This window comes from Pempheris klunzingeri, chromosome 7 (genome assembly GCF_042242105.1).
Source record: "Pempheris klunzingeri isolate RE-2024b chromosome 7, fPemKlu1.hap1, whole genome shotgun sequence".
NCBI lineage: Eukaryota > Metazoa > Chordata > Actinopteri > Acropomatiformes > Pempheridae > Pempheris > Pempheris klunzingeri.
Window position 1 is genome coordinate 2,422,896 of NC_092018.1, and position 58,788 is coordinate 2,481,683.

Consider the following 58,788-nt stretch of genomic DNA (forward strand, 5'->3'; position numbering starts at 1 on the left):
ACCTGAATGACTTTGATCGTGCCGCTGACTTTTTTTTAAAATTTAGCGCCACCTGCAGGTTAAATTTTCTATTTGTCCACTTTAATTCATGACAGGATGCATCTGCGAAGTCCTTCCCGTCGTGGTGGAGCGTCGGCTACGGTGGTTAACGCCGAGAGACGGATAATTCTCTGAGCTTGTTTGAATTGTGCCATGAATTTACACGCCTGATGTTTGTCACGTTAAAAGATCATTTTTGCAAGTCAAGAAAGTTGCAGTTTAATTTTAAGACTGTAAAATTATGTTTTTCAGCATCTTTAATTTATTTTTTATTCATTAGATAGATAGATAGATAGATAGATAGATAGATAGATAGATAGATAGAGTCCAGGGTCCTCTCCTCTCTGGTGTAGAGTCTGTACCCGGGCTGTGGCGGAGTGGATGGCGTCACACGCCGAAGTCGGGTTGGCAGAAGGAGGAATGTAACCAGTCACCATGACAACATGTGAAAACTCCCGTGGCAGGCAACGTGGACGCATGTTAGCTCCTCCATCTTGTTTACCAGCGATCCCACGTTGCCCATAGTAACGATGGAGAGACAGGGTTTATATTTCTTTTCCTCCATACGCCTCTGCTGTCTCCTTCTGGTTTCTCTCCTCCGCTGGTTCTTCTCTCTTCCGCAACCTCGGTGTGTTTTCCTCCACAATTCTTCTGGAATTTGTGAAGATCTCGTGGTCAGAGAGATCAGCTGATCACTCGTGTAGCCAAAACGGCTACCAACGGCCACCAACGGCCAGCCGGCAGAGTTAAAGTAGTACTTTCACAGCAAAAAGATGACAAGAGCTCCCTCCACCAGCATGTATTGGAGAGGGAACGTCTGGTAACATATTACCAGCAAAAAAAGGAAAACAAATAATTAAAAAGACAGTTAAAAGTAAGAAAAAATAAGAAAACGAGCAGGAGCAATCGTAACAGGCTGCATATACTTCCGCACATGCGCACTGGAACATGATAGATAGATAGATCCTTACCGATGTTCTTGAGTTTAATGTTAGAGCTAGCCCCAGATAGCGTAGCCGGTCCGTAAGAGACCGTAAAACTTATTTTCATTTGGATGTTATTGGTAGAAGAAAGCTCTGTCCAGTTACCTGGAGCACGTTTTCATGTGGAGACGTTTTCTGGTCCTGTGACGTGATGCAGCTCAGAGAAAATAAGCAAAAAGTTAGTGTTTATTTCATGAACATACAAGTGACTTTATATTATATTACCATTAAAGGTTTGTGTGTGCTGTCAGTTAATGAATCACAATCGGCCAATCTGTGTATCTCTAGTAATTTAATCAAGTAAGTAAATTAGCTTAGGAGGATATTAGGAGGAAATAGAGCTCATGTTGAGGACTATTTCCAGCAGCAGTGTGTGTGTGTGTGTGTGTGTGTGTGTGTGTGTGTGTTCATGGTGACGTTTGGGTCTTTTTATGGGATTTGTTGACAGCAGGAAAATCAGTGAATATCAGCAGCGTTGTCCTTTGAGAAACTTCATTAAAGGCTGTTTGTTGTTGCCGGGTGGTCTGCAGGTTAAACAGGCTGTCCGGTCATAAAAAAAGGTCACAGGTTTGATCGCTGCCACAGCTAACGTGTCAATCAACCGCCATGTGTCCCCCCCGGGCGCAACACTGAGCCATTGTGTGAGAGCCTGGAGTGTAAATCTCCGCTGTGGACAGGAAAGTCGTCCTGCTTTGTACGGCAACATGCAGCCGCAAAGTTGCGACATGTGATATGTAAGTTTGAGCGGGAACATCTAACGTACGAGATCTCGGCAATAGATTCATATCCGACGACTGGCTCGTGTTCAAAGTGGATACTCTGCCCATCATCCTTAACGAAGGGCTTAAATCTAATCAGGCGCTTCCTGTCGTTACGATACCTCCTGTTTAAAGTGAAGCGCTGGCAGCCCCTGAACAAAGTTTGGCCCAAATCCGCAAGGCTGAGAAATCCATTTTTCATACGGCTGGTTATGGGTTCGTGTCAGCCGCACTTTTCAAAACAAAAGCCACATGTGTGTTTAATGCAAACCAGACGCATGGATGGAAGCGACCAGCCCGCAGCTGCCTGCTATGAAAAATGGCTCTGGAGGGGGTTGCGGGTGTGCGCAGTGGGGGTTATTAGTGGGTTTGGAGGCATTAACCCGCGCTCTCTCCTTTCGGCGTGACCCTGGCTGACCCCTGGCGGGCCTCGCCACAACAAAAGGGCCAAAGGGGTGAAGGCGGAAAGACGGGAGATCAAAACAGAGCCGGAGAAGTGTGCTGCTGCTGCTAATCTTGTCTTTTCCTTCTAGGATGTCATGCCTCAGCGTCCTCTGCTGTTCTGAGTTTACATCAATTTTCTGCTGCAGTTTCTGTGATGAAAAGAAGCTTGATGTTGGTGTTGAATTAATGATTAAAAGCATTCAGTTCAGGGACTATAAGCCAGCTTTAAAGGATAACTCTGGTAATTTAAACCTGGGCCCTATTTGTACATATTTTGAAGTGGTTTAGATCACCTCAGCAAACAGGCCTGTGAATAAGCTTCAATGGCTGCACCTGATCACAGTAGGTCCACTAAAAGAGCTTGTTTGATCCACTGACAGGCTCAGAGTGTTATTCTAAGTGTGTGACAGCATTATGGAAAGGATCCCTACAGAGAGAGACCTGGAAGATCCTTTTGGTTTAACCACAAACAGCCGTTATATTGCTCTCTGCACACACACCAGACTCCATTCACAAAAACAGTGATTTTACAGTTGCAGTACAGTAAGTGTTGCTGGTCTGCTGCTGCCTCATTTAGCTAGTTTGCTTGTGTTCTTATGCGACTGTGTGGTGTTTTAACACATTAGTTAAGATCTGAACTAACTCTTTAAAACACCAGAGTTACAGCAACTAGATCAGCAACTCTTGTGTTCTGCAAAGTAAAATCATTGATTTTGTGAAGGTAGTCTGGTGTGTGTGCAGAGATCGATATAACGGCTGTTTGTGGTTTGATTTAGTGTTTTTTTTAATGATCTTCTGCTCTAATATTCTCAAAGACTCAAAGTATTTGAATACATTTTCTAAAATGACTCTAGAGCTCCTGTAGAGTTTTTTTTTTAAACATGCTGGTTGTGGGAAAACACTCAGTCAGTCTGGTGAATTGACCCGGTCGACCTCTTCCTCTTTCCTCCGCATTCCAGGTGCAGGTGAGAGAGTCTGCCTCTTCTTCATCGTCTCCACGGTGACCACCGTAACCAGGGTTACCACAGCCAGGTATTTCAGCCATGCAGGTGTGACTTAAAGGTTCAGGTCCAGGTTCAGACGTGGACTGATGTGACCTTCAGGAGGCGAGACAAGAAACAACTGACCTCCAGTGGTGGTGAGGAGGAAGTGCAGCAATACACACACATACCCACACACACACACAAACACACACACACATTAAAAAATCAATATTAAACAAAAAAGATTGAGAAAAAATATAGAAGGCTATACAGTATATTCACACACACACAATCTTGCTGTGTTGATGAGTGTTGATGTCATCAATCTGCCCATCATTTATTTATTATTATCATTGATGCACATTGAACATGTGAATGAAACAATAAGTAGAAATAATACAGAAAGAAATACAGTGAAAAAAATAAGTTTTACAATAAAAAAGTAAAATAAATAAATCTTTTATGCTCAAGAGCTCAAACAGCATTTGAATTTCAATTAGTAAATCCTCCTTTTTCACTAAATAGCTGATATAATCAATAATAAAATAGCACATTATTATATATTTATTAATATATATATTATTAATGTATAAACCAAAGATTACAAGGGCTACAAGGGGAAAAACAAAAATAATACATCAATAATACAAAGTCACGCATGCATACAAAGTGAAAATATAATTACTTATAATCAATTACTTATAATTACAGATAATTGATAATTTTGGAAAACAGGTGAAGTTTCCGAGCAGTCCCTGAAGGCAGCATTCCGTTAGCTTCTGAGCTCTCTTCTGTGGACTTTCTTTGAAAAATGCCCCAAAAGAAAGATTAAAAAAAGGTGAAAAACCAAAGAAAACCAAAAGATAAATAAGAAAAAGGGTAAATCTATAACTATGGCGGTTAAAATCTCTTCTGAAGGCAAAGCGGCGTCGTTATATTTGATACAAATTCAATATCTGGATGAGCAGTTGGAGAGGTAAGACCGTGCTAACCTAGCTAGCCTTAGCTAATTTAGCTAATGGAGCTTAGCCACATCTCAGTCCTGCTTCTCTTACAGGGAAAATAAATCCTGAATGGTTTCTTAAAACAAAAGATTATATGCAAATATTCATATATTTGTTAGTTTTTCTCCTTTAACCTAAAAGTATAGCTAATTAATATCTCTCTTTGTTACGTAGCCGTTAGCCAGAATGATGCTAACATTAGCTGTGTTAGCATTAACCAGTATGTGTAACTTAAATTAATACTGTGACTTTAGAGTTAGAAAATAAATGATAAGTTATATTAAAATAGCGGAATAATAAAGGGAAGGAGGGATGTTTACATTAGAATACTGGATTTAAGAGTTAAGTTAATACAATAATATCACATTAATATGATAAATATAGAAAAAAACAGTAGAATTAATATATTGTAACACATCTTATTTTATACTACTTATTGTGTTTACAGCCTAAATCCGAGTAGATTCTTGCATATGACCCCTGAACCCACGTATCCCTCTTCATCCTGCAGATGTCAGCAAAAATGTGAAGAGCTGGAGGAACAGAACACAGTCCTCAGCGCTCAGTACAGCGCGCTGGAAAAGGACAAGAAAGACACCACCGAGTACCTGAAACGCTGCCTGGCTGCAAAGGAGAAGAAGGTGGAGGAGCAGACGGAGCAGCTGGAGAGTCAGCGGTGGGCCGCGGTGCTGGACAACGAGGCCCTGAAGCTGCAGCACAGCCGGGAAATGGAGGAGCAGCAGGGAAGAGTCAGTGAACTGGACTCAGAGAGCCGGATGTACGGTGAGACAGTCACACAATACACGTGTCTCATTTATGTGAAACTCAGTGTTTGTGTGTTATGGATATTATTTTCATTATTACTTGAGTATTTTTTTAAATCAAGTCTTTTTAAAAGTCGACAAATCGATTTTGTGACTTTGCAGACTGATGAAGGAAGACCTGCAGGCATGGAAATAGGTTGTCTGCAGTCATGGGGTCATTTATAAATGTTTTAATTTACAAATGACCCCAAAAAGCACATATCACGTTAAAAAGATGGAGAAAATAATGAAAATAGATAAATAATTTGGACATATAAGATGAAATAAACACGAAGGTGCACAAAATCTACATGGAGGGCAGGAAGTGAACAGAAAATCACAACACATGTTTCTGTTATTAATTAAGTTGCCTCTTGTCGTTAACATTACTGTCGCATGCATAAAGTTATTGGGTTAACCACTGTCAGAGGGTGCTAAACATGTGGAAATCATTGCAGTTGCTTGGCAGGATAAGTTATTTACGTTTTTGCCGCTCTTCAGTGTAACTGGTAACCATGTTCATTATCGTTAATGCTTTTTGTTGTTCAGCTACAGGAACAAACTCCAACAAAGCAAAGACAAGAAGATAATGGGTAATAGTTTTAGCCACAGGCTTGTTAGCAGGCCTGCTAGCACCAGCGCTAGCATCGTTTTGTCTCTGTCCACCGTGATGGAGTTCCCCGAGGGTTAAAAACAGTCCAAAGTTGTGCCTGCAGAAGCTGCCCATGTGACTTCACTAGTGCTAGCAGGCCTGCGGCTAAAGCTATACACAAAATCCTGAACACGAAAGTTGTGAAAAACTGTTTTAGTTCACGTTTTCAGGGACCATTCTGAACACGTATATGTGTTCAGAGACAAATCTCTGAATTTGCTTTACACAGACTTTAATGCACTCAGGCTGGATTCTTGGTGTGAAGGGTTCAGCGTGCCTGAAAGTGTTTGTGATTGTTAGAGTTAGATGTCTCAAACATCCATGGATGTTTTATAAAAACTGGACCGCCGCTCAACCTTGATTCCAGTTTTTCTCAGTGGATAAAAGAACGAAAAATCAGCTGCAGCCCAAAAAGTATTTTCTCTAAAGTCCACCATTGTAAAAAGGGGACATCTGTAAAGCTGCTGACTGGACTCTAACTTCAAATGTGGTCAGTTATCACTCTTTGTGTTGAGTATTTTCAAAACTGTGGGGGCTCCATCTTTGGTTCAGTGTAAAATCTGATTCAGGGGGCATCCGGATTTGAACCGGGGACCTCTTGATCTGCAGTCAAATGCTCTACCACTGAGCTATACCCCCACATGACTGGATCATCCCTGCCTTTGTTCACACGACGAGGCCCCTTGTGTTAGCGGCAGCTCTCGTCGGACAGAATGGGCAACATTCGCTCCGGTATCCAGTTCTTACGATGCAGCAATGGGAGCATCGTCCTCATATCCTCCTCTCCCTGTTTACCGCCCTGTCCTCAGTGGTTAGGTTTGAGGAGGAGAAAGAGCAGTTGAAGCGGCTGGTGCTGGAGCTGGTCGACACTGAGCCTCTGGAGAAGCAGCTGGTCTGTCAGAGGGAGGAGCAGGAAGCTGCCGTCCACACCCTGAAGGAGCAAATACACCTGAATCGGGAAAAGTAAAGTTATAAGACAGTTAGCGTCACATCTGTCGCTTCATGAAGTTCATCAGTGAACATTTCCCTTCCCTCCCTGCTTCCTCTGACCGACAGGTTGATTGAGATGCTAAAGAACTCCGTGGACGACTGGGTTCAGTTGAAGTCGCACGCCGTTCTGCAGGAGGAGCTGGGAGCTCAGTCCATTGCGCTGGCCGAGCGGCTCCAGTTCCTGCTGGAGGAGAACGTGGTCCTGCAGGAGGAGATCGACAACCTGCGAGGCAGAGAGCGTGAGATTGACATGGAGATAAAGGAGATAAAGGAAGAACTCAGTAAGATCATCGATGAGAGCGCCACCTGCAGCAAGGTAAGAGCAGGGCTGTTTCCTTTAGCTTCAGTTCATATAGAAATTAGTTTATATTTCTCATTATATTTTGAATTATACACTCCTGAAACATGTAGCAAAGTAAAAAATATGAATGTATAAAGGTAAATCGAGGACACGTCTGAGTCTGCAGTATCATTTTCAAAGGTTCGTTCTGCTTCTTTCTGAGTCTCGTCCGTGTTTGTCTGTGAAGCCTTCATGCAGATTTCCTGCCTGTTAAGTGTCGCCGTGAATATTTGCATTTGCAGAGCAAGATATGACGTGATATATATGCAGTCATGTTGCACAGCACCAGTTAAGAGGAGCTTCATCAACAACATCTGCAGACAAGCAGGATAAGTCTGGTTCAGGGGGCATCCGGATTTGAACCGGAGACCTCTTGATCTGCAGTCAAATGCTCTACCACTGAGCTATACCCCCTCATGTTTAGCTCCATTGTTTGTGGGACAGCAGCACGTGTGAACAGGTGGACACAGTCACACAGTAACACAAACAAATTGATCAAGGCGGAGTTGGACTCCTGTGTTCTGTGAGGTCAAACAGCTGTATTAGTTAATGGAGTCTGGGGTGTTTGCAGAGAGCGATAACGGCAACAGCATCATGGAAAGGATCCCTACAGAGAGAGACCTGGAAGATCCTTTTGGTTTAACCACAAACAGCCGTTATATCGCTCTCTGCACACACACCAGACTACATTCACTAAAACAGGGATTTTAGCTGACAGGACACAGGAGCTGCTGCTGCCTCGACTGGTTAGTTTGTTTATGTTATTGTGTGACTTTGGTGTTTTAAAGGGTTAGTTTGGATCCAAACCATCCCGTGTCCTTTGACTAAAATGTCTGTATTAAGTTTAGGCGTAACAAAGTACACTGTAAATGATGATTTAACTAGACATTAAACTTATTTTTAGGCTTTCAGTTCATCTGAAGTTAACTAAGAGCAGCATATTATTTTACTTCATCACAACTCTGAAATCTACAGTAACTCAGCTCAGTGTACTGAACCTGCTCAATATTCTCAACTTACTGTCCTTTAAGCTATTTTTTAATTTATTATACTTATCTTAAGTTGCCATCCATATTCAGATGCATCAGTTGTGTGTCATCAGGTGGGATAAATCTGGTTCAGGGGGCATCCGGACTTGAACCGGAGACCTCTTGATCTGCAGTCAAATGCTCTACCACTGAGCTATACCCCCTCATGTTTAGCTTCCTTGTTTGTGGGACAGCAGCACGTGTGAACAGGTGGACTTTAGAGATGTTGTGGTTCTTTTAGATTAATTCCTGAGCGACAGTGAGCAGCGTTTACTCCCTTAGCATTGACTCCATTGACAAAACAGAAATTTTACCTCACTAACCTTTGAAAACACAAACTTACTGCCATTCAAACTCATTTTTTATACTTATTATCTCAAGTTGGCTCCATATTTAAATGCATCAGTCATGTGTCATCAGGTTAGAAACAGTCTGACTGCAGCAGCTGCTCATGTGACTTTAGTAGTGCCAGCAGGCCTGCGTACACAAGCCAGCGTAACACTGGTTACAGGTTGGGTTGAGTTTACCGCCTTCGACATAGTGGTGCTGTTTTACTTAGGAGGAGTCATGCTAAGGAGGCTCTAGTGCATCATCTTGATTGTGTGTCATCAGGTGGGATAAATCTGGTTCAGGGGGCATCCGGACTTGAACCGGAGACCTCTTGATCTGCAGTCAAATGCTCTACCACTGAGCTATACCCCCTCACATGGACTGAAATCTTGGCTTTCTGCTGGAAAACGAATGAATCCTTTACCTGCTAAAGTCTCCAGTGCAGCACAGCCTGTATTGAGAGTAATTTTTTCTGACTTGTGTTATTTTGAATAAGAATTGGTTAAGTTATAACTCTACCTTTAATTCACAGTAACTCAGCTCAGTGTACTGAACCTGCTCAATATTCTCAGCTTACTGTCCTTTAAACTATTTTTCAATTTATCATACTTATCTCAAGTTGCCATCCATATTCAAATGGCTTGATTGTGTGTCTTCAGGTGGGATAAATGTGGTTCAGGGGGCATCCGGATTTGAACCGGAGACCTCTTGATCTGCAGTCAAATGCTCTACCACTGAGCTATACCCCCTCATGTTTAGCTCCATTGTTTGTGGGACAGCAGCACGTGTGAACAGGTGGACTTTAGAGATGTTGTACTTCTAAATGAATTCCCACTGAGCTTAAAAATGTGTGACTTTACAGAGCGCTGAGGGAGTAAAGGCTGATAACTGTCCACTCAGGTTTCTCACATGCGGCAGCTGAGCAAACTGATGTTCAGAACACGTGACGAGCTGATAAAAGCACTCAGCGAGGAAGAATGGCTGCCTTTTCCCCCAAAACAGACCCAGTTTATGTTTGAGGAGGATAACATAGTTAGTTTTTACAGTTTTGTCCGTCTAATTCCTCCTTTACCTCGTCCTCTTCACTGAAATCACTCACCATCCTCACTTCTTCAGGAGCTGGTGCAGCTGCCGAAGAAGAACCATGAGCTGAGGGTGGAGATAAAGATCTGCATCGACGACTATCAGCACATCCTGAGCAGGGAAGAAGACCTCAGGTAAAAGATTCTTCTATTCTGTCGCGTTAGAGTCATTTCAGGAATGTGATAATCCACATTAACCCTGTTTATGATGCTATTTATGGCTGAATTTTTTTCACAGAAGCAAACACACAGTGCAGCTACGCAACTGAGGGGATCAAACATGACTTAGAGCCACAATGAAGTAGTATAAATCTGGTTCAGGGGGCATCCGGACTTGAACCGGAGACCTCTTGATCTGCAGTCAAATGCTCTACCACTGAGCTATACCCCCCTCTGTCTGTCTGAGTCACTGTCTGTGTTGTGTTTTCAGAAAACGCCTGGCCTCTGAGTCTAAGAAGTGGGACGGAAGAGCAGCAGAGGTGGATCAGCTGAAGGCCGAGCTGCAGAGGGAGAGGAGCAGGGAGAGGCTGCTGGAGGGCGTCACGCAGGAAGCCGCCATCATCCTCAGACACATCCTGACGGTGAAAACACAGTCCTGGACCAGGAGCGGCGAGTGAACGCTCGCTGACTCTTGGCTCTGAACTGTAATATATATATATATATATATATGTGGGAGAGGGAAGATTTGTTGTTGGTTCAGTTTGGCTTGTTTTAATCAGGGAGCTCAGACGTCCCAGTTTATTTTCTGGTGCTGCTGCCCAGCGCTGGAGGAACTTCAGTTCAAGTCAAAGACAATATCAAACTATCCCGTCTCCTTTGACGTTAAACTTTTGTTTTTATGAATGAAGTCTGGTGGCTTCAGAGAGCTACAAACACTTTTAGTACCTACCAGTCATATGGGCCAGGTTAAAAATACCATAAAATAAAAATATGTTGAAGTTACTTCAGGTATCAAAAGCAAAAATACAACAGATTTTGTATCAATCTGTATCAGTTATATCGCTGTTTATATATTATATATATTATATATACATACACATCTATATTTCTATATCTTTAGACTTGTCCGGGCGTACCAACGTTATTTCGTTGTATGCTGTTAACAGTTGTACAATGACAATATAACCTCTTATGTCTTATGTCTTATATAGCTAAATAAGGAACAAGCTTCCTTTTGCTTTACACTCCCATCAATAGTGCAGTGAAATGAACATTACTAGCTATTTATCCTTATTGCCTAAGATTTCTGACACAACTTCACCTCCTTCCAAGCTGCACGAGAGGGAGAAGGGGGTCAAAACGTGGCGGTAGTATAAATAAAGTTGTTTTAATGCTCCCAGTGGAGTTTTGACCTGTCACATGTCACCTGTGCTTCTGTGGCCCCGCCCACTGAGTTGTGTCTGAACCAATGAGATGATGTCTGGTTGTCGAAGCTGTGGCGCTCTCTGTCCTCGGCAGGACCCGAATGAGCCCTCCGACACGCAGTGGAAGGCGCGGAGGCTACTGGAGGTCCTGGAGAGCGCCGCCCCAACGGGACCAGACTCCACCCTCAACGAGTCCCCCGAGAGGAGCAGCCGAGGACGTAAACCACAGACCCCTGACCCCAAACCGGCCAGGTACCCAAGTGACTGTTTTTGATTTACGACTCGTGGCGTTTAATGACACTGCAGCTGTTTCCTCGCTGCAGCACAGCTGGATGGATCAGAGTCTCACCGGAACCAGAACCAGCTGCTAACTGGTCTTATCAAAAATATTCAAACAATGCACCACTCCCTGCAAAGGGCTGTACATAATCTTCTCATAAATGTCAAATATATTCAGGGGAAAAGTCGTTTTGAGTAGTTTCATAACAACATTTTTATCTTTTCTGTTCCTGCAAACAAAGAAGAGAGAATATAGAAGACGTTCTGTCTTCTATATTCTCTCTTCTTTGGGTCGCAGTAAAGACGTGTTATAGTGCGCTCCCTTGTGGGGACAACGTGCAACTACACCTCTGATGTACGGGGGTTTTAGTAGACCTGTATATCGGTTACACTTGACCAAACAAAAGTAGTTGTTTTCATGTTTGATCTGCTCTGACTGTCCCTCACAAAACTCTGCAGGCGGAAGAAATCCAGCTCCGTCGACCCGTCTGCTCCGGATCCTCCACCAGAGGCTGGAGCTGAAATGAAGGTGTCAGTCTCTTTATTCCTGCTTCTGGATTTGTAGATTTAATAACTGTTCTGAACATTTACAGATAGCAAAGTGAGGATTATTCTGTTGACTCATCTTTTTTTTTGTTGTTGTTTGTTGTTGTTTGCAGTCATGTGACTCTGAGGAGATGGAGGAAAGCCCGTCCTGTGTTAGTTCAGAGTTTATTCAGTAAATCACAACAAGTGTTGGACACGATGTTTGTGTTGAGAGCAGGAGCGATTCTTGCTCACCTGCTTATGAGGCCAATTTTGCTGGCGTTTTTAAAAAAAATTTATTTGGTGCTCGATTAAACCTCCTCACGGTTTCTCCGTTTGATCGATTTTACAAACTGTGATCAACACAAACCGCAGACAGTCAGAGAGTTGGTGATATCTGATCACCTCCTGTCCAACTCCACCGGCATTCGTCACCACAGCAACGCACTGACCTGACGGCAAATGCAAACAAGCTATTGAATGACTAATAGTTTAGTCAGAAAACGGCCATCACATGTTCCCAGAGCCCAAACCAACATCCCCAAATGGCTCTTTTTGTCAGACCAGTAGCCCAAAAGCCAAAGATATTTCATTTTCAGTGATTAAGACAAAGGAGAACAAGAAATTCTCACATTTGAGACACTGACTGAAGGATACTCTGCATTTTTCTGATAACAAATGATAGAAAATGACAGAAATGACAAATTAGAAGCCAAAATTGTTGTAGAATCATTTTATTTTTCAGCCTAACTCAACAATATTAAATAAGAGTTACATTATTTACAAATATGATGAATAATGTAGTTTTTCTAGACATTAGTTGATATAAAATCATCATTAATCAGGTTTATTATTGCTTTATGTCAAACTTGTTCACTAACGTGTGACTGCTGCTGTGAACTCATTATTAAGAGGACGCTGAATCGCAGCCAATCAGATAAAAATGTGCTAATATCAGCAGTGTCTACAAAATGTTTCGCCAAGCCGAGGCCAAAGGTCAGACTGCTCGACCGCGACGCCCCGCTCACTTTGAACTTTGAACCATTTAAACATTATTGTTCAGCCTCCCAGCGAGGGGAGGCGGAGTCCTGGAGTTCAGACTGAGGATAACAGGCAGCGGGACAGCAGGAGAGGAGTGAAGACTCACTGAAGACTCACTGAAGACCGACTGAAGACCGACTGAAGACTCACTGAAGACCGACTGAAGACTCACTGAAGACCGACTGAAGACTCGAAGCCATGGAGCTCTACCTGGACCTGCACTCACAGCCCTGCCGCTCTGTCTACATGTTCGCCAAAGCGGTCGGGATTCCCTTCGAGTTCAAGAACGTCGACCTCTCTGCAGGTAAATACCTGATGGACAGGGGGACAGATGGACAGAGGGACAGACAGGGGGACAGATGGACAGAGGGACAGACAGGGGGACAGGTGGGGGGAGGGACAGATAGACGGACGGGGACGTGGTGTTGTGAGTCTCTCCTGGTAGTTTGAGCTTCAGGTTCTGGATCTTTTGTAAACTGGAGTTCAGCGACCTGCAGACTGTGACCTCATCGCTTCGGCCCCTCCTCGTGTCGTCCCCGCAGACTGTGACCTCATCGCTTCGGCCCCCCGTCGTGTCGTCCCCGCAGACTGTGACCTCATCGCTTCGGCCCCCCGTCGTGTCGTCCCCGCAGACTGTGACCTCATCGCTTCGGCCCCCCGTCGTGTCGTCCCCGCAGACTGTGACCTCATCGCTTCGGCCCCTCCTCGTGTCGTCCCCGCAGACTGTGACCTCATCGCTTCGGCCCCTCCTCGTGTCGTCCCCGCAGACTGTGACCTCATCGCTTCGGCTCCTCCTCGTGTCGTCCCCGCAGACTGTGACCTCATCGCTTCGGCCCCTCCTCGTGTCGTCCCCGCAGACTGTGACCTCATCGCTTCGGCTCCTCCTCGTGTCGTCCCCGCAGACTGTGACCTCATCGCTTCGGCTCCTCCTCGTGTCGTCCCCGCAGACTGTGACCTCATCGCTTCGGCCCCTCCTCGTGTCGTCCCTGCAGACTGAACTCTTCCTGTAGGACAAACATTTTTTAAAAAACAAAACAAAACCTCCTCCGGCCTCTCAGTTTACGTTTCTTCACATTTCGGTTGTAGAGTTACGTAAACGCCCAGATTACCGACTTTTCAAGCAAACAGATGTTTCAGGTCAGAGGTCAGAGCGTCCAGACAAAACAGTCCTGCGTCTCTGAGGCGACGGCGTGCTGCAGGAGGGAAACAAAGGAAGGAGAGTTCATTCATCTTGTTTCTGTCCACAGCGGACATTTTCTTCACTTAAACTCGTCTGTGACTCTCGTCTGTCTGTCTGTCTGTCTGTGTGTGTTTGCTTCAGGGCAGCAGTACAGCGAGGAGTTTGGAAAAATCAGCATGATGAGGAAGGTTCCCGTCATGAAGGACGGAGGCTTCGTCCTGACGGAGAGGTACAACAGTTAGACGGACCTGGAATATCCTTCTGGTTTAACCACAAACAGCCGTTATATCGCTCTCTGCACACACACCAGACTACATTCACTAAAACAGGAATTTCACCAAGCAGAACAGAAGAGTTTCTGGCTCGATTGGTTAGGTTTTTTTTGTTAATGTGTGTTACACAAATATTGTGTCGGAGCTGAACTAACCCTTTAAAACACCAAAGTTACACAGTAACATCAGCAAACTAAGTGATTGAGGCAACGATAGACCAGCAACTCCTGTGTAAAATTACTGTTTTTGTCAATGTAGTCTGGTATGTGTGCAGAGAGCGATATAACGGCTGTTTAAATATTTAGACACAAAGATATGTACCAATAGGGCCTTAATAGAGTTATCCTGCAATGCACAGGGGAATTTACACTGATTATAAGATATTATTTAGTTGTTGGTAGCACTAGTGGAGAGATAATACAAATAAAGTGAATAATTTTGTCTGGTTGGACCTAACTCAGTAAACATGTGTTTATGCTTCCTGGCCTTTGATCATAGTTTCAGTTCAGATTAAAGCTTCACGAGCTCTAACGTTCTTCATGTGTTGCAGCGTCGCCATCCTGAAGTACCTGGTGCAGAAGTATCCGTCGTCGGTGGCAGATCACTGGTACCCGGCTGACCTGCAGCAGCGGGCTCGTGTTAATGAGTACCTGTCATGGCAGCACATGAACCTCAGAGCTATGGGGTCAAAAGTCTTCCTGCTCAGGGTGTGAAGCACCGCCTGACCCACTTCAGCACACATTTCAACACATTTCAACACATTTTTTAGTTAAAAATATGTAAAAACCTCCTACTATTACTGTTATTGTTACAATCATTCATAGTTTATATATAAAAGAGTTCTTAAGTTGTGTTTACATCGTATTTTTAGGGAGGTTTGATGATGTTTGGCCTCTTGTGTCTTTTAACAATTTCAAAATCATACATAGGATTAAAGAGCCACTGATGCATCATGGGAAATGGTGTACACAGGGAAAAGTACTCCGTTGTCCATGCAAGGTTCTGCGTTTTTTAATGTTTTATTTCTCAAAAACAAACAAACAAAAACAAAACAACAAAAATAAACGTCAGCACATTTAGAAAAGCGCCGTCACAGGTCGAACCTAAAGGATATTTAGTCAAGAAAACTGAACCAAACGTTGTAATGTGTGTGTGAGGGACGTCTCTCTGCGCTCAGGCTCTGTTTCCTGTCATCATGGACTCCGAGGTTCCGAAGGAGAAGATGGACGCCGCCGTCGAGGATCTGAACCAGTCTCTCGACATGCTGGAGCAGAAGTTCCTGCAGAACAAGCCGTTCATCCTCGGAGACAAAATCTCCCTGGCTGATCTGGTGGCCATCGTTGAGATCATGCAGGTAATATCACCTTTTTTCCTCCTGCTGCTGGTGAGGAAGTAAGAACTTTATTCATGTTCCACAAACAAAGCTGCAGTTTTTTACAACTTCTTCTCTGAAGCTGCGACTTTGTTTTAATCACTATTTGCACAAAACACCTATAACCCTGTGAAGATAACCAGCGTGTTTCGGCACTGAAGTGTAATTAGACAACTTTGTAAACTTCTAAAGTTGGACTAGACTGGAGGAAACCTAATGGCAGCAGTCTCCTTATGAAGTGTGTGTGTGTGTGTGTGTGTGTGTGTGTGTGTGTGTGTGTGTGTGTGTGTGTGTTTTGCAGCCCGTTGGAGCCGGCCTGGATGTGTTCAAAGGCCGCCTGCAGCTGATCGCCTGGAGAGCTCGAGTGGAGGAGGCGCTCGGCAAGAAGCTGTTCAGCGAAGCTCACGAGGTGGTCATGAACGTGGGCAGCCTGCCGCAGAAGATGCGGAGCAGCAGCGAGCTCGGGCCGCTCAAACTGAAGCTACGCAAGATTTTCAGCTGAGGACGTTCCCGTAATGTCAAAAATCATCCTGATTCGTTTCTAATTTCACGGTTTTATGGTGATTTTTTTACGTATATTTCGTCAGTTTATTTGCAACAAGAAACTCTTTACTTTCAGGCAATAAATTCACAAGAAAATACATAAATGTGCATAATTTAATCTGTGGAAATCTGAAGTTTGCTTCTAAACCTTTTCAGCTGTGAACATTCAAACAGGAAAAATGAGTTCAGGTGTGTTTTACTGAACCTCACTGTAGATTTTCTCCTGCTGAATGCACATTTATAATATATCATATCACAAATATTAAAATTATACAACATTTTATACAACATTTTGTCCATTTTGTCAACTTGTACCTCCTGAAATTTAGTGTATTTTTATTTAAGGGGATTAAAAAGTACATTTACTCACAGACTTTACTGAAACACCCATTGGAGGTGCTTATAATTTACCTTTTTTTTTCCCATTTAATTAACATTTTTGCAGCCTTATCTTTCTATTTGACCATCTCAGAGGTCAATATTAGTATTTTTACATTTATCTGACAGCTTTAGTTTAGTTACCTGAGTGTTCAGGCTCTTTACAACAGTAAAAGTACCAATAAAATAGAATAAAAAGATGATTAAAGGGGGAAAAGTAGAAATCTGTTCTCAGTTTTTGTACCGTTTGTCAATTTTTTGGTTGTTTTAGTGAAATGATTGATTAGCAGAACATTTAGGGGGAAAACATCAGTGTCGGAGCTAAAATGTGACCCTGACTAAACATCGAGTTTTATCAGATGTCAAAAACACATAAAGGGAAACACTGGTTTAATCTTTAACAAACTGTTGTACTGTGAAATATTTCATATATTATATCATATGTGTAACTAAAGTGGTCACATACATGTAGTGCTATAGAAAAGACAGCATTTCCCTCTGAGATGTGATGGAGTCAAAGTATAAAACTGATAAAATGGAAGAAAAAGTACCCAAGAATTGTACTGAAGCACTTTACAGATTCTAATCTTTCGTTTGTTTCTGATAAACTGAAGGATGAAACGTTCCTTTTCTTACTTTTCCTACTAAATACTTTAAAACACCTGTTGGATCAGCTGGAAAACCGGCTGTTCTTCTCATGAAAAGTTGATTTTTAGACGAGCAGAGCAGCGAGTGAACTCACTCTTATTATCTACAGCTGTCAGAGAAACAGTAATAAATAAATAAATAGATAGATAAATACACAAATTTCCCTCTTGAGGTTTGGTGGAGAAGGAAATACTCAGTTAAAGGACAAGTACACCAAAGTAAAGTAAATGTGCTGAGTTACATTCCGGCTGTGGTCACATGACTGCTGCAGAGACGGAGTCATTGTTTCCTCTCGGGTCAGTTTTCCTCCAGTTGTCCAGTCGGGAACAAGAAGGTCTTTATCTCCCTGGAAAATCAGGAAGAAAAAACAACAAAAAACTGGAAAACCAGACATTTTGTTTTTGCTCCCAACTGAACATCATCTTTTATATTAAAGGAAAGATAATCAGAATTATATTGACTACATTCACTAAAACAGGACTTTTACCTCACAGAACACTGGTCTACCTTTTCCTTGATTCATTAGTTTGTTTGACTTAACAAATCAAGGCAGCAGTAGACCAGCAATTCTTGTGTTCTGTGAGGTAAAATCGCTACTTTTGTCAATGGAGTCTGGTGTGCTTGAAAAAACAATACAACAGCTGTTTCTTGTCAAACAAAAGATGATCTTACAGACCAGGATTTTAATATTGTGACATGCATGAACAGAGTACTCTTGTGATTTAGTATTGCAGCTATATCGCTCTCTTCAAACCCACCAGACTCTATTGACAAAAACAGGGATTTTACTTCAGGGAACGCAGGAGTACTGTGTTCTGCGGCCACTTTAAAACACCAACTAACCATTTAAACACCACTCTGGTGTTTCATAGGGGTCCACTTAGATCTGAACTAACTGTTTAAAACACCAAAGTCACTCAATAACACTAACTAACTAACTCAACTAGACCCCCAAGTTCTGTGATGTAAAATCACTGTTTTTGTGAATGGAGTCTGGTGTGTGTGCAGAGAGCGATATAACGGCTGTTTGTGGTTAAACCATTTCTTTCCATAATATTTTATATTAATGACATTTCATATCAATACTATATCATATTTGTATTACTTTTATTGATCTATTATCTATGTATTTATTTATCTTTTTTCCTTGTCTCTTTGTCATGTGAGGGTTTACACACTCACACTTGGTTTTCCGTTGATCCTAAAAAATGTGTGTGTGTGTGTGTGTGTGTGTGTGTGTGTGTGTGTGTGTGTTTGTTGCAGCAGCAGCAGCTGATGATGATGATGATGAGAGCAGCTGCAGGACTGTGGACATGTGACCTTCCTCCACACAGGAAGAGGAGTGAGTGCAGAAGTGAGTCAGAGATTCTTCCGCCTCTGAGGAAAAATAAAGGACCAGAACCGGGACCGGGACCAGGACCAGGACCAGGACTAGGATGGGCTGCAGCGGGGTTCTCGGTCTGTGTCGGTATGAAACCAACAAGCTGGTCCAGATCCAGAGCGTCCGGCTCGGCTCCCTGAAGTGGAGCCTGAACGGAGCCATTCTGCTCTTCATCTGGTGAGAAAAACAACGGAACCGGATCCGTTAAATGTTCCGTTAAAGGTTCCGTTAAGGCTGAAACCGTCCGACTAACTTACCGGCTGCCGTAGAGCAGAATTAATCCATAAAGTGATGATTTATTTTGAGAGGGTTAATTCTGTTTATATGATGTTTATTATTTATGGTTTTATGTTTGAGCTTAAACACAAAAAAATATATTTTTATATTAAAAATTGAGTATTTTAATGCATAAACAGCCTAAAATATAAAAACATGTTTTATATCTTTGAGTTTGGTTTGTTGGACTTCGACGTTTTACAGATTTAGACCTTTAAACAAGAGCTGCAACAATTAGTCCATTAATCGGTTAATCAATTAACTGTTTTGAGAATCGATAAGTCAGAAACAGTCGGAGTAGCATCGCAGATAGAATAACAGATCAAATAACAGAACACTTAAATAGGATAAATGTAAGGATTTAAGCTTTGTGTTTATTATTTAAAATAATTAGAGGGATTGTTTTATCACTCTCTTCAAAGCCACCAGACTCCATTCACAAAAACAGTAATTTTAACCTTGCAGCAACACAGGAGTTGCTGGTCTACCGCTGCCTCTATCGGTCGATTTGTTTGAGTTGTTGTGGGACTTTGGTGTTTTAACACATTGGTTTGGACCTAAACTTACTCTTTAAAACACCAAAGTCACAGGAACTAGACCAGGAAATCCTATATTCTGTGGAGTAGAATTATCGTTTTTGTCAATGGGGTCTGGTGGCTTTGAAGAGAGCGATATATCAATATCAGTATCAAACAACAGTCCTGACAGGATGTAAAACATTACCTGTTTGTTTTTTGTTTTGCAGCATCATGATGCTGTGGAACAGGAACTACCAGGAGTTCGACTTGGTGGTGAGCTCTGTCACCACCAAGGTGAAGGGGGTGGCTCAGACCCACCTGCCCGGGGTCGGGGACGTGGTCTGGGATGTGGTGGACTACAGCGGCCCCTCACAGGTAGCAGCTCGGTCCTCTGGGTCCTCTGGGTGTTTGCCAAAGAGTAGAATTTAAAAATGTTTCTTCTTCTTTCTTTTCAGGACAAAAACTCCTTCTTTGTGGTGACCAACGTCATCATGACGAAGAATCAGAAGCAGGGAAAATGTCCAGAGGTGCTCTTTCATCATTAATATTAGTATTAGTAGTAGTTAGTAGTTGATTAATCTTTCATCGCAGCGAAGGATAACTCAGGATAACAGATTGTTGTATCGCTCTCTTTAAGGCACCAGACTTCATTGACAAAAATAACAATTTTACCTCAGAGGAACACAGGAGTTGCTGATCTACTGCTGCCCCAATCTCTTAATTTGGCTGTATTATTGAGTGACTTTGGTGTTTTAAAGAGTTTTCTTCGGCTCCAAATCACTGTGTTAAAACACCAAAGTCAATGTAACTACACTAGTAAGTCCCATGTTCTGAGAGGTAAAATCAATGTTTTAGTGAATGGAGTCTGGTGTGTGTGCAGAGAGCGCTATAACGGCTGTTTGTGGTTAAACCAAAAGGATCTTCCAGGTCTCTCTCTGTAGGGATCCTTTCCATAATGCTGTCACACACTTAGAATAACACTCTGAGCCTGTCAGTGGCTAAAACAAGCACCAGTCACTTTGAACCAAAAATATATTTAATAATATATTTAAAAATAGGGCCCAAGTTTTAAAAATGAGTTATCCTGCGACAGTTGATCTGAGTTCAAAGTTCTGCTAGTGGTGAAATGATTCAGATGAAAAGTTAGCAAACCTTTCTTATTTTGCAGCAGTGTTTATATTCCAGGTTCCCCAGAAAGGCAGATCGTGTCGCACCGATAAAGACTGCGAGAAAGGAGCCCGGACCCAGCAGAGCCACGGTACAGTAAATAATATTAAAAAAAAACTTTATTTATATAACACTTTTCTTGACAATGTTAGAAAGTGCTTTAGAATAAAAAATACAATCAGACTTGGCGGATAAAATGAGAATAATAAGTAAAAGACAATAAGATCCAATAAATAAGACGTACATCAAACATTTCCAAAAGCTTTAACAGAGAGAAAAGTAATGAAGGATGCACGTATATACATAAAGTGGTTTAATTAATCCAGACTAACCTGCTGCTATCAGGCTAAAATAATCCCGTTTATTCTCATCCATCTGATTCGCTTCTTTAAATGCAGCTTTGTGGACTGATTTGTTGAATTGCGGTGCGCTTTTATTTTGAAATAACGACAAAAGTCAAAACCATGATTGGTATAATCGGTCGCAAATAATCGGAACATGAGGGAGGTCTCCCAGCATGCAATGGGGCGACAGATTTATTAATAAGCCTAATTTCCTGTGTGTTGCTTGGGGTCAGACGGAGAGTGATGCTGATGCAGGCGGACGTCCTCGATTGACTGGCTGTAATAATCATCTATCAATATCAATCAATAATCACAAGTCTGCTGCAAAAATGAAACCCCAGTGAAATGATTAACTGCACAAGTTTTTTTTTTAACACATTTTAGTGCTGAACTGATAAATTCCCATTTTAATGTCAAATGTTTTGTCTTTTTTCTAGTTTTTTTCTTATTTCTACTTTAAAGGAAACAAATTCTGCTAATTTTCAGGTTCATTCTTGTATTTAAAATATGTTTCCACACTGAAATGTTTTAAAAAACACACACATTACTGTGTTTACTGCTCTGTTCAGCCTCTTTCAGAGCCTCCAGTCCAAGTGAAATAATGTTTGTTTTGTTCTTGCAGCCTTTCAACCTTTTAACCTCTCATTAGCTGAGCTAGCGTTAGCCACGTAGCTTCCCTTTAATGTAAATCATTCTATCATATATGAGTGTAGGAGGCAACAGCAACTATTTTTCAGTAACTTTCATCTAAAATCATTATTACATCAAAGCTCTGTTGTTATAAATCTTAAAGCCACTTGAGTTACCTGCGTATGAGGATGTTTATCTGTAATCGTGTGAGTTTCAGGTGTGAACGGAGTTTGTTTTTAAAGCAGGAGGATCTGTTAACTCGCCTGTTTCCACATTCAGAGGAGGAATTTATCATCAACGTGCTGCTGTTTCAGCTTCAGACGGCAGAACGACAGCTCTCAGCTGAGTGAGAGGTCACACGTCGATAGTATAAAAATATCCAAATATCCACGTAAAGACAGATTCTGACTGTTTCTCTCTAGTTTGAATAAATCTTATTCTAACATAAAGGTGAAATCTTCTCTTAAATCTGTTTCATATTTCCCTTCTTCTTTATGTTCCCTCTATATATATTGTTTATATTCTTATACCTCCTCTGTCTAAACTGTACATATTTATTTATATATAACTCCTCTGTCTGCTGTGGGGGGAATTATCTTATCTTATCTTATCTTTATCCTTATCTTATATTATCTTTATCCTCATCTTATCTTATCTTTATCCTTATCTTATCTTATCTTATCTTTATCCTTATCTTATATTATCTTTATCCTTATCTTATATTATCTTTATATTATATCAGAATCTTTATTGGCCAAGTTTGTACAAGCAAACAAGGACTTTGACTCTGGTGAAACTTCTCTCTCTATGTACAGTAAAGAAATAAACTAGAGCAATAAGAATAAGAACAATATAAACATAAATATATATATATATATATATTATCTTATCTTAACTTTATCTCATATTATCTTTATATTTTCAGGCAGATTTGTGGGTTATATTCTGGTTCTCTTCAGGGCACAAACACACATTGAGTCCATGTAAACAGTTCAGTTATTCCCTCTGATCGTGGTGGTTTCAGCCAGATTTGAGAAATAACCTTTGTTTAACAGCAGCAACTGTTGGCAGCTGCTGCAGAAACTCAAGCACATGAACTGCAGCTCTGTTTTCCTCCTGCAGGGATTCAGACGGGATCGTGTCTCCGGTTTGATGTGTTGAGGAAAACCTGCGAGGTTTCTGCGTGGTGTCCCGTCGAAACCAAGACGAGCCCTCCGAGGTAAACTGTGATCAGATCAGTTTGTCGGGTTACGTCCAGCTGAAGGGTGAACTTATTACGACCTGTTAAAGCTAATATGTGAAACTTTTCCCCAAACAGTTACTTATGTTCATCACGCTTGTATTATTCACACACTTCTACCAAAAGAAAAATATAATTAAGTTATTTTTCGAGGTTTATCTCCATTAACACACACTCAAATATATATTTTGGTTGTATTCTACTTTATTTATTCAGCTTTAGAGCTAGTATATGTGTGTTTAGTTCAGATGGAGGTTCTATAGTTTTATATCTATGTTAAAACGGTTATGTTAAACGGTTTGGGTTTCCCCGCTGCAGGCCTGCTCTGCTGGCGGCAGCTGAGAACTTCACCGTCCTCATCAAGAACAACATCAGGTTTCCTGCCTTCAACTTCATCCGGTGAGACTTCTTCTGTTTCCTAACTCTAAACTACACGGCTTTGTTGAATACTCGATTCTGATTGGGTCAAATGATTGATTCCTTTAGTAGGAAGTCGTGTAGTAAGTGTGATAATGTGAACACAGACTGTATAATGTGATGTCCACCATTGGTCAACGTTTTGAGGCCTTGAGTTTGGCCTTACGGGCGTCGCCATTTTGTTTTTTTGGAGCCAGAAGTGACAATTCCTGCCCTCTGACCAATCTTGGAGGTCTTGAACGTCATTTCTGGCTCCATAAAACCAAGATGGAGTTTGGCTCGTAAAGCCAAACTCCTATGAAAGCTGCTCAGCGGCGCATGAGGCCAAAATGTTGGAATTCGAGCGTGGCACATGGAGCATACTAGTATAACCAGTCAGAGCAGGTCTTTGTGACATGAACGTCACTTCTGGCTCCAAAAAAAACAAGATGGCGACGCCCATAAAGCCAGACTCAAGGCCTCAGAACGGCGCCCCACAAACCAACGGATGATGTCACTGCAGCTACGACCACTTCTTATGTTCAGTCTGTGCCGCAGTAACAAAAATCATGTGGGAGGACGTTAAAAAAAATGTCTCAGTAGCAAAATTGACAAGGTAACAACAAAGTATTTCTCTCTCTGTGGTTTTAAATACTGTTTCATCATCAATTTTGTTTTTTTATCATGGTGAACACGAGCTACATATTTAGCTTTATTTAGCATAGTCGTTTATCTCCCTGCATTATTTTATTCCCATCAAAAGCAAATTTTAGAGCATCATAGGAAACTAAAGCAGTCCTCTGAAAACTTCTTCTTCTGAGGGATCTTTGCAGCTCCTCGTCACTTCTTATCAGAGCAGCTTTGCCTTCCTGTTTGTGTTGTTTCACAGGAGGAACATCCTCCCAGCGATGAACGACGCCTACCTGCGGAGCTGCCACAGAGCGAACGACGCGCTGTGCCCCATTTTCAGACTGGGAGACGTCGTCCGGGACGCCGGAGAAAAGTTCTCTGACATGGCGGTAGAGGTGAAGTCTTTTCAGTCATGTTTTCCACGATATAAACAGCATAATGTAGCGTAAGTCAACATATTAAAGGAAGTCAATGGAGGAGCAACTGACAAAGCAAACGTAATAAAACAAAACACACGTAGATGCTAAAAACAATAGACAGAAAATTGTAAATGAACTAAAATACTTCATAAGTACAGCACAAGTGAAGAAGCTTATTTTCCATAGAAAGGTTGGATGTTCTTTGTACTTTATGAGACTTCTTTAGTGATAATGACTCCTTTCGATTGATTAAAGAGGAAACGTCAGTCATGAACTACTCCCATACTTTTGACCAAAATTACTTTTAAAAAAAAAACTCACATTGTGGAAGATACGTCTGTAAATCTTTTCAGTCAATCAATCCGTTTCACCATCAGATTTTGATCCATTCAGTCCACTAACATTTGGAAAGTCTTGAAAAGTTGCACGATTAATTCATTTAATCTCCATTCAAGTAAGTGGAGGGCTAACAGGAAGTTAGCGCAGGGCTAACAGGAAGTTAGCAGGCTCAGCAGGCCATGCTCTGTGGGCCTGACAATGAGGAGGATCTGGGTACTTTTATGTCCAGGAAGTAGAACTTTTTTGGCTTCCACTGAGCAACTTTTATAGGGGTTTTGCTTTACGAGCGTCGCCATCTTGGTTTCTTTGGAGCCAGAAGTGACTTAATTCCTCTAAGACCTCCTCTGATTGGCTAGTGAGCAGGTAGCCCCACCCCTCTTCCTGGTGCATCTTCCTCTAAATGGTTTCATAATTGGCTAAATGAACATCCTGCTGTGCTGAAGAAGACTGTAAACTAGAGACTGAGACCAGAAACTCTGATAAATCTGGAGAGAAGTCGGCTCACCCTGCATTTCTAGAAAATAAAATTCTCACTGAAAAGGCAGGAGGGTATAAATTTAACCAGACAGAAACTGAAATATGAACAAACCCTTTTTATCTGGATTTGTTCACTTTTTATTATATTCAGTACTTTTATTTTTTCTCTAAGACTCTACTGTGTTCTTTGTTTTCTGTGTTATACTTCGTTTGGCCTCTCATGTGGAGAGTTGTATTTCTCATGTTTAACTTGTTGAAAGCACAGAAAAAATGGTGTGAAAAAAGAGAAATGAAACCATCCTGATGACCAAATAAAGGAAGGAAGTGTTGCCACAGCAAACTTTCTTTAGTCTGTGTGAAGGAAAGTTGAGTCAGCATTGTCGAGAACAGTAAATATCAAAAATAAATCAGTTTTTTCCCCTAAAGGAATTCCTCTGTTTTGATAATTGATGTTTCTTTACTGTAAAGTTTTTGGTTTAACCACAAACAGCCGTTATAGCACTCTCTGCACACACACCAGACTCCATTCACAATAACAGGAATTTTACCTCACAGCACACAGGGGTCTCCAGTACTCTAGTAACCCTGACTTTGGTGTTTTAACACATTAGTCTGGATCCAAACTTACTCTTTTAACACTACAGTCACACAATAATGCAAACAAACCAGCTGATGGAGGCAGCAGTAGACCAGTAGGCTCAGTCTAGACTGAGCTAAAATTTATGTTTTTGTCAATGGAGTCTGGTGTGTTTGAAGAGAGCGATTTAACCTACTTTGATCAGGTGCAGTTGCCCTAAAGGATTATGTTGCAGCCCTTGTTACTTGTTCACAACCAACTGAGGTGATCTGCTGGACCAGATTTAAACCTTTTTGTACCTACCAGCCACTTAGGCACCAGAATGTGTAAAAAAATAAGGCTCAAGTTTAAAAATACTGGAGTTGTTGTTTCAGTAAAAGTCTCAATAGCACACTGTAAAAAATACTCCACTACAAGTCCTGCCTTACCAAAATGTACTGAAATTATCAAAAGTAAAAAGACTCATGTTGAAGTATATAATGTATATAAATCATTATTACAGATGCATTAATATGTGAGTGGTATTTTACTGTTAAAGGTTTGATTTATGACCATCTGTCATATTCTATAAAATATAATGTAAATGTAAAGGTTTTGTATGTAAAATATTTCTATAAAGTATAAATATAGTAGAGTATAAAGTAGCCTGAAATGGAAATACTCCAGTAAAGTACTAAATCAGAGTATTTCTTCCACCATGTCCTCTGTTGACCACAGGGGGGCGTCATCGGCATCCTGATCAAATGGGACTGTAACCTGGACCGGCTCATGCAGCGCTGCCTGCCCAAATACTCCTTCAGACGGCTGGACGAGAAGGAGAGCAACAGGACGCTGTACCCCGGCCTGAACTTCAGGTGAGCGACAGGTGGTCTGTGGGCTGAGTGACGGTCCATCGCTGACACCCGCTTTTCTGATGAAACGTCAAGAGGAAATCTGGAAAATGAACAATAATAAACCAGGTTTTTAGTTTTATTCTGTAGTCGTAGTTCTCAGGAGGATGATAGGGAGGGAAAAAAAGATCCTGTCAGTCATTTTAGTGAGAAACTACTGAAATATGGACTTAATGTCTCAAATTAATGACTTAGTATCTCAAAAATATGAGAAACCTTCTTAAAATAATGATGTAGTATGTCAAATTAATGACACAATATGTTAAATTAATGATATAATATCTCTAATTGATTATTTAATATCTCAAATATGAGAAACCTCAAAACAATGACTTTAATCAACTTAGTATCTCAAAATAATGTGAAACTTACTGAAAGTAATAAATAATATCTGAAAATAAAGACTTAACACTGAAAAATAATCAGACTGAATCAGATTCAGGATCAGAAATACTTTATCTAAAACTAATGCCTCAATATCTGAAAATAAAGACTTAAAAATTCAAAATAATGAGGAACTTTCTATAAATAACGACTAAGTTATTATTTTGAGATTCATCTGCTTCCCTCTTCTGCTCGTTTCGATGCATTTTCAGTCATAGATCCGTCGATATATCAGTCTCGTTCATAAGATCCTTCACAGCCACCAGACTCCATTCACAAAATCACTAATTTTCATTCATGCTAAAAGCTCCTCGGACACATCGAGCTGCACTGTTTTTATTATTCCTCTGATCAGGTACGCGAAGTACAACACGGTGAACGGAGTGGAGGAGCGAACGCTGTACAAAGCATTTGGGATCAGGTTTGATGTCATGGTGTTTGGGCAGGTGGGTGTTTCTTCCTCATTTTATTCTCTTCATGATCATCTTTGATTTGTTTCCTGCACAATTTTACACACAATTTTAGACCTGGACCCAGTTTTTACATAGTCTGGTGTCTAAATGACTGGTAGGTACAAAAACTGTTGGAATTGATCCAGGAGATCACCTCAGCCATACAGAGATAGACCTGGAAGATCTTTTTTTTTTTTTTTTTTGCTGGTTTGTCTGACACCAGACTCCATTCACAAAAACAGTAATTTTACTGCACAGAACACAGGAGTTGCAGGTCTGCTGCTGCCTCCATCAGTTAGTTAGTTTGTGTTATTGTGTGTTAGACAAGTATTGTGTTTGACACAAACAAACACTTTAAAACACCAAAGTCATACAATCAACACAAACAAACTAACTGATCGAGGCAGCAGGGGATCAGTAACTCCCGTTTCCTGTCGGGTAAAATTATCGTTTTAGTGAATGGAGTCTGGTGTGTGTGCAGAGAGCGATATAACAGCTGTTTGTGGTTAAACCAAAAGGATCTTCCAGGTCTCTCTCTGTAGGGATCCTTTCCATGATGCTGTCACACACTTAGAATAACAACAATAAACAAGAAGTTACCTTTTAATATCCTTGCACTTAAACTTTTATCTAATTCTGGCTTTTGAGCCTGCTGGAGGCGTTTGTGTGTGTTGGCTGGTTTAGTCGTCTGTTTTTGTTCTAGTTGAGAGGAAATTATCCAAGTTGCCAAATCTGATCAGTAGATACAGGAATCCTTTTTGCATGCAGCTTCTCATGACCTCCGTATCGGGTTTTTTTTTCCAGGCGGGAAGGTTCAGCTTCATCCAGCTCATCATCTACATCGGATCAACACTGTCGTACTACGCTCTGGTGAGAGACCACACAGCGTCACCAAGCATCCATTCATCCATTCATCCTCAGTCAGTGATGAACTTTAAATGGTTGCTGCGTCCAACCAAAGTGTTAAATCAGTTAAATCAGCTTCGTCTGTGAGATGAGAGGCACAGCAGGAACTCCAATAATCAAATTCCCCCTGTGGACTGCTCCGTACTTAAGGATTAATTTGACGTACTTGTCCTTTTTTTGGAAGGATTTTTTTTTTACTCCACTCCTTTTGTACCGTTTACGCCACTGCATTTATGTGACAGCTGTAGTTACTTTCTTACACACAAAGTTTATAAAGAGCTTATTAAATTCCCAGAAACAGGTGGAGCTGCAATGATTAATCAATTAGTTGTCAACTATTAAATTAATCTATTTTTATAACCGATTAACTACTTTTCTGATTCCAGCTTCTTTAACTGTGAATGTTTTCTGGTTTCTCTCCTCCTCTGCGTCAGTAAACTGAACGTCACCTCGAGCTTTGGGAAACACTCCCTGTGTGTCTTCTTTTCCCTCCAGACGACCATATTGATCGATTGGCTGATTGGAACCAGCTGTTACTCCGCAGAAGTCGGGCAAAACTACTCGGAGAAGAAAGTGGAGTCGGTCCAAGACAAACAGAAGGTGATGGAGGGTTTGATGTGATGAAATTAACTGTTTAAAACAAACCTGTATCTTATTTTTTTTAAATCTAATAACTAAAACAATCTAAAACACTGTAATGTGGTAGTTAATGATCAATATCTTCATGTGTGTGTGTGTGTGTGTTGCAGTGCATGCTCTGTGTGTCCTACGTTGATGAGAACAACATTCGACTGGTCAAGAGATCACAGAAGAAAAGTTTGCAAGACATCAAACCGACGTGTGTTCAGCAACGGAAGGTAAACCCCCTGCAGATCAATAAATAATCAATAAACAAAAACATTTGCTTCCAAGAAACTGAAACTCTCAGGGTTGAAGCATCGACAGGTTCATGAGCAACATTATTGGTTAAACCAAAAGGATCTTAGTGGACCTACTTTAATCAGGTGCAGTTGCTCCAAAGAATTAGGCTGCAGACCATTTTGTGGCGTTTGTCGGCTAAGGTGATCTATTTCATATATATCAATATATATCAATTTCATATATCAATTCCAACTCTTTTTGTACCTACCAGTCATTCTGAACCCACAATATGTAAAAACAAACAGCGCTCGCAAACAGCCGTTATATCGCTCTCTGCACACACACCAGACTACATTCACAAAACTGGTAATTTTACATAACAGAACACAGGAGTTGCTGCTCTACCGCTGCCTCGATCAGTTAGTTAGTTTGTGGTTTCGTGTGACTTTGGTGTTTTAAAGGGTTAATTCAGATCCAGCATAATATTTGTGTAACACACAATAACACAAACAAATAAATCAATCGACGCAGCTACTCCTGTGTTCTACAAGGTAAAATTACCATTTTTGTGAATGGAGTCTGGTGTCTTTGATCAGGTGCAGTTGTCCCAAAGGATCACGTTGCAGCCATTGCAGCCCGTTTGGTGTCTGCTGGCTGAGGTGATCTACTGGACCAGTTCCAACACTTTTAGTATCTACCAGTCATTCAGACACCAGGACTTTTGAAAACTTTACTGATATAAACTGAAATAAGCTGCTGTTGGGATGTTTGGTCTTCTGGGTTTAGTTGTTTTTGTTTTAGGTTAAACTTTAAAAACCTCTAGAAGTAAGTGGATGAATATGTTTTATAATTTAGGTGATTAAACCTCCTCATTAACTTCAGTCGTATGTTCCTGACAGGAGGTCGCAGGACACCTGAGAGCCGTTCTCTCTCTGCTACAGCCGGATGCGGGCGTGGATCACGACGCACAGCCGCCCCTCGACCATAAACCCGACCGGAACGCCAAACCCCGCCGCCGTCCATCCTGGTGTAAGTGCGACGGCTGCGCTCCCTCCTCTCTCCCCCAGGAGGAGCTGTGCTGCCGGCGGAGCGGCGGCCCGTGCATCACCTCCTCTCCTCTGTTCGAGCAGCTGGTGCTGCGTCGCTCCCTGCTGGAGGCCGTCCTCCTGTACCAGGACCCTCTGTCTCCGGCCGCCGCCCGAGGCCGGACCTCCGCCCTGCGTCACTGCGCCTACAGGCAGTACATCAGCTGGAGGTTTGGGGCCCCACCCGACGACACCCACCCCGCCATCCCCAGCTGCTGCGTGTGGAGGGTCAGGGAGGAGTACCCGAGCCCGGACGGACAGTACGGCGGCTTCAGACCGGCCAGGATGACGTCCATGCAGGCGTGCACTAACGGAGAGCTGTGAGGAGTGTTTCCACATCACAGAGCTCCGCTGACTGATCTACTAACAGTGTTTTCACCTTAAATCTGCCTTACGAAGAGGAAAAAAAATGCAATAACTTCACTAAACTGGGTGGAAAATGACAATGAGTCACTTTTTGTCAGCTTGCGTTTGGTCATGAGGGGAAAAAGACCTCAGAGTCAATAAATCACTGCATTTTCTAAGATCATCTGTCAAGTCATCTCAGTAAAAATATTTATGAAGAGATTTGTCTCAGTTTCACTCCCGGTAAGCAGCTTTTTGCCTTTATAGGGCAGAAATATCATTTTTAACATCACTAACACGCTCAGTCAAAGGATTTCTCCTGCCAGGAATGTGTTGCATCAGTTATATCCTATGGAAAGATGCAGAGTTAAGCTACTACAGGGGAGAGAAAGGCAACATTCAGAGACAAAAAAACCCCAAACAGGTCACTGTGTTGAAGACCTGATTTAAAGGTATAGTCTGGAGTTTTTAATGTGGGATTCTATGAGGTCTGTATGTTACCTACAGTAGATGGCGGTCGGCACGTCCTCAGTTTGAAGAAGCAGGTTTTAGCCGCAGTTATTAGCTATAAACGCTCTTCAAAGCCACCAGACTCTATTGGCAAAAACAGTAATTTTACCCTGCAGCAAACAACTGTTTCTGGTTTAGTGATTTCTTCAGTCGGTTAGTTTTTTTTGTGTTATTGTGTGACTTTGGTGTTTTTAAAGGGCTAATTTGGATCCTCATTAACATGTGAGTTAATTGATGGGGGCAGCGTTAGTCCAGTAACTCCTGTGTTCTGTGAGGTAGAATTACTGTTTTTATCAATAGAGTCTGGTGGCTTTGAAGAGCGCATAGAGCACTTCAGAGGCTTCACTTCCCAGTGAGAAAAGGCTGCCTGACAGCAATTTAAAGCAATTTTAGAAGGCTAAAATCAGTTTTTCTTTTATCCCCGTCTACAGCAGTACATTACTTAGCGTCTGTGCCGGGACTTCTGCCTGCTTCACCAAACTGGAGGCGTATCGACCGCCATCTACTGTATAACCACACTTTCCAAACTTTCCCTTTAAAATTGTTGCTAAAGTTACACTTTGACGGTGAAGTTATTAAGTTTGGAGCCATCTAACGTGGACAGAGACCAAAAAACTAAATCTGTTCTCACCGAGCAGATCTGGCCCCCTGTGCTTTATAACTCAGACTGCTTCTCAGTCCGTATGCTAAGCTAGGCTAACCACATCCTGACTTCAGCTCCATATTTAGATTAATATAATATAATTATGAAACAGATTAAACAAACAAAATGTGGCGTGTTTGTTCGCTGATGGGTGGATTTTTTTTTAACCTACAGAAGGAGCCCGGCTAACTGTTTCCCCCTGTTTCTAGTCTTTATGCTAAGCTAAGCTAACCGGCTGCTGGCTATAGCTCAATATTTACTGTATAGAAATGAGATTTACCCTCGTTCCCATCATGCCTTGCACACCCTGTTTACTTGTTTCTGAACTCCACGGGCTGTCGTGTGCCGTAAAAGTGTTTGAGCTTCAGGTTGCAAGACTCAAAAGTTCAGAGGGATCGAGCAGCTGCTCTGGCTGAGAAAACAGAAAACACCTCTAATGGTCCAAAATAAGTACGTTGGTCTCCAGAAGAAGATAAGATGCTTCATTTGTTTTATCAGGACATGAACCGTGTTCCCTGCTGTATATCAAACACCCCACCTTTGTGCTACAGCTCCAAACAAAGTTATCTAAATCTGTTGAAAAACACTCGAGGCCCAAATGTGGAATTTATACATTTATTTTCCAATAAAATGTACTAAAATATGACTTTATAATATCAAGCAGCTCTGATTTTCTTTACTCAGAATCAAACATAGACATATTGCCACGTAAGTTTTACTTTTACAAGGAATTTAAAATAATAAAATGAAAATAAGAATTAAATAAAAAGACAGAAAATCAAAGCATGACTGCAGACTGGGCAAAAACACTTTACTTAGTGTTAAGTAGTGCTATTAGTAGTAAAGTTATGGTACACTGTACAAAACAATTTAACACTCCAGACTCCTTTAGACAAAAACAGTAATTTAACCTTGCAGAATAGAGGAGTTGCTGGTTTACCGCTGCCTCGATTGTTTAGTTAGTTTGTGTTTATTGTGTGACTTTGGTGTTTATAGGACTTAGTTCTCATCCAACACAATATTTGTGTAACACACAACAACACAAACAAACCAACTGATTGAAGCAGCAGCTCCTGTGTTCTGTGAGGTAAAATTAGTGATTTTATGAATGGAGTCTGGTGTGTGTGCAGAGAGCGATATAACAGCTGTTTGTGGTTAAACCAAAAGGATCTTCCAGGTCTCTCTCTGTAGGGATCCTTTCCATGATGCTGTCACACACTTAGAATAACACTCTGAGCCTGTCAGTGGATCAAACAAGCACTTTTAGTGGATCTACTGTGATCAGGTGCTGGCTGAGGTGATCTACTGGACCAATTCCAACACTTTTTTTAGTACCAACAAGTCATTTAGAGGATATGAAAGAAATAGGGTCCAGAGAAGTTTTATTAGTGGAATATATTCAATATTAATCTGCAGAATCGATTCCTGTCATAATGTTTTTGTTTTATCTGCCCATGTACTAGTTTGTTGTATCATTATCAGCAGGCATTAACAGACAGAAGAGCTGGTTGGAGCTAATGTGTTCACTGTTTGGTGCTGGAAAGGTTACAGATCACTCAAGTTTAAATTTAACTACTTTAATCGCTTCGTCAAACGAATGTAACCGATAACTTTTTGATTACTTTTCTAACAAATGTTTAAAACTGAACTGCAATAAAGCTGAAAACATTTTAAATTCAAATTGTGATTTCTGCGTGCTGGAAGACAACAGTCATCAGTACCACTGGTAGTAAACTATTAAGAACACATTACATTTTAAAAATTGGTCATAAATTAACCTGCAAAGGAGTAAAAAGTACAATATTTCCCTCTGAAACGCTGCAGCACAGCAGCATAAAGTGGAAATCCTCAATTTCAGTATAAGTATCTCAAACATTAAGTGTCCAAATGTCCTGAAATAAATATATTTTCCATAAAAATCCAGCCCAGCTCTGACAAACACAGTCACACAGTACAGTTGCACTTGGGGTGACGTCATCTGTTTGCTCCTCAGGCCGTTCTTCAGGTGGCTTGTTTCACATTTACGAGCACTTTCAACCCTTTCGCTTTTACCAACTCCGGCTCCAGACCTTCGACCATTGTTTTTTTTTATATAAATGCTCCATTTGAACAACATAAGGGCTCTTTGTTAAGCGACTCCAGGCCTGAAATAGCTCCCGACGGCTCGTTTCAGCGGCAGAAGTCCCCGTTTCCTCCCATTACTCATCCGCCGGCCACTCACTGCTGCTTTTGTTCACTGGAGTTTGAGCAGTCTGATCACACTAATACTTTAGCATGTGTCTTTTTCTAATTTAATCTTATTTCCAGAGATGAAGAATTACCACACAGGGGAGAGGGAGAGAGAGAGAGGGGGGTGCTGGTTTCCAGATGATTAGATCCTTTATCCTCCATGAAGGCACATACTTTAAGAGTGTGTGTGTTTTATTTACCCGTTCATTTGATAGTGAGGTGTGTTTTCAGGCTGTGCTGCTAAATATAAATCGTTTACAGCTGTGTTAACCTGCAGACGGCGGATTGGATGCGTGTGAAGTGTAAGTGGGGGTGAAGGCCACCGTAGATGGATTGTCTAATGGAAATGGAGGTGGATGGATGGATGGATGGTGTGATGCCCACTGGCAGATGAGTTAATGCGTGGATGGGTTTGCAGATGGACACAGACGCATTAAACGGATGGATGGAGATCAGTCAGAGCACCTTCAGTAACAGTGAAAGTGTTTATTGTCTCTGCCGAACACACGAGAGCCTCCAGAGCTCCAGCCTGAGCTGCCGAGTGGTCCTTCTCCACTGAGGGAATGTTTAACCAGCAGTTTTTAAGGGACTTTACGTGACTGTTTTCCTTTTAACGCCACTTTCGGTTTCAACCCTGCAACACCTCACACCAAACTCCATTTATAATTCTGGATATTTTAAAGGTTTCCACACTGAATATCAGAGTTTATTGGCTTTTTAATGCAATAAAAGCAGACGGCGCGCTGCAGATGGTGTTGTTAGCATGTTCCTGTTTAAAAGGTCTTTGATTAAAACTATAACAGACGGAGGATTCATTGTTTTTGCAGCCCAGCTGGTCACCAAGGGGCTGAATAAGGCTCCAGAGTCAGGCTGCATGTTGGGGAGGGAAAAACTAGCAGAGCCATTTTTAAAGGGGTCCGTTGACCTTGAAAAAATTCCCATCACAGGTTTTATTGTGCATCGTAAACTGAACTGAGAAATCACTTCCTGATCGTCTCAGGAAGTTAGTTTCATATTTACTGTTTAGACACAAAAGCGGTGTCAATCCTCTCATCTGACTCTCAGCAAGAAAGCGAGTTTCCTGAACTGTCAAACTGCTCCTTTAAGTTAGTTTTCCAGTTGCTGGACCTCCTCTGTGACCTGCGTCGACCTGCTGCAGATGTTTCTAGATCTGAAACCCAGCAGGAGGTTCAGTAAATCACTCTGAAACGCTTTAATTCGTCCGTCGCTCTTCGGTCTTCGCTGCTTGACTCGTCCTCACAATCCCCTCCTGGCTCTCATCAATGATGAAATGTGACATTAGTGATAAAATTGATGGCAACATACCAACTATCTCCTCCCCCGTTCGTCCTCCGGGGGGGAAATAAAAAAAAGGTAATTTCCCCTCTCACAGTCAGAGTCAACACAACCTTCATATCAGTGGATGCATCGTAGTGGTTCAGTGGAAATATGAGGAGAGACCATTAAAAAAAACACTTTATTTTCACTCACTGTCTTCTTGTACCTGTAAATGTTGATTTTGGCTGAAACGGGAGGTTCCAGACGTCCCTTTTGATCCTCGGAAACAAATGTACCTGTTATGATTTGGTAAAATATAGATACAGAATCCATCAATGTACGACAAATAATGTAGGAGTACGTGTAATTAAATTAAAGGCTGGGGACATAAAACATGAAGAAGACTAAGATGTAAAGGTGCCGTCAGTGTGGAGTCTCCTCATCGCTGTGTTTGCTCGGAGATTTAACGTTTGTTCACTGAACCACACCGTTTACACTCTGGATTTATAAAAAAATAAAATAATATATATACGTGAGAGTGATCTATGCTGAGATTACTGAAGGGATTTATTATAGAGGGATGGACAGATTACTTTGAAATGTAGTTACTGACTTCAAATTACAGTTTCTGAGTTAGTTAGACTACTTTTGGGTTTCTTCAGTATCAAACCTGCAGTGGCAAATGTTCCTCTTTAAACGTCTCAAAACATTTTAAATGCAAATAAAAAGCATTTTACATATTTTACATCTAAGTGAGACTACAGGTGTAACGTACATTGTTTTTTTTTTTCAGTTGGTTTATTTCATTTTTAGTGTTATTATTATTACTATTATTATTACTGCTACTTCAATTTCCTTTGATTTATGTTTTAATTCATATTTGTATGTTTTTTATTAGGATATACAAATAAGACCCAACAAATTTTGTCACCTCATGTAATTTATTTTTTGTAAAGCACCTTGACCTTGAATTGAGAAAGTAGAAATTATTATTATTGTTACTGTAAAGTATTCGAGAATATTATATTTAATATAATAATTATATTATTATATTATATTTGATTTAATAATGATATTATATTATATTTTATTTATATTTTATTTGATATAATAATCATATTATATTATATTATATTATATTATATTATATTATATTATATTATATTATATTATATTATATCATATTATATTTTATTTTATTTTATTTTATTTTATTTTATATAATAATTACATTACATTACATTATATTATATTATATTATATATAATAATTATATTATATTATATTTTATTTTATTTGATATAATAATCATATTATATTATATTATATTTTATATAATAATTACATTATATTATATTATATTTTATTTTATATAATAATTACATTATATTATATTTTATTATATATAATAATTACATTATATTATATTATATTTTATTTTATTTGATATAATAATTACATTATATTATATTATATTATATTTTATATAATAATTACATTTTATTGTATTATATTATATTATATTATATTATATTATATTATATTATATTATATTATATTATATTATATTATATTATATTATATTATATTATATTTTATAGTCTGCCTGGTGACTTTTTTCTGATTGGTTTAAATTTCGCTGGTCAGCTAAAGGTCAAAGGTCAAGTAGGGGTCAGAGGTCATCACGTGATGTAGTTATCATGGCGGATCGGAGATGATATTTAGCATCGTTAGCTTAAGAAAAACAACAGAAACTACAAGAACAAAGCGAGAAACAAAACGAGATTAGTGTTTAGTTTTATTTTTAATGTTATTTATTTAAAACGGAGGAGGAACGGAGGCCTGCTGCTGATGTAATGAGCCGTAAAGTCGCTCCACCGCTAAAAGGTGAGAGTTCATCCTGTTATTATGGATTTAATCCGGATTGTTTTAATCTTTCTGTGTCTGTTTGTCGTAACATACCTGTGTGTTTGGTGGGGGCTGCTACACCTGCTGCACACCTGTATTCATGTATTTAACATACAAGCTAAAGTCTTTGGCTTTATTCTCACTTATTACTCAATTCTGTCTGTATTTCTGCTTTTCTTAATTATTCTGGTTGTGTCTTCAGTACCAAGTACATTTAATTAAGTATTGTTCTCATGTACTTTGTTGTATTTTAAAATAGGCCTTTATTTAATAATTTAAGTTAAGTTACTTTTCAGATTCAGCTAATAATACACACACAAATGACACACAAAGTCACACAACACACCAACACACCAGACTCTATTGAGAAAAACAATCATTTTAGCTTGAAGAACATGGGGGTTGCTGGTTTACCTTTGCCTTGATCATTTAGTTTGTTTGTGTTATTATGTGTTACACAAATATTGTATTGGTTCCAAATCAACCCCTTCAAAACACCAAAGTCACACAATAAGTCAAACAAACTAATTGATCAAGATAAAGGTAGATCAGAAACTCATTGTGTTGTGTGAGGTAAAATCCCTGTTTTAGTGAATGGAGTCTGGTGTGTGTGCAGAGAGCGACATAACTGCTGTTTGTGGTTAAACCAAAAGGATCTTCCAGGTCTCTCTCTGTAGGGATCCTTTCCATAATGCTGTCACACACTTAGACTAACACTCTGAGCCTGTCAGTGGATCAAACAAGCACTTTTAGTGGACCTACTGTGATCAGGTGCAGTTGCGGCTGCCGGCTGAACACTTTTATTTTACCTATTGGTCATTTAGACGATAGAATATGTACAACTAGGCCCCGGAGTTATTCTGCTATTGTCAGTCACCTGAAGTGTAGCCCAACACTTTTGCAGTTAATTGAATATTTTACTCCCTGATCTCGGCCTCTGCTCTCTTTCCTCTCACCTGTTCTCTACAGCTGCTGCTAGTCGCTCATTAACAGCATTTAAAGAGGCTTTATTCTTATTTTCCTCCTGACAATCCTGCCGTGTTTCCTTCTCTCTTCCTCCGTTAGTTCCCTCCATCACTCCCTCCTTCAGTCAAGACGTCAATAACAGTGATCACATCTCAAAGTTTTCAGTCATTCAGGCGTCACACTGAGCCTGATGGTACTGAGGAGCCTGAAAGTCAGTTGTACGTGTTAATTAGAGAACGATGAATCAGTCCTCTGTTTCATCCTGTTAGAAATGAGGAGCTTTGAAACTGAATCAAATTGGTGACTTAACGCCAATAATTTGTGGCCGCATGACGAACGTGCTCGACTGTGTGCAGCGATTTAGATACACGTACAGTCAGCACGCCGTACATACATGCACACGGTGTGAACACATGCAGACACACGTGAGTCTAACACGCTTCTTAAGGAAGTCACAAAAACACACACACACACACACACACACACACACACACACCTCCCCTCGCTGCACACTTCAGCCGTGCTAATTGAGAAAATCAGTCATGTGGGGGGAAACGGCTGAGGTGTTTCTGTCTTTCCCGCTCCCGGCTGCCTCCCATTAGCACCGCGCTGCATTATCCTCAATCACAACCCCGAGATGAATTCAAGAGGCGGTGAATTTAATTAAAAGCTAAAATGAGTGCTCGTCTGCCAGCTGTGTGTGTGTGTGTGTGTGTTTTGGTGCGTTTTGGTGCGCTCCTTCATCTGATTTTAACGTGGGAATCTTTCCAGGGAGCCATTAGCTGAAGCGCCTGTTTGGAAAAAGTGTGTTTAACCTACAGGGAGCCGGCTAATCTACAGCCCTCTATTAAAACAAAGGAATGTAATTATGATTATCGCGCTAATATGATGGCGGGATGAGCAGCTTATAGTCACACTGGGCTCCGAAAACTCCCTGCATTTGTGATTCAGTACTTTCATATGAAACAGCGAAGCAAACCCTCAAGCTTGGAGTGTCATTGTCTTATTCATTTGTTTTTATTTTCAATTATTTTGTTAGGAAAGGAAGTAAAGCTAAAGAAAGCTCTGCATGTGTTCTTGATAATTATAATAATTATCAATAGATTGCCCTGGACTAAATTAGTAGATATTTGTATTGGCTTTGGTTACAATATGATGAAGCGAGTTTTCACCTGCTGCCTGTTTTAAAGGCAGTTTTTATTTTTGGTTTTGGTTGAACTTCCTCCTGCAGAACCATGTTTTCATTTTGATGTATTTTTAAAAAATGTGTTCTGGTTTTAACAATAGACACCAGTAAACCAACTAAATCAGAAAATTGCATTACTTTGGGTCTTTTTGTTTGGCTTGAGGAGGTGAAACACCATGAAAAAAAAAAAGGGGGAGTTTGTCATTTTCTGACTTGTTGTCTTCTACTTGTTGTTTACTGTTAAATATATGAGTGAAGGTGTTTATAGGAGTGAAGTTTAGGAGTTGCTGTGACTATCCTGAGACATTAATCTGGATCTGAACCCTTTAAAGCAGCAAAATAACACAAACAAAGTAACTAAACAAGGCGGCAGCAGACCAGCAGCTCCTGTGTCCTGTTCTCTAAAATCACTGTTTTTATGAATGGAGTCTGGTGTGTGTGCTGTTTGTGGTTAAACCAAAAGGATCTTCCAGGTCTCTCTCTGTAGGGATCCTTTCCATGATGCTGTCACACACTTAGAATAACACTCTGAGCCTGTCAGTGGATCAAACAAGCTCTTTTTTAGTGGACCTACTGTGATCAGGTGCTGGCTGAGGTGATCTACTGCACTACCAGTCATTTAGACTCCAGGATATGAACAGATGGGGTTTAAAATGAAGCCGTTCTCCTTTAGGAGTCGACGTGTTGAAGATAAACAGGTGTGACTGGTTTGAGGTGGACGGATCAGACGGAGGGGAACCAGCCGTCCAGGTTGTCTTGTCACCGCCGGCGTTGGGTTTGGTGACCACAGGCTTGTCTGTCTCCACCTCGGTGGTTATGGATGTGAGCACTTTGTGGTTTGCAGCTGAGTGTGAACAGATTTTCCTCTTCGGGCTTCGAGTTCTGGGTAGTTTTGGGTGGAGGTGGACCTAAAATGACCTAAAATGTATTTACGGTTTTCTGCGATACCAGTAATCTATCATGGTTTTACAAAATTAAAAGGGATATTTCACCCAAAACATGATTCTACCTTCTTTTACTCTATTGGCAATGCTAGGGAACACAGATGTGTTTATTGGCTCCAAATAGGAATAGTATAGAAGTATTTAATTAGTGCATTTCACCTTGAATTATTTGGCAGTTATCTGAATATCCGCCCGCCTTCCTCTGCTGCTGCCGCCAGCAGACGTAGCTCGCTCAAACTTTATCACTTTGTTGTTTTTATGTTGTTGTTGTATTTATCAGAAGTCGGAGGAAGAGCCTTCTGCTGGAAACGTCAAAACACCAATTAAAATTCTTGTAACAGGAGCTATTATGTGTGTGGATTTATCCAAATGTAACTTTGCTTGATGTCTTTTCCATCCCGTTGGACGCTGGGATGTGTGTGTGTGTGTGTGTTATATACAGTCCATACAACATGCAGGATCTATACTTGACAGTAATGCCGATACGTACATGTTGAAGCACACGTGACAGCTTCATAGAAACCAGACATTTAGTAAATGAGGTTTGTTACAGACGAGTGTCTTTCAGCAACAAACTGAGCTCCTGTTTTTTCATGCAAATTTAACTTTCTGTGGATAAAAAGCAGCAGCAGCAAAACTCCTGAGGAGCAAAGACGAGCTGTGATTAAAGTCTGATTCACTGCTTTGCACAATGAGAGAATTGCTGCTGCTAATTGGCTTCTGTGTGTGTGTGTGTGTGTGTGTGTGTGTGTGTGCAGCATCTCAGTCCCTCTGTGTGCATCAGTGTGATTACAGTCTCCGCTAGGAAGCGTCACTAATGTGCCGGCAGAGTCGTTGCGGTAACAAAGCAGCGGCGCTGGCTTCGTGCCTCGGTGTGTCACAGCAGCGTATGGTAATGAGGAGGTGAGGTGTTGGTGTGGAAGGTCGCGGTCACGCTCTGAACAGGATGAACACGCTTATTTAAGGAGCATTTTCAAATATATCTGTATTCACTCACCCGTGCCGACAGGAGATACACATCCAGTGATGGTGGAATGTGTGTAAATTAACTTTTTGAATGTAAGGCTGCTACTAATGATTATTTTCATTTATTTTGTTCTATCACTGTCTTCAAACACACCAGACTCCATTGACAAAAACAGTAATTTTACCTCACAGAACATGGGACTTTTCCTGTTAACTCTTTAAAACACCAAAGTCCCACAGTAACACAAACAAACTAAGCGACCAAGTGAGGTAAACTTGTTGGCCGATAATTTCCATGATGTTGTCAGACACTTTCATTTCAAGCATTTTCATTTAATCTCAAAACTAAAATTACTAACTGTCATACTAATTTTGTGACTTTGGTGTTTTTAAAGGGGTTAGTTCAGATCCAACACAATGTTTGGGTAACAAACAATAAGACAAACAAACTAACTGATGTCACTTTTGATCAAAACTAACCCTTTAAAACATACAAAGTCCCACAACAACACACCAGACTCTATTGAGAAAAACAGTCATTTTAGCTTGAGGAACACAGGGGTTGCTGGTCTACCTTTGCCTTGATCATTTAGTTTGTTTGTGTTATTGTGTGTCACACAAATATTGTGTCGGATCCAAATCAACCCCTTCAAAACACCAAACTCACACAATAAGTCAAACAAACTAATTGATCAAGGAAAAGGTAGATCAGAAACTCATTGTGTTGTTTGAGGTAAAATCCCTGTTTTAGTGAATGTAGTCTGGTGTGTGTGCAGAGAGCGATATAACGGCTGTTTGTGGTTAAACCAAAAGGATCTTCCAGGTCTCTCTCTGTAGGGATCCTTTCCACGATGCTGTCACACACTTAGAATAACACTCTGAGCCTGTCAGTGGATCAAACAAGCTCTTTTAGTGGATCTACTGTGATCAGGTGCAGTTTTGTTTCTCCGAAACAGACCTGATAATTAAATCCCAGCGTTCATGGCTACGATTTAATAAATATTGCTAAAAAGAACCAAGAAAAACGGAGGTTGTGTTTGTCACGTTTCCTCCTGCTTGCGTTGTTGACTTAAGCTCTCTGGCAGGCGATCAGCTTCACATCAGTTTCGTGGGTTTTAGTTGTTTCTTTTAGGTTTAATAATAACTTCTTCTATGGGATTGAATGGATTTGTCCTTTAAATGACTTCAACTACATTAAGCAGCTTTAATTTTTTCAGTCTGTTTGGCGCCAAACCGAGTTCGATCGCCGGGCAGAGGGCAGCTCCGTCCTCTGGTCCACGTCACTCCACAGGGAGGTTTATTCCAGCTCGGCTGACCTCTGACCTTCAGGTGTTGATAGCTCCGCTGCCCTCTGAGGGGATGTGAACCGCTGTCGGGGACAGAACAGCTGGTGGGGAGATTTTCTCTGCTGGGCGATGAGGTTTTTGTCAGGGATGATTACAGAAACACAGCGTGTCAAGAGAATCGACGCACACATGACAGAAACTTAACCTGAAGCGTCCTGGGGAGGGCGGCCGCTTCTGTTTTCATGTCGTCCACTCGTGGAGGCTTTAGATCACCAACAGGAGACTCGGTGCCAGTAGGAGGGTTTGGGTGTCACGTCTTGAATTTTATTGGTTTTACCCAAAGGTGAGTTGAAGCACTGGAGTCTGTTAATTAGTTTTTATCAAATAAATGATTTTACTTTAAGTATCTTTAAGTTATTGTGACATAATTACACGTTTGAGTTAAAAAAAGTGGATCACTGAGCCCAGGACCTGGACCAGGACCTGGACCAGGACCATCAGAGACGTCACCGATCCATCCACGTTCAGATCACTGGTCAAAATTAATTAATTAATCAGTGAGCGTCTTTAACTTTTTGTTAAGTGTCTTTGAGTTTCATGAAAAGCGCTTTATAAACAAAATGTCTTCTTCTTCTTCTCATTATTATTATTATTATATTTATTAGTATTATTTTTAGGATTAAAAATAAAAACTGATGGAAAATACAAAGCCATAGTCGCTCTGATGCTGGTTTTATTGTCCGTGTGTTTGTCTGACGTGGCTGAAGACCAAACAGACGAAGCTCAGCTGCGGCAGCGTCTGTCTGAAGCCGAACATCCTGTGCTCGCACACTGAAGACATTTGGAAAACAGATGAGCGTGCTGCAGCTGATTTTGTGTCCCTCCGTCAAAGCGCCGTGTTTTGTCTCTCCGCGTCCTTCCTCCCGTCGTGCCGCGTGGTGGCGTGTGTTTTGTGTTGACGGCGAGGAGGACGCTGGATTGGCCGCGCAGACTGGCGCTGTAAAAGCTAATTGCCTGTGGCACCAGACCGGCCTTCCCCTAATGAACGATGTGCCTGAGGGTAATTGGGTTTGGACAGAAGCTCTCCTGCTTGTTAGTGTGTCTCTGGGAAGGAAAACAAAAGAAGCTTGGCTCGGAGAAAATGGGGCAAAGATACCTGAGAGTGGATTTATGAACGATGAATGATGTATGAGAGCGTGAATTATAAATGAAAAGAATAAAATCGACTGAATAGTCAGTGTGTTTTGCCATTACTGCTCCCAATGTTCACACAGCCGTGCCTCGTGATCTCAGACTGTACACGGCAGCTGAAGGTTTTACTGTAAAGGAGCAATCCGTAACCAAAACAAAGGCTCCAACTCTGCTGCTGTTGCTGACAAACTCACTTTAATACAGACACGAGAAAACGTTAATATTCAAGGGTTGTTTTTTACAGTTATCGCTCACAAATAATCCAAGTACAGTAAATCAGTGTGAGGCTTTAAAGGGATAGTTTGGATTTCTTGAAGTGTGGTTATCTCAGTGTTTTACCTGCAGACAGGATATTTAGAATAGTTTCACTGCCATTTAAAACACCAAAGTTTCACAATAACACGAACAAGCTGATAGGGCCACCAGACTCCATTGTAAAAAGCACTAATTTTACCTCGTGGAACCTGCAAGCTGCTGGTGTCACCTCAGCTTTGATCGGTTAGTTTGCTCGTGTTATTCTGTGACTTTTGTATTTTTAAATGCTCAGTTCAGATCAGAACTAATATGTTTGTTCATTGATTGAGGCAGCAGTAGACCAGCAGCTCCCATGTTTTGGGAGGTAAAATTAACGTTTTTTTCAATGGAGTCTGGAAAGAGCATAGATGGTTACAATGGCTTCAGTTCCCCGTCAGAAACGACTGTCGGATGGAAACGTAAAGCAGTAAAAACATTTTAAATTTAGCTGAAAAAGCTGAAAAGCCTTCAGATTAAACTGGAAGCAAAAGTCTGTTTTCCTTTTTAGACCAGGAGAGATAATAAAGGGTCCAATGCTGCGAATGTTTAATTGTTAGAAAGAAAGAGAATCTTAAATATTGTCTTGTGTTTTTAAACGTTTTTCAATCCACAAACTTTCAGATTATTTTCAAGTTTATGTGAAAATATTAAAGATTCGACGCATGAAGATTTAATAATAATAATAATAATGGAGATTTAGGAAAGTAAAATGGGTTTCATGGAGCAGAGACTCGTGGCTTTCACTTCCTGTGTGTGGGAAGTCATACAAGTGTCTATTGGCCCAAACTGGACTAAATACCACCAATAACTTTTACTTCCTACCCACAACATTGATTAGACTTTGGCCACATCTGACTTCTCTCCTGTTTCTCCCACTAAAGACACGAGGAAGAGGTGTGAGAAGACAGGAATTAATGATTCTGAGTGTTTTGCAGGAAAACCCCCCCCAAAAAAACCCCCATTGGGATCCAGAATATAATGGTCAATAAAACACAATGTACCATTGAAGCATGGTGCTCTGTTCTCATAATCCGTTAATGGAAACATGATCAAAGTGGCTCTGCTGTTTACAAAAGATGTTCTGTACTTTTTTCTCTTTATTTATAGCGTAACGTAATGGGCACAGATCCTCCTGACCTTTCTGGAAAAATGTAATAAATTCCTTGTGCTGGTTAAAACGCCTCAAAGGCTGAAACTGATAGAAAGGAACAATGATTCAACCTCTGAATCCTCTTCGACTGTGACTGTAGATTATTTAATGTCTGGTTTTCTGTTGGACCATTCTTTGATCGTGCTGCAATTAGATCTAAAGTTTAATGATAACGGGGTCAAACGTTGATGGTAATCAAAGCACAGTTGGAGTCTTTGACGCTCTGACCCTCAGGTCCTCAGTCGCTCTCTAACAGACTTCTCTTCAGCGCTGTGCCACTACAGCCTGTTGTGATTTTCCCATCTTGCCTGCTGGGACTCGAACCACGGCATCACAAGCTCTCCTTCCCAAACATTCAGTCACAAGGTGGCTTTCCCCACCGGCCTGGCTGCTGTTTACTCGGAGGCTCGCGTTGACTTGGTAACATGGCGGAGGTGCTGCTGATGGCTGCGTCCTCTCCGACACAACTGACCCCTTGTTCTGCCGCCTCGGCGTTCGGCCTCATAACTCGGGCAGATGTGGCGCCGCTGACCCCTGACCTGGAAAATAAAAGCAAAAACAGAGACGTAAACACGGCGGCTAGTGGCCTTCCTACCCACCTCGCTGCTCACCATATGGTAACAGCAAAACAAACAGTGTCTGAAAGGCGTCTCTGTTCCCCACCGACAGCCGGCCCGGAAGGGAAAGACGTTCTCGCAGTGACCCCTCCGGTTCCCTCTGAACCAAATATCACAGGAGATGCTCTGGTTTGATGTGGCGAATCAGCAGACAGCACAGTTGGCTAATGACGCAAACTGTTATAGAGCCTGGTGCTATCTTTGTCGCTTTTATACTTTTATTTTTATGGTGTCAAAAAAAAAAAAAGAAGAAGAATGAACTAAACTTTGGTGCTTTCTGCTCAGACCTGAGACTCCTACATAATAAATAGGATTAACCCTTCGGAGTCTAGGACAAGTGTTTTTACAAGTGTTTGAATTTTGTCGATCGGCCTATTAAGACTAAATTTATGAAGAGCCGAAGTGGCGCACTACAGCTCTTCTACGAGTTAGAAGATGCTGAATGTGGGGAAGAACGTTCTGATTCTGAGGAAGACTCCAGTTTCAGAGGATGAAGTGGATGCTGCGCCTGAAGACGAACGAGAGGAGGTGTCCGCGCAGACCCCCGCTCCTCCAAAGATCCAACTAGTTCCTGCTCGGATTTAGTGTTTCTTTTGCACTTTTACATCCAGTGTGTCCATATATTATATCAAAATAGATAAATACTTGTAGAATCACATAGGTGAGGTTGTGCTGAAGAGAAAGACACAAAGAAAGGCAAGCTAAGCAGTTTGAATGGGAAACACAAAGGTAAAGTAGTAAAAAACACTGTTTTACCCCAGACTCTGAAGGGTTAAATAGAATATAATGGTTTTATGTGGTGTTTATTTGTCAGATTTCACGAAAATCTACATTTTCTGCCTTCACTGCTTTGATATGTATCATCATGATGCCGTTACATAGCAAACAATGCAGCAGGTATTTAAAAGATGTATTTTATTTACAATGTAATTATAATTTTGGGAGCCTGACAGTCGGTGTGTTGGCATAGAGGACAGGATAAGAGTCTAATAAGTGCCCTTGGATGTTAGATATGTTGGTAAAATGAGGATTAATACGGATTAAACACCCTTTAATAGTTTTATCCACCAGTACAGCCCAGGCTGTGGTGTGTGTGTGTGTGTGTTTCCCAGTCTTCTCCTCTTCATCACTCTTTTTACCGGTTCAGTCTTACTTCCTCCATCTTCCATCTTTTATCTTCCCCCCATCATTTTCTCTCCTCTTGTTGTAAACTGGTTGCTGCAGGACTTCCCCTCTCTAATCACTCTCCTGTGTGTGTGTGTGTGTGTGTGTGTGTACATACATACATACTGCATGTATGAACATCTCCTGCTGTGTCTCTGAACACGTGTGTGTGTTGCCGCGTCGCTGCATTTGCACGGGTGCCCCTCGTATGTGAGGGAAGCCTGCCGGGGAGGGTGTGTGTGTGTGTGTGAGCACGTGGGTGGGCGTGAACAGTCTCTGTGGAGACGGAAACCTGCCGGCTGCTGGTTGGCTAACAAATTGTGGAGGGGGGAGGGGGAAGAGGTGGGAGACGTACAGTTAGAGAAACAGTGAGGAAGAAGATGAGAGAGGGAAGAGTTAGAGGAGGATTAGAGGAAGCAGAGAGGACTGTAACGAATGCATTATACAGTCACTGAATCAGCTCACTGAGGAGTGGTGATTCTGTGATAAAACAATTTGTTCCTTCAGCAACATTCCTTCATCTGAGGCATTTTCTCCTATTTCAACTATATTAATTCTATCAACGTTTTTTTACACAGTGCTAAAATAACATGCACAAAAAGATAAATTCACATTAAAGGCAGTATGAGCAACAATTTACACGTATTAATCATTTTTAATTACCAATATGTTGAACGGATTGGAAATATCGAAAACTGGGTTTTTCGGGGAAAATCCAAAGAAAAATCGAAGGATGACGTCGTCCTCTCCTCGGCTCTCCCACAGCGGCAACAGTGTGCTAAGCTAATGTTAGCTTAGCAACACAGAGTCCAACACAAAGTCCATGTAAGGATATATTAGCTCTTGCTATCTCGCCCAGCTAATGTAATCCATGATACCAACTTGTGTGTAAAGGCAACCAGTGTTGATTTACTTTAATACATTATGAGGCACGGGCGGCCAACTAGCTAACTGCAAGCTAAGCTAAGGTTAGCCTGCTAGCTGTAACTTAGCTACATGGCATGGATCTGGCGTTTTTACTTCATAACCATAGACTGTATAAAAAAAAAAAAGTGGACATCTCCACAATACAGTCACCCATTGGTTTGTGAACCGCTATTTTGACGCCTCAAGTTCAGCTTTACAGACGTCGCCATCTTGGTTTTTAGCAACCAGAAGTGACTTTTGTTCCACACAAGCCGCCTCCTACCCTAAAGAACATCCTGCTTTATAGTCTGTTTTCTCCTAAATGGGACCATAATTTACTAAATGTACATCCTGCTGTGCCGAAGAAGACTGTAAACTAGCGACTGAGAGCAGAAACTCATCAGGAAAATGTTTAATGAAGTGATAAATAAAGTGAGAAGTCGTCTCCTGCTGGACACTTTAAAGAATGCAGGTTTAAGGCTCTTGCATTGGCTTCACTGTTCAGACCTGGAAGCTACGTCCACTTCTTTATACAGTCTATCGTCATTACATAGAAACTGTTGCAGTTTGGTTATGTTTAGGCACTAAACCTACATGGTTAGCTTTAGGGAAAAGATGAGGGTTTTGGTGTGAAGTAAGAACGTTACTCAGTTAACTTGAGCTTCACTTTCAGTCTGTATGAGTCTCTGGAAACACGTCTGCTTCAAAAACGCCTCAATAAGACGCATCGAACGTGAAAATGGATGCAAGCAGACGCAGAGGCTCTTGTTGTTGCTGTGTAACTCGATGAGGAGGGAAAAAAAAGTTGTGTCGAGATGACGAGCGCTTCCAGTCGAATAATTTGGTTTCTCTAGATTGTTCATCATAGTTAAAGACATAGTTAATATCAACCTTTCGTCAGTATTTGTCATTGTTACACCGTTCCTAGCACATCTTCTGACATTAGAGAATATTTTAGCTTATATGTTCGTCTAGAGATGTAGCAAAGGGTACCTTGTGTGTCTGTATCAGACACCAAAGACGGTGACAAAGCGGCGTTATTTGACGCCCTGGAATCTACTCCTGTAAACCGCTGATGTGTCGCTGTCAGACATCCACAAGAAACGTGGCGAAATGTCCCTTTAGACTCTTAAACTCTCCCTGTCTGCCAGTGGGTTAGTGTTTGCAGAGAGAGCAACTCAAAGCTCTCTGGAGTCGGATTAACTTCATGGGTAAACACACTTGAGCGGTAAAGCTGACTGCAGATATGCTTGTAGGTCGTTCCCACAGCATCTTAGTGATTCGGTCTGTAGTTACGACCTGCTTCTAACTGAAATATGTAACTGAAATGTGTTGAACCACCTGCAAATCAAACAAATCCCTCCTTGCTTGGGACACTTGTCTTCACCTGAAAAGGTTTTCCTACAGTAAAGGTGGAAATCCAGCAGCAGTGGGGGAAAGGGGAAGAGGACGGAGGGAGGAAGAGGAAGAGGAGAGCCAGAATGAGCGTGTGAAGGAAAACAGAGAAAGGCAGAACAAGTGGGAGTGAGGAGAAAGGGAAGGGAGGAAAAATGTGTGTGTGTGTGTGTGTGAGAGGGAGGGGAGGGAGGGGAGGGAGAGAGCGAGCGAGCAGGGGGAGGAGAGGGAAGCAGCAGTGGCAGAGCTGCATCATCACTACTGCCACTACAGCAGAGAGGAGAGGCAGTTTACTGCCTGCCTCCCTGGTCTCTCTCTCTCCCTCTCTCTCTCTCTCCCTCTCTCTCTCTCACACACACACACATATACATGCATTCACACTCTCTCACTTCACACACACACACCAACACACTCACACACACTGGAAGTCACAGAGAAGAGACATCATCCATCACCTCTGGATGTTCGCCTGCCTGCTCCCGTCTGTCTCCGCCACTCTTCCTGCTCGAGACGCTCCGAGTGTGTGTTTTGTGTGTGTTTTGTGTGTGTGTGAGTGTGTAAAAGTGTGTGTGTTCACCCCTGTTCACGGACCATGGACCGGCTACTTCCAGATGCGACGTGGTTTGTTTGGACTCTCTTTCTTTTCTTTGCTGAGACAGCTGTCACCGTCGCCGTGGGGGAGTGTTAACATCTGAGCTACCGGGAATTTCGGCGTTGTTTTTTTTTTGCCTCCCTGTTCCTTCTTGCCGGCACTCGGAGGGGAGAAGTGGATGGCTGGATTTTTTGGTGGCTGCGTGCCGGAGCAGAGTGCTTACCTCAGGATTTGCAGCCGAGGGCAGGGAGGGTGGGGGGCATGATAAACAGCTGCGAGGGGAGGACGGCGTGCACTGCAGCATCAGACTGGCATCACTTGCTCTACGTTTGGGATTTCTTTTGCCTCTCGAGGTTGCACACATGCACGTATTTCACACCCAGCAGCAGCAGCAGCAGCAGCAGGAAAGCCCGGCTGCGTTTTCCACGCACCGATGGATCACTGCTACTTTAAGGACCGGCTCGCTGCCCGCTGAGGGAGAAAAAATGCTGATTTAAGAAGAACAGGAGGCACGCTTTGTTTTCGGAGCAGAGGACGGGCCGAGCAACTTCAGGATTAAAAAAAAAAGAGAGACTTGGGTGACAGGATGACTGTGTTGAGCTGAAACTGCCCCCCCTCTCCTCCTCCTTCTCCTCTCCAGTCCAAACATGAACTCTTCCTCCGATGCGAACCAAAGCGGTTCTCCTCTGTTCTGCCTGCTGGGTGCCGTGGGTTACTCCCAGAGCCTGGATACCTGCGTGCTGGAGGTGGTCGTCATCCTCTTCCTCACCGTGCTCATCATCGCCGGCAACCTGGTGGTGATCTTCGTCTTCCACTGCGCCCCGCTGCTGCACCACCACACCACCAGCCACTTCATCCAGACCATGGCCTACGCTGACCTGCTGGTGGGCGTCAGCTGCCTGGTGCCCTCGCTGTCCCTCCTCCGTTACCTCCGAGGCCTGAATGAGGAGCTCACCTGCAAGGTGTTTGGCTACATGGTTTCTGTGCTGAAGAGCGTCTCCATGGCCTCACTGGCGTGCATCAGCGTGGACCGCTACATCGCCATCACCCGCCCCCTGTCGTACGCCACGCTGGTGACGCCATGCCGGCTGAGGGTGTGCATCGTCCTCATCTGGGTTTACTCCTCTTTGATCTTCCTGCCGTCCTTCCTGGGCTGGGGGAAGCCGGGTTACCACGGGGACATATTTCAGTGGTGCGCAGATACCTGGAAGACCAACCCGGGGTTCAGCACCTTCATCGTGGGGCTGCTCTACGCGCCGGCGGCTCTCACCGTCTGCTTCACCTACGGGAGTATATTCAGGATCTGCCGACAGCACACGCGGGAGATCACCCAGCGCCATGCCCGCTTCAGCTCGCAGACCGAAGGCGATAAAGGTGAGCGGGGCGAGCGGTGCGAGGGCTGCCCGGACAAGCGCTACGCCATGGTGCTGTTCCGCATCACCAGCGTCTTCTACGTGCTGTGGATGCCATACATCCTCTACTTCCTCCTGGAGAGCGCCGGGCTGTATCACCACAAGGTGGCGTCCTTCCTCACAACATGGTTGGCGATAAGCAACAGCTTCTGTAACTGTCTCATCTACAGCCTCTCCAACAGCGTCTTCCGGAAAGGCCTCGGCCGCCTCTTTAGCCCGTTGTTTCCTTCCTGCCTCGGCTGCACGGACGCCAAAAAGGCGCCGGCTCCAGTCAGCCCCCGACCAGACCCTCGATGCCAAGTATGAGCTCTGATGACGACGGATTCGGTTCGGTCACTTTGGAGGCTTCGGCCCTCTGTGTGTGCTTTGCTCTGAGCTGCGTAGCATGACACAGGCCTTTTTGGTCCTGCAGTGAAGTGTGGTGAGGACCCCCTGCGTGGAGCACAGAGAGGTGCCCATGCAGATGCCCGTCGGTCGTCTCAAAGGCCGATTTTGTGGAAGAAGGACGCTGTGAAGTTCCTTCTGGATTTTTCTTGAATGCTCCCCAGTGTCATGCTGCTCTTTCACGGCTGTGAGGATCGATCACAAGCTGGCGACACGGAGTAGAGAAGTTTGCTTTGATTGATGAGTAAAGTGGACCCTAGGAATTGGATTCATGTGTCAGTTGGGAGGATTTAATGAACTCTCCAGCCTGCACAGACTTATTAACTCCCAGATGCAAAAAAAAAAAACAAACAAAAAAGGAAAGCACAACGCGACTTGTGTTGTGCAATCCACTGAAATGCAAATAATATTTTAAATCTTTTCAATCCTGACTGAAAAAATCTGCAAATTGTCTTGGTTCTTTCAGGGTAGATTTAGGTGATGCAAAAAATGCTGAAAACACTTGAAACAGACTACTGATCTGTTTCCCTAAGGGAACTCCAGATGCTCATGAGTTAATGAGTGTATGAAAACTAAGAAAGAACAAGAAATCATCTGATAATCAGCCTGTGAGTGTGTGTGTGTGTGTGTGTGTGTGTGAGTTACAAAATGCGCATCGGATGGACTCGGAGCTCATTTCCCAGAGAGAAGATTGAGGTTTTTTTGGGAGCTCATGTGTGTTTTATCAAAAGGATTTCTCTCGATTGAAGTCTGGCGTTGATGGGAAGCTCCAAGTATGTTTACACAGTCTCGGGTTTCATGTGAAAATGTTGATTTAAGAATTAGCTTTACTTTCTTAGATGGCCGCTGAGCTGGGGAATTTTCCTGCGAGCAGACAGCGGCCTGTCCTCGTATCCTCGCCAATGAATTAAGTGTATTTATGTGGAGAGGTTTATTCCGTGTTTGCGTTTCCTCCTCAGGTTATCAGCAGTTCTTTGTAAAGCCTCCGGGCTGTTTGCCTTTAATCTCAGTTGAAAGATACATGACTCTTAAATCACATGCCACGTAGCGTCGTAAGATAATCACCTCCTGACTTGTCCTGCAGTCAGTGTCGGAGCTGATAATGAATCTGCTGTCTGCTGGCATCCGCACGGCCTCGACGCAAAGACTAACTTCATTATAATCTGTAACTTAATTGCTCCTGTCCGTCATTTTTTTAGCCCTCCAGCAGCTGATTGCTGTTCAGAGCGGCGTAAAGTGGTGGAGAAGAGTTATCGCTGTGCATCAGTAGCCCGACCTCAGAGTCTGAGAGGGTCAGAGCACTTTCCTGAGGGCCAGTGACCGCCTGTGGTTTTCTGGCTTCATGTGAATACACTTCAGAGTTTGAATATTTAAACAGCTAACCCTTTGGGAGGTTTTGGGAGGCTCCCGATGTAAAGTAAACCTCCAGGATTTAAGAATTAAAAAAAAAAGATTTTGTAGATAAAGTGTTGTCATGTTTTATAAGAGAACTTATTGTCACAGCCAAGAGGCCTGAAAAGCTGCACTCAAGACTGAACCTGCTTTTATTTTATTTTATTTTTTACAGCGGTGGGAAGCAGGAAGCAGCGTTTCTTTATAGACTGCAGGAAGATTTAAGAGCGTAAGATTGAACTTACAGAGTTTTAGTTTTAAAGTCACAATGAAATGGTTTTTCTGGGAGCGTCTTGCTCCTGAATTTGACATGTTTGTGGTTGGAAACAGTGGGAGAAACAAAAAAGAAAGGAACTGCATGGGAGGATTGTTCAGAGAAACATGATGATACTATGTGGACTAAAGCAGACCACGTACTTTCTGCCTGCAGCTGTTTTTATGGTTTGACGGGACATTTTAATGCACATTTTAAGGCAATGAAAAATGACATTTCATCAAAAATCTGAATTTTTATCACAAGATTTAATATGTATAAAGTATTATGCCATATAAATGTATATTTTCAGTGAAAACAGCATGCTAACGAAGCTTAAAACTAGACCACGGTTGCTGCACTCTGGTGTTGTGATTTGTAATTTATTAGTTTATTCAACAGGGAAAGTTGACATTGATGAAGACATTCGGTCTTCGTCTACATCCTGTAGACGAGGCAGAAAGAGAGAGAATGAGAAAGAGAAGCGAGAGAGTTTAATCCTGCAAGCTAACCTCAGCTAGCCTCAGCTAAATCCACACTTATTCCCTCAGCTGTTATGTGTAAATGATAAATAACATCTTTAAATGAACAGGCATCTTTAATGACACATAAGGCTGCATTTGTTACAGATAAACCTGCTGATTATTTATTAATCTGATTAATCCCAACTAATCGTTTGGTCTATAAAACATTAGAAAACTGTGAAAAATGAGTGACGTCATCAAATCAATCAATCAATCTTTATTCATAAAGGGCCAGTTCAAATATTATTTCAAGACAGTTTTTACTCGGAGCAGGTCAAGACCAAACAATTCAAGAATTAAAAATTAAAAGTCTCTTTGACTGTGAGGCGACAATGGCAGGAAAAACTCCTCTTCAACAGGAAGAAACCTCAGACAGAACCAGAAACGTTCAAGTTGTCGGTTTGTACGACAAATATATATTATAAAATATTTAATTTATTACAAAAAAGAAGAAAAACTGAAAAATGTCACATTTGAGAACCTGGATTAATTAAATATTTCGATTTTTTTGCTGGTTGTTTATCAAACTAGTTGCTGTTTTTTGTCGATTGACTCTTTGATTAATCGACTAATCGTTGCAGATCTAGTAGAGAACAAGGTACACATGCTAAGCTAGTCATGCTAAAAGCTACCTAGCTAATCTTAGCAGAGTAGCAGTAACCCGCCTCCTCAGCTTTTGACCATAGTGGAGTTCACGTGTGGTCAAGCTCCTTTTAAAGTACAGTATTTAAATGTATGAAATAGTATATTCATTTATTATGTTGATTTAAAGTCATTATTAGCACGTATTGAATGGTGATGCTGTGTTTTCCTCCCACATGATGATTGTCCAAAGACAGATTGCAGTTTTTATGTTTTATGCTGATGATTTTGGGGGTAGAAAGGTAAATATATATATATATATATATATACATTTGGTGACACAGTGTATGGAGCCTGTTTTAAATAGGATTTTGATATAAAAAACTTGCTAAAATATGTGTGTGTGTGTGTGTGTGTGTAATATCAGAAGGGAAATCACCTTTCAAACATTCAAAAAGTCGTCCTTGGCCCATTTAGTAGCAGATCTGGAGCTTTTGACTGCGTGACGTGATCCTCCTCAGCAGCTGAGTTTTGATTGTCTTGTTTAATTTCATTGTGACTTTAAAAGCGGTGAGAAATTTGTTTAGTTTTTTTGTCCCTCTAGAGACGCCATATTTCCTCACAGGGGGTCCGGGGGTCAGATTGAGGTCAGGGTTCATCCTTTAACTGTAGGATATTTCCGGTGCAACAGACACGCTAGTTTCTGTCTGGGGGAATCGAGCGTCCTGCTGACCCTGCTGCCTCCAATACGCCCTATTTATATAAAATTTTTCTGTGTAACGGTATGTGCCATGTATACTGCATCTGCTATGAAAATGTAATTTCCTGCAAAGTGTTGATATGTTTGATCCGTGCTTGATTCGTTGTGAGAGATGTTCCACCGATAGACTTAAACTGCATGATTCTGGGTCAATGCTCCTGTCTCATGATGCTACTGAGAGCAATTTACTGACTGTACTCCTTGTCTTGGTATCCTAACTGCTGTTGTGTAACACAGATGGCTTATCGTGTTTTTTTTAACTAGAGCCAAGAGCTCCTGTTTGCTACGGTTCATGTCAGAAAACAAGAGTGACCTGCAGAAAACCCCTCTGGCATGCCTACGAACTCCTCCTGTCGCCGCTGTCGGGAAACAAAATTAAGCAAATCTGCAAAAAGTGACGTTTTATACGAAGCTCGAAACAACAGAAATATCTTAATTTGAAGTTATACAATCAATTAACGTACAAATGACTTAAAATATTTGCAGTTTTGTGTTATTTTTATTTCCTCAACAGCAGTGAGATGCTGCTCAACTGTGGGAGTCGGTGCAATACACCTCGCTGGTTTTCCCTCAAACCCTCGAAATCACTGACAGTCGAAGAAAAATCTGAATTTTAAGGGCTTTTGTTATCTTAACTCTGGTCGAGCCGTTTGCTTTTCAGCATGTGATCTGAACAAGTTACTTCTGCTGCAGATTATTGTAAATAAGGAGGTGTTATCGTGTGATTAAAATGATATTCTGATCACTGTTTTTTCTTTGGGGATTCATTTGGTTTCAAACATCTTCAAAATGCACCATCAAGTGTTTATTTAAGTACAGTTGGTAAGGCTCAATCTATTCAAGATGAATACTTCTTTAAATCCTTAAAAGGGCACTTTGGTATTTTTACATCTGGGCCCTGTTTTACATATCCTGGTGTCTGAGTGACTGGTAAAAGTGTTGGAACTGGTCCAGTAGATCACCTCAGCCAGCAGCCACCAAACGGGCTGCAACGGCTGCAACGTGATCCTTTGGGACAACTGCACCTGATCACAGTAGGTCCACTAAAAGAGCTTGTTTGATCCACTGACAGGCTCAGAGTGTTATTCTAAGTGTGTGACAGCATCATGGAAAGGATCCCTACAGAGAGAGACCTGGAAGATCCTTTTGGTTTAACCACAAACAGCCATTATATCGCTCTCTGCACACACACCAGACTACATTCACAAAAACAGGGATTTTAGAGAACAGGACACAGGAGCTGCTGCTGATTGGTCAGTTTGGATCCAAACCAATTGAAGCAGCAGCAGACCAGCACCAAAAAACACCAAAGCCGGAGAAACTAGAACTAGTAAAATTCCCCGGTAACACTGTGTGTGTCTCTGGTGCATATTTGAATGGAAGTGTAGGTTATGTAATGGATAATGCAGGACGAGGTGTCCGGTATCAGGAATTAATGGACAATGTGGAGTCGGAGAAGCGCCGGAGTTCATTAATTCCTAATAATGGACACCTCGAAGGGCATTACCCCACTTAGACCTCGGTCACATGCCAAAGTTAAAAAACAAAAATAGGACCATTTGTTTATACTTTCATGTGCTGTGCAACCAAAACCCAAAGTTTATAATAATCATAAAAAAAAAAGCATAACTCTGTTTCCATGGTAACACCGGGGTACTTGACTAATACCTGGATCAATCAATACCATCCTATTAGGTTCTTATGCAATGGAAACGTTGTTCACTCCTCCAGTAAATAGGACAGATCATAGATAGATCATAGATATAGATATAACGTCATGCTAGCTGTATTCAACATAAATAATGATGCGTACGGTTGACAAACAGTAAATATAATCCAAATCAATATGAAGAATTTAAAGAACAAACGATCGGCCGTGTGTACTATTGCAGCCCTGAAGCTGAGAGCTGAATGAGACCATCGCTTGTGCAGGATTGTTGCACAGAGACGGTTTTTCAGGATCACAGACTAAAGCTCCAGATCACAGGCTCGCCCCCCCCCCGTGAACGGGGATCATTGACGGTAAACGATTCAGAGAGTGATCATGTGTCACCCAAAGTCTCAGTGAGTTCAGAGGGGATCCGTCTGCTTCCTCTGACGACGCTTCACGTTCACGTTTGCAAGTTGCCAAAAAAAAACTGATGCGCTCAGTTCACTGTTTAGTGAAACAGTGGGTGCTGAGATGGATTTTACTGCTGGTTTGAATTGAACGGTGTGAATTTGTGTGTTAAAGTTGAACTGATGATTTTACATTAGTGCATCCTGATTACTTTGGTGTGTTTTTGTCGGTTTGTTTTAACTTTGAGGCCCAAATTCAGTGTCTTTTTAAGTTTCACTGTGTAAAAAAAAACATGAAAATGCAAAAGTTTCTGGTCCTGCAGGTAGTTTGTGGTGTGAGTCACTGTGTTTTATCCACTGCAGCTGATTTACAGAACCACTCCAGATGTTGTTTTGTAATAATAATAATAATAATAATGATGATAATAATGTAATCCCTCCACATGCGAAGCGCTCCGTGGGCGTTCCTCGGGCCAGTGTGTCCCTCAGCACAGAGTCCTGCTTTATTTGGCTCTCATGACTGTTCTGTTTCAACGCCAGCAAACTTGTTCCCGCTGCTCTCACATGACGTGACTATTTGTGTTTCACGCAATTAATTAGGCTCACATGAAAGTTATTGATCGGGGAGAGAGTGCTTTGAGCTTTGCTGTACAATGTGGAATTGTCCCGTGGCAGCATGGAGTTTAGACGTCACTCGGAGATGATGCGGATTAAATGGTAAAAAAAGAAAAAAAAAAGACATTTGAACACAGTGACCTCTTCATCACAGGCCCCCAGGATTAGGTAATGAAGCACCATAAGGCCTCCATCATGCTGTTGAGACTGCGCAGTGGTGGAGGAAGTATTCAGAAGTATTGCAAGCAAAATGTCCCTCAAGTATCCAAAGTAAAAGTACGTACAGTGCAGTAAAATGTTCCTTGTCACTGTTTTTCTGTTGTATCTGATGTTTCTGCACTAATTTCATGGCTGCATTAATGTTTATGTTGCATTTTACTGCTGTAGGTGTGTGAGGTTGAGCTCCTTTACACCCTGTTGCATCATGGGATATAAGCTCATCACACGTTTGTAGTGTCGCTGTCCTGTGAGAAACAAAAGTCAGCTCTTCATGAGGGAAAACTGCTTTGTGATGCATTTTCCAGCGGATCCAAGAGGGCTTTGCTTTTTGAAATTAGTTTTAGATTTGCTGAAACTGTCACTGTGTCCTAACATGAGACGATGAATCTGTGAAAAATCAGCTTTCTTTGGCTCCCAAGTGCAGTCCATTTATCACTGCACATGTGTAAACCTGCACACATCAGGGTCACAGTAGGTCCACTGAAAGTGCTTATTTGATCCACTGACAGGCTCAGAGTGTTATTCTAAGTGTGTGACAGCATTATGGAAAGGATCCCTACAGAGAGAGACCTGGAAGATCCTTTTGGTTTAACCACAAACAGCCGTTATATTGCTCTCTGCACACACACCAGACTACATTCACAAAAATGGTAATTCTACCTTATCTCCAACCTTGAAGCTGCTGGTCTACGGCCGCCTTCATCAGTTAGTTAGTTTGTTTTTTGGTGCGACTTTTGTGTTTTGACAGGTTAGATCAGATCAGAGACAATATTTGTATAACACACAATGATACAAACAAACTAACTGACCGAGGCAGCAGTAGATCGGCGGTTATATCGCTCTCTGCACACACACCAGACTACATTCACAAAAACAGTGATTTTAGCTCACAGCACACTGTTTGTTGTTACACTAATATTTTGTTGGATTTGAACTAAACCTTTAAAAACACCAAAGTCACAAAGTTAGTGTGAGGGTTAGTCATTTTAGTTTTGAGATGGGACGTAAA

At 41.7% G+C, this 58,788-nt stretch overlaps 4 protein-coding genes and 6 non-coding genes across 10 annotated transcripts; 4 read left to right on the forward strand and 6 right to left on the reverse strand.

Moving 5' to 3' along the window:
* The first annotated feature begins 4,100 nt into the window (after window positions 1-4,100).
* Window positions 4,101-11,644, forward strand: cfap157 (cilia and flagella associated protein 157). Its single transcript, XM_070833320.1, has 8 exons — window positions 4,101-4,183; window positions 4,723-4,994; window positions 6,476-6,629; window positions 6,723-6,972; window positions 9,471-9,571; window positions 9,867-10,031; window positions 10,891-11,052; window positions 11,539-11,644. The coding sequence occupies exons 1-8, from the start codon at window positions 4,101-4,103 to the stop codon at window positions 11,642-11,644; spliced, it is 1,293 nt and encodes a 430-aa protein (XP_070689421.1).
* Window positions 6,234-6,305, reverse strand: trnac-gca (transfer RNA cysteine (anticodon GCA)). The gene has a single exon. It is a non-coding gene; the product is annotated as a tRNA-Cys (tRNA).
* Window positions 7,339-7,410, reverse strand: trnac-gca (transfer RNA cysteine (anticodon GCA)). The gene has a single exon. It is a non-coding gene; the product is annotated as a tRNA-Cys (tRNA).
* On the reverse strand, window positions 8,117-8,188 carry trnac-gca (transfer RNA cysteine (anticodon GCA)). The gene has a single exon. It is a non-coding gene; the product is annotated as a tRNA-Cys (tRNA).
* Window positions 8,655-8,726, reverse strand: trnac-gca (transfer RNA cysteine (anticodon GCA)). The gene has a single exon. It is a non-coding gene; the product is annotated as a tRNA-Cys (tRNA).
* Window positions 9,032-9,103, reverse strand: trnac-gca (transfer RNA cysteine (anticodon GCA)). Its single transcript has one exon. It is a non-coding gene; the product is annotated as a tRNA-Cys (tRNA).
* trnac-gca (transfer RNA cysteine (anticodon GCA)) lies at window positions 9,756-9,827 on the reverse strand. The gene has a single exon. It is a non-coding gene; the product is annotated as a tRNA-Cys (tRNA).
* Window positions 11,645-12,724: 1,080 nt separating the features above from the next.
* LOC139203806 (glutathione S-transferase theta-3-like) lies at window positions 12,725-16,263 on the forward strand. Its single transcript, XM_070833694.1, has 5 exons — window positions 12,725-12,949; window positions 13,967-14,054; window positions 14,648-14,804; window positions 15,275-15,451; window positions 15,771-16,263. Exons 1-5 carry the CDS (start codon window positions 12,844-12,846, stop codon window positions 15,969-15,971), a joined length of 729 nt encoding a protein of 242 aa, XP_070689795.1. The 5' UTR covers window positions 12,725-12,843; the 3' UTR covers window positions 15,972-16,263.
* A 2,138-nt stretch (window positions 16,264-18,401) lies between these two features.
* p2rx7 (purinergic receptor P2X, ligand-gated ion channel, 7) lies at window positions 18,402-30,518 on the forward strand. The gene is made up of 13 exons (XM_070833695.1): window positions 18,402-18,596; window positions 19,441-19,588; window positions 19,669-19,740; window positions 20,399-20,471; window positions 22,477-22,573; window positions 22,913-22,993; window positions 23,880-24,015; window positions 26,150-26,286; window positions 27,062-27,152; window positions 27,963-28,028; window positions 28,560-28,664; window positions 28,814-28,921; window positions 29,825-30,518. The coding sequence occupies exons 1-13, from the start codon at window positions 18,475-18,477 to the stop codon at window positions 30,332-30,334; spliced, it is 1,746 nt and encodes a 581-aa protein (XP_070689796.1). The 5' UTR covers window positions 18,402-18,474; the 3' UTR covers window positions 30,335-30,518.
* A 19,709-nt stretch (window positions 30,519-50,227) lies between these two features.
* Window positions 50,228-51,298, forward strand: LOC139204368 (probable G-protein coupled receptor 21). The gene has a single exon (XM_070834383.1). It carries the CDS (start codon window positions 50,228-50,230, stop codon window positions 51,296-51,298), a length of 1,071 nt encoding a protein of 356 aa, XP_070690484.1.
* Window positions 51,299-58,788: the final 7,490 nt, after the last annotated feature.

Coding starts and splice junctions, on each gene's coding strand:
- cfap157 (XM_070833320.1), top strand. CDS start 4,101: ATGGCGGTTAAAATCTCTTCTGAAGGCAAAGCGGCGTCGTTATATTTG. Junction 4,184..4,722: donor CTGGATGAGCAGTTGGAGAG/GTAAGACCGTGC, acceptor TTCATCCTGCAG/ATGTCAGCAAAAATGTGAAG. Junction 4,995..6,475: donor CTCAGAGAGCCGGATGTACG/GTGAGACAGTCA, acceptor CCCTGTCCTCAG/TGGTTAGGTTTGAGGAGGAG.
- LOC139203806 (XM_070833694.1), top strand. CDS start 12,844: ATGGAGCTCTACCTGGACCTGCACTCACAGCCCTGCCGCTCTGTCTAC. Junction 14,055..14,647: donor GGCTTCGTCCTGACGGAGAG/GTACAACAGTTA, acceptor CATGTGTTGCAG/CGTCGCCATCCTGAAGTACC. Junction 14,805..15,274: donor CAAAAGTCTTCCTGCTCAGG/GTGTGAAGCACC, acceptor CTCTGCGCTCAG/GCTCTGTTTCCTGTCATCAT.
- p2rx7 (XM_070833695.1), top strand. CDS start 18,475: ATGGGCTGCAGCGGGGTTCTCGGTCTGTGTCGGTATGAAACCAACAAG. Junction 22,574..22,912: donor ACCAAGACGAGCCCTCCGAG/GTAAACTGTGAT, acceptor TCCCCGCTGCAG/GCCTGCTCTGCTGGCGGCAG. Junction 22,994..23,879: donor CCTGCCTTCAACTTCATCCG/GTGAGACTTCTT, acceptor GTTGTTTCACAG/GAGGAACATCCTCCCAGCGA.
- LOC139204368 (XM_070834383.1), top strand. CDS start 50,228: ATGAACTCTTCCTCCGATGCGAACCAAAGCGGTTCTCCTCTGTTCTGC.